This window comes from Bubalus bubalis, chromosome 14 (genome assembly GCF_019923935.1).
Source record: "Bubalus bubalis isolate 160015118507 breed Murrah chromosome 14, NDDB_SH_1, whole genome shotgun sequence".
Taxonomy (NCBI): Eukaryota; Metazoa; Chordata; class Mammalia; order Artiodactyla; family Bovidae; genus Bubalus; species Bubalus bubalis.
Window position 1 is genome coordinate 46,840,608 of NC_059170.1, and position 72,089 is coordinate 46,912,696.

Here is a 72,089-nt window from a genome sequence, read left to right on the forward strand (position 1 = left end):
AAGTCACTTCAGTCGTGTCCGACTCTGTGTGACCCCATAGATGGCAGCCCACCAGGCTCTCCTGCCTCTGGGATTCTCCAGGCAAGAACACTGGAGTGGGTTGCCATTTCCTTCTCCAATGAATGAAAGTGAGAATTGAAAGTGAAGTTGCTCAGTCGTGTCCGACTCTTAGCGACCCCATGACTGCAGCCTACCAGGTTCCTCCACCCATGGGATTTTCCAGGCAAGAGTACTGGAGTGGGGTGCCATTGCCTTCTCCGAGGCTTGCTCATAGGTCATCCCAAACTTCAAGTCTTAAAAATGTTCTCTTATGACTATGAGCTTCCTTGGTGGTTCAGGCAGTGAAGACTCCGCCTGCAATGCAGGAGACTTCGGTTCGATTCCTGGGTGGGAAGCATCCTCTGGAGAAGGGATAGGCTACCCACTTCAGTATTCTTGGTATTCCCTGATGTTTAGACGGTGTAAAAAAAAAAAAAAATCCGCCTGCAATGTGGGAGACCTGGGTTCGATCCCTGGGTGGGGAAGATCCGCTGGAGGGAGGAGGGCACGACAACCCACTCCAGTATTCTTCCCTGGAGAATCCCCACGGACAGAGGAGCCTGGCGGGCTACAGTCCATGGGGTCGCAAAGAGTCGGACACGACTGAGCGACTAAGCACACAGCATACACGGTGGTTGGAACTAAAATTAAGATAATCATGCCTTCACGCACAAAACTTTCCACTGCAGTGCAGCTGTTCTGAGAAGCTACTGAAATAAAAGAGCACTATACGCCCCTAACTCACACCTCTTCCAAGCACCAGGAAAGGACGGTTACGTTAACTTGAGGAAGGAGAAATACTCTTGAGAATTGCGTGAAACCGAATCAGGGCTCTCTTCCTCTGCGCTTGCGCAGGGGAAGACGGTCCCTCCCCGGAAGGAAGCCCGGTCCTCCGGGTTTTACGCAGACGCAGAGCTCTACCTCCAGGCGGAACTGGGGCGTCCCGGGCCCCTGCAAAAGCTAAACACCCGGTGTGAAAGGAAGGTGGCCCCGGGCGGGGCGGGACGCATGCGCGGCAGCTCGCCCCGGGGGGGGAAGGGCTGAGGAGCGGAAGGGGCGGCCGGCTGCTCGCGGTGCGGAGCAGGGTCAGGATGGACGAGGACGTGCTGACCACCCTGAAGATCCTCATCATCGGTGAGAGCGGCGTGGGCAAGTCCAGGTGAGACGGGTCTGCGAGCCGTGACGACAGTGGCGGGCTCTCCTCCTCGGTGGCGGCTTGTTTCTTGGGGCCCCGGCGGGAACGGTAAACGGCGGCGGGCCGGGCCGGGCCGGGCCTGGCCGGGGCGAACTCGGCTCGCGGCCCCGCGGCCTCGGCCCGGCCTGGTTCCCTGGATCGCGTCCCCTGCTGTCGCACCGGGAGAAGAGCGATTCCGAGGGCGCCGCTGGGCCGGCCGGGTCGCCGCCGCAGAGGCGCCTAGGGCGTGGCGGGCGGGTCGGGGCCCGAGTCCCGCGGAGGGAAGAGGCCTCCCAGCCCCGGGGATCGAGCTGCCTGTCACCCCGCGAGCGGAGAGCCTGTGACTTGACCATCGTGGGATTTCTGTCGGGCTTTCTCTAAATACGTGAAGTTCTGCACAGGAAGTTTCGTGACGCCATAGGTCACATTCCTGGTCTATTTGGGTGCACCCGGTAGCCAATTATTCTTTTTTTTTTTTTTAATGAGTCAGCTGTGAAAGAACTCATAAGTCTTCTGACTGCTTAAATAATTCACTTTGGTCTAAGATGCAGGAGCTTAAGCTATGGGCCACTTTTGAGAATCCAGTGTAATTGTTTCTTGCTCTGCCACGTCATATAGAGGTAACGAAACACGTTAGTTTGTGTCTTTTCTTTCTTGACGGTTTTTGCCGGGGGCGGGGGGCGGGTAATAATGTTGACAGTAGTTAAAGTTGAGTATTAGGGAAGACGTGGAGCCTGCTGGGTGTTGGGCAAGAGCTGTGATTTCATCCAGGTCTTAGAGCAAAGTTCTCCAGGTGAAGTTATCCTTGTCATCCGATTATGAGTAGGGTGTGTCCCAGGCTGCTTAGATCTTTAAATGAGATCCAAATTCCAGAAGCTGTAAACAATTTCATATTTTACCTATGCCTCCTTATAAGCTTATCTTTCAAATTACTTCGTGAGATCTTATTTTTTTTAAGATATTTAAGCATTTGAAATCTGTAATGTGTTCTGCAGCTTTATGTACTTTTAAAGCATGACAGTGTATTTTCATAGTTTCCCTCTTTTGATGTACTTTGTGTATTGGAATGAGGAATTTGTACGTAACAAGGAATAAAGAAATGAAACACTGCAGACTAAAAAAAAATAGTATGTGTGTGTGTATGTGTTATTTAAAGGGCTGAATGATATTTTCATTATCACTATCTAGTATATGTGAGAGTTAAAAAGTTAAGTAATATGTGAACATTGTCTTAGGAATTCCCTGGCCACGTGACCTTTTTTCCTTCTTGAGATGTGACTCTCGTTTAGGTTAAGGCATATGAAATTTCTGATTTTGAAGTCAAGACTGGTTGGATGTTGTTTTGTGTGGTTCAGCCCAAAACATGGTTGGTTGGTGCCTATTCTAAGTGTATTGGAGGGATGATTGAGTGAAGCTCGCTTTGTCATGCCCCACTCTTTGCAACCCCATGGACTATACAGTCTGTGGAATTCTCCAGGCCAGAAGACGAGTGGGTAGCCCTTCCCTTCTCCAGGTGATCTTCCCAACCCAGGGATTGAACCCATGTCTCCGGCATTGCAGGTGGATTCTTTGCCGTCTCAGCCACCAGGGAAGCCCAAAGTAAACATTCCTATTGTTGTTATTGTTCTGTAGTTGCTAAGTCACAGTGAAAGTTGATATTCTTTCTCTGGAGTAAAATCTGTTAAGTGGATTTATTGGTTTCCTTGGTCCCCTCCTGGCAAACAAATTTATTTGGAGTGTATCTGCTCCAATTTTAACACCCTTACCTCTTTGAAGAAAGGATTGCATTTAGGGAGAAAGTTACCTTATCTTTCCAGCTGGATATACATTACTGGTGGACATGATATGCTCTGGAAAAAAACTTGGAACACTTATCTTCCTAGATAAAATGAGAATAAATGACTCTTTAGAAGCCTGGGCTTCCCTCATAGATCAGTCAGTAAAGAATCTGCATGCAACGCAGGAGACCCAGGTTCGATTCCTGGGTTAGGAAGATCCCCTGGAGAAGGAAATGGCAACCCACTCCAGTATTCTTTCCTGAAGAATCCCATAGACAGAGGAGCCTGGCGGGCTACAGTCCATGGGGTCGCCAAGAGTCGGATGTGACTTAGCAACTAAACTACTACTTAGAAGCCTATGCTTTTTAAGGGGCTTCCCAGGTAGTGCAATTGGTAAAGAAACCTGCCTGCCAGAGCAGGAGACACAAGAGACTTGGGTTCCATCACTGGGTCGGGAAGATCCCCTGGAGTAGGAAATGGCAACCTACTCCAGTATTCTTGCCTGAAGAATTCCATGAACAGAGGAGCCTGGTGGGCTACAGTCCATAGGGTTGCAAAGAGTTGGACATGACTGAAGCAATTTAGTGTAGCATGCTTTTTAAGGTGAGTTAGTACAAAAACATTTGACATCAATATAATCCTACAGGATTGTTCTAACCAATAGTTTCTATTTCTCTGTAAATCTAGAATTAATGAAAGGCAGGCATCACGTATGTTGTTGAGAAATCATTGCACAACAAAGGAGATCTTAACTCATTCAAACTAGTGGGTTATTTTTCCAGTTTATTTTATACTTGGAGTTAATAAAACATGTGAGAGCAGCCAGGAGATCAGAATGATGGAACTGGTGCTGCCGCTTGTGTGCCCTTGTGTGTGACACTCAGACACTCTAGGCCTTCATCTCTTTGTTTCAAAAGTGAGGTTGGAGTAGAAATCTCTCAAACCTATCTTGTGTTGGATGTGTAATATTCTTTGATTCCATGGCTAGCGCATGGTGAAGTAAAGAAGTAGCAAGGTGTTTCAGAACTGGAAGGGACTATAGAGACCTGCTGTTATTTACTTTGCTGTCCCTTCTTTGTCTCTTACATCCCTGTCCTTTTTGACCAGTTTCATTTGTAAACTGAGAAATGCACCTTAGTTATAATCACACTGATTAATTATAGATTTGATCTCCTCCAAGTGGAATGGCAGGAGTTATTCCTTCCCTCTACAGCTCAGTATTTTGCTCCTTAACCGTTGAAAATGAAGGCTTAACCATACATGCTTTAGAACCGTGTTGCTTAATCATTTTCGGGTTGTGGATTCCTTTCAAAATCTAGGAGAGAAATAGACTCCCTACCTAGAAAAATGCACATGTAGAATTTAGGATACATTTTCATCTGACAGTGTACCCATGGCTAAGATCTGCTCCCTTATCCTCAGAGCCTATATTAAAATTTGTTGTTTTACCTCCTTGCCTTTCCTGACAAAATTCTGTTAATGACAAGTGATGTTTTAAGGATTGGTAATTATATAAGAAAACCCCCTGGCTCAGTATCTGGCTCATTGTCCAAGTTCAATGAATAATAGCCCATACTGTTCTTATCATTTATGTTACTGTTATGGTATCATTACCACTAGTGCTAGGTAAGGGTCTACATTTTTGTAATATTTTCTTTGGTGACATGAGTATAAATACACAACTTTTCTATTCTTAAATTATGAGTAACTGAAATTTTTTGGCTTCCCTAATTTGAAGTTTAATGTTGGGGAGAGAAGAAAATTTTTATGAGTAGTCTTTTAAGATTCTTATTAGTGCTGTCACCTAATTCATGTTGGAATTAAATAAAATTAGTTATAGTTCAATGTTAAGTAGAAAAAGCTCCAATTTGATTCTTTTGTCTTACTTTGCTTTTGTCATGCTGGTTTTGTGATCACCAGAAAGCAAAACTGGGAAAGGGAGAGTTAGTCCTTCAAATTGAATTAATGACACTGGGTTTGGAAAGTGCCAAGAGACCATTATGTTTTGCAGTATACCCTGTGGACAAAAAAAAAAAAAAATCTTTAGCAGCAGTAATTACAGTCTATAGAAATAGTCATACACTTTTTTGTCCCCTGAAATTCAGACGTAAGATAGTTATTGTCTTGATTTTATTAATGCAATTAAGTCAATAGAATGGTCTCATCCTACTTAGGGATAATGTGAGGGGAGATTTATTAATTTTATAAATCTAAAAGCAAGGAGATCAAACCAGTCCATCCTAAAGGAGATCAGTCCTGGGTGTTCTTTGAAAGGACTGATGCTAAAGCTGAAACTCTAATACTTTGGCCACCTCATGCGAAGAGTTGACTCATTGGAAAAGACCCTGATGCTGGGAGGGATTGGGGGCCGGAGGAGAAGGGGATGACAGAGGATGAGATGGCTGGATGGCATCACCGACTCAATGGACGTGAGTTTGGGTGAACTCTGGGAGTTGGTGATGGACAGGGAGGCCTGGCGTGCTGCGGTTCATGGTGTTGCAAAGAGTCGGACACGACTGAGCAACTGAACTGAAAGAGCTTTAACAAAAACTTAGGTTTTATTTTTGAAGAACTTCTAATAACTGACATTTCTGCCTTATATTAAATAAAATAATTCTGGAAGATAAAATCTTGGAATACGTTTGTGATTATCTTTTCCTTTCATTTCATGCCTTCCTTCCTTTCTTTACCATTTCCCAGGTGTACTCCTTCATTATCCCCTACTATAATCATGGCAGTTGTCTTCTGTTGATTTTCTTAGGTTTTTTGTTTTTTGGGTTTTTTTGCTGGCATTAACTTTTCAAAATATAGAGCAGTTGCTGCCATTCCTTTCTTTGGCAGCCTTCGGTAGCTGCATACTGCCGACTTGCTTTCATGCGCCTTACCCAGCATTGCCAGAGGAAACCTACTCTGGCCAGCGTGTGACCTTCAGCCCTTACTTTTATTGTGTCTCTTCTTCTCACTTGGTAATAGTCAGACTACTTGTTTCAAAATGCTTGATTTCATACCTTTCTGTTTTTACCTGAATTCGGAGTGGATGAAGCATTAGATTTCTTAAAAATTTAATTTGTTGCATTCCAAAAGACTTCCTCTTCCCCTTTTGTCCATGTGGGTTAAAGCGTTACATGTTTGCTAATACCATTTTCTCAGAAGGGCATACCAGTAGTTATAAAAAAAAAAACAAAAACCTCTTTTCACACTTAGGAAATGGAGCATGGGAAATGTTTTCTAGTAAACTACTTTGCTTTGGGGATTCTTTAATTGCCTTTCCAATAATTTAATTCCTCTGAATATACCTGCAATGAGGCCATGTTTCTGGAAGCTGACTACATTAGCTCTTTGAAGTTGTGTCTAACTTGTGACAAAATACAGCAATCAGGAAGATTTATCAAATGTTGAGAAAGAGAAGTTGAATTACTAATCTGTCTTTTTGACATCTCTTTTAGCCTGCTCTTGAGGTTCACAGATGATACTTTTGATCCAGAACTTGCAGCAACAATAGGTAAGCCCATGTTTAAAATTTTAGTAGAAATGCCAAATACTTTCTTGCCTTCAGGCTGTTTTATCTAACTCCCCCTACCCATCCTCTCACTACCCCACTGCTTCCATGTCTGTCAAAATCTTACTTGTCTTTCTAGTGTTACCTTTGGTAGTCATTCAGTTTCCAAAGTCTTTGTAGATCTAATCAAGCAAAAATATAACTTCCATTGCTGTTGTCTTATGGTTCTTTGTTAACACTGAGGATGTCATGATTATCTTTATACACATTCTTGTGCTGTGGGACGTCTTTTATTTAGCAGCATACAGTCATTTGAATGTTTATTGTATGCCAGGCACTGTCCTAAGAGGTGGGTTATGCTGATCAATAATACAACTTGGTGCCCGTCATAATGGACCTAGCAGTGTCACTCACGGTAGAGTGTGTTGGTTTTGTATTTTTAGCATTTCATATAGTATCCAACATGTTTCTGGCAACATGTTTATTGATATTAGTTATTAAAGACTGTGTGCATAAATACCTTTTAAAAACTGGAGTTTAGATTGCCTGAAAGTGGTTTGCCATACCAGCTTATTAAAATATATGAGAAGATAGAGCTAGATAATTTGGTATCACATGTTTAGGGAGTAGATGACAATGTAAAGGTTCAAGAGACAACTTGCAGTAGTAGAAAGAGCTGAGTCAGAGCAGTATGAGCATCTTGGCTCTGCCTCGCACGTTGTCATCTTGAGGGAGTCATTAACTTCCTTGTCCTTATCTGTAAGTTGGGAGTAATTTGAGCAAGAGAATACATTTTTCTTCCAGCTCTAAAATTTGATGATCTGATGAGTAGAATGTAGTAAAGATCTGATCTTGTATTGCAATTAGGGAAAGTGTCTTAATCAGATTCCCGAAATGTTCATATTTATAACATATGCTTTAGCATTCTCTCCACATATACACGCACAGTATTCTTGCTTTTTTCGAATTGTTTGAGAGAAAATTGCATTCAGTATCTTCAGTGTCTTTAACTCTAAATACTTTAATGTACATTTCCTTGGTGAGCATGGATACAGTTCTCTATACAGATAGATTTTTATCAGTCATCCTGCTAATATCATATATGCCAAAGGAAAGAATTATTTCTGGTCCAGAGTCCAGTCCAGGATCCTACATTGAATTTTGCTGTCATTTTTCCTTAGCATTTTTCCTTAGTCTCTTTTAATCTGAACAGTTCTTCATTCTTTCTCTGTCTCTTTGTCGCCTTGGCATTTTTGAAGAGCATGTGCAGGCCAGTCGTTCTGTAGAAAATCCTTCCACTGCAGTTGTCCATGTGTCCTCACGGTTAGATTCAGGTTGTGCATTTGGGGCAGGAATTCTCAGCGGTGCTTCTCAGAGCGTGGTGTGTATTGGTGCCGTTAGTGGTGACTGGCCTCGGTTACTTAGATGAAGTGCACCATGTCTCTTCATGTCCACTGTCATTCCAGCTCCGGTGGTTGTTGAACTGTGGTTTTTCAAATCCCATCTTTCCATTTACATTTCTTACTTAGAATTCTGTAAGGAAGAGCTTTGGACGTGAGTCTGAGCAAACTCCGAGAGATGGTGGAGGACAGAGAAGCCTGACGGGCTACAGTCCTTGAGGTCACAAAGAGTCGGACAGGACTTAGTGACTAAACAACAACAACAGAGGAAAGGCTCTTCTTCGTTTCGATCAACATGATCTCATGGTGCCTCTGAATTTAATAAATTATATCAGGCATTACTTCTCTTTTGTATGACATATTAGCATTGACAGATATACTGTTATGTATGAAAATGGAATCATTTAAAACACTACTAGTTCAAAATCTGTTTAATTTGGTTTTGGTATATTATTTGCTTCTTTAAAAAATGAGCTATTAGTAAAACTTGATTTTACTCAGAACATCCCTGGTATTGGATAAGCAAAGAGTAGAAGAATAGTAACTGGCAGGAAAAAAAATGTGCCTAGAGTTAAATACTGGCTTCCCTGGTGGCTCAGACAGTAAAGCGTCTGTCTACAATGTAGGAGACCCGGGTTCAATCCCTGGGTCGGGAAGATCCCCTGGAGAAGGAAATGGCAATCCACTCCAGTACTATTGCCTGGAAAATCGCATGGACAGAGGAGCCTGGTAGGCTACAGTCCATGGGGTCGCAAAGAGTCAGACACAACTGAGCAACTTCACTTTCACTTTCAGAGTTAAATACTAAGGGAATGATCCTATATATAATATAAACTTGTTCTTTAAGCTGTAAGTCTTGTCTGACTCTGAGACCCCATGGACGGTAGCCTATCCTCTGCTTGGGATTTCCCAAGCAAGAATACTGGAGTGGGTTGCCATTCTTTCTCCAGAGATTCTTCCTGTTCCAGGGATCGAATCCTCATTTCCTGCATTGGCAGGCAGATTTTTTACCGCTGCCGGGGAAGCCCATAGTATAAATTGTCTTCATTTCAAACCCAAATGTCATTGGGTTCTTAAAGATTGACAGATGATTTGTTGTCTTTATTACTAAAAAGGTTCTGCTTTAAAAACAAATACTAAGATTAGCATACTGAGAGAACATTCATAATTTGTTCCCCCAGTCGACCCTGGGTCTTGAAAAGAATCTTTAACATTTTGGCATCAGATAATTTTCTGCTCTAGGTTATAACCAATATACACATGAGGTTTTGAAATAAAAATAATTATCTTAGTTGTTAATGGCCATATGAAAAATAGTATTTTGTGGAAAGTTAGTATTTTACCTCACAATGTAATAGTAAGTAAAGCACACCTTTATCTTTCAGTAATGTAGTGAGACATTCAAGTTTCTATCATGTATAAAATACTAAGGTTAATTGTTGGACTTTGGGTCTGAAGATGGTACTGTTAAGTTGGCATTTTCTTCTGCTTTCTGGGAATTGGCTATTAACAACAAAGAGGGAAAAACTAAAATACAAGCCACATGGTCTGCTAAGCCACAAAACTGGAATGGCTGCCTGAAGCAGTGGAGACCAGGCAGGCCACCTGTGAGAGAAAGTGGACGATGCCATGGCTGCAGAGCTTGGAGCCAGCAGGAGATGCTTCATGAGTTTGAGAGGCCCACCTTGAGGTGCAAAACCTGTTAGCCTTTGTAAAAGCAGAATGGCTTCTCAAGCCAACGGCAGGAGTTTCCCTGTCTCTGGTTCGATTTTGAGAAGTTGGGAAATGAAACCAAACAAGGAGTCACACAGACAAGAGGTGATGCCTTTGACTAATGTTAAGGCCTTCTGTCTCCTCTGGATGTTGAGAAGTAAATAGCTAACTGATTCTTATGTAAAACCCTGAATCAAAACAAAATTTTGCTGGTACAGAACTCATCCCACTATGGCCTTCTGTATTAGTTTCCTGTAGACAGCTTGTCTAGGAAAACCTCATTACTTTCAGTGATGAGTTGGCAGAAAGAATCCAGCTCAAGGCCACTACTGCCATTCGAGAATCGAAAAAGGAGAAAGGAATGAAAAAACAAAGGACAGGTGAAGAATAGTCATCAGAGAAAAATATTGCTGTAAAGAAGATGAAAATAATGATCCAACATCTTCCCATGAATTTAAGACCCTTAATGGAAATATTTATCAGTGAGAACACAAAACAGTGGTATGAGGTCAGGGAAGAGACAGTGTGACTACATGAGAAAGTGCAGTGTAAGCTGACTGAGTGGAAAGAAAAATAAGATAAAACTATTGCTGAAGTGAAGATGAAATTGGAGGGCTCACAAGGGACAGTAGAGACTGTGGAAAACACAATAAAGAACAATAAGCTAGAAATGGATGAGTGGTAGAATTTACCCAAATGAATAAGAATGTTAAATTCGAGTGAGAAAATATGGAAATCACAAAAGAAGATTATATATAGTCTGTTTTCATCTTAAAGAAGAAACATAATGAAACAGCCAATATTTAATGATATAATCCAAGGTAACATTTCTAACATAAAAATAAACACACACACAGACAAAACTGTAAGAATATTTGACCAGGCTTTTGTTACATGGGAATGTTTTGGGGGGAAAAAAACATTAGATTTTTCTTTTTTCCATGGCCAGGCCATAAGATGATGCTTAATCATGTCTTTATCTGAAGTACTTAATCAGCTGCATTAGATACAGTTGGTTGAATTTAAGCATGGATGTTAGATCTAGTCTGAGTAAATAGCCACAATTTTCTTCATGTATTCTGTTTGTTTGTTTTTTTAATTTACCCTTCCTAAAGAAACCTTTGAATACAAAAAGTGCTTTAAGTAAAACCTTTCAAATAAAGAGAAAATTTAGAACGTGGTCTCTACTTAAGACAGGTTCACAAACTACTTCTTAATTTGTAAGACTTAAAATTGTTAAAAATGCTAAATTATTTTGTGAGGGTTGATGCATTTCAGCTAAAGTTTGACGAATTCTGGTTGTTGTTGGTTGACTTAGGTCAGTGATTCTTACTACCTCCTTAGTAGGTTTTTAAAAATACCCATTTTGGCTTCTCAGTAAAGCGTCTGCCTACAATGCGGGAGACCCAGGTTCAATCCCTAGGTCGGGAAGATGTCCTGGAGAAGGAGATGGCAACCCACTCCAGTATTCTTGCCTGGAAAATCCCATGGACGAAGGAGCCTGGTAGGCTACAGTCCATGGGGTTGCAAAGAGTCCGACATGACTGAGCGACTTCCCTTTCACATTTTGGCTTCTAAGGGCACATATAAGATCTCCATCCACATGTTACTTTATCGTTTGAGCTTACGTAACAGAAAGATAACTTAATGAAAATAGAAAGCAGCTAATACATCTTGTTTAATGCCATAACATAAACTTGTTAAAATACTTGGAAATGTAATATAACCTAAAGAAAAAAAGAACTATTCTATTTCATATAATTTAATTTAGGTTAACATTTTAAATGGAGTAAAGCAATAAATATGGCTCTGACATTTCATTATTTCGAATAATGTCAAATGGTCTTCATCATATATAAATTGTTTCTTTTTTCCAGCCTACTTAGAGGCTTTATTAGGAAAGGTTGTGATTTTTTTTTCCCATGTGCCTTTCAGCTCTAACTTACGGTTGACAGACCTTTTTATACTGAAATGTCCTTGCTTTCCTAGTTAAGTCTTTACTTCCTTTGTTTGATATATTTCTGGATTTGGTATATTGCTTTGGGTGGTGTAGTCATTTCCACAACACTGATTCTCCCAGTCCACGAACATGGTATGTCTCTGCACTTGTGTCACCTTTGATTTCTTTCATCCAGTTTCTTACAGTTTTCTGTGTGCAGGTCTTTTGTCTCCTTGGGGAGGTTTCAGTTCAGTTCAGTCACTCAGTCATGTCCGACTCTTTGCAACCCCATGAACTGCAGCACACTAGGCCTCCCTGTCCATCACCAACTCCTGGAGTTCACCCAAACTCATGTCCATTGAGTCAGTGATGCCATCCAACCGTCTCATCTTCTGTCGTCCCCTTCTCCTCCTGCCCCCAATCCCTCCCAGCATCAGGGTCTTTTCCAATAAGTCAACTCTTTGCATGAAGTGGTCAAAGTATTGGAGTTTCAGCTTTAGCATCAGTCCTTCCAGTGAACACCCAGGACTGATCTCCTTTCGGATGAACTGGTTGGATCTCCTTGCAATCCAAGGGACTCTCAAGAGTCTTCTCCAACACCACAGTTCAAAAGCATCAATTCTTTGGCACTCAGCTTTCTTTATAGTCCAACTCTCACATCCATACATGACTACTGGAGAAACCATAGCCTTGACTAGACGGACCTTTGTTGGGGAGGTTTATTCCTAGGTTATTTTCTTTTTGTTTTGGTGGTAAATGGGATTGTTTCTTCAATTTGTCCTTATCTTTCATTGTTAGTGTATAGGAATGCTAGCAATTTCTGTGTACGTATCCTGGAATTTTACTAAATTCAGTGATGATCTCTAGTAGTTTTCTGGTAGCATCTTTTTAAGGTTGAGGAAATGTCCTTCTATTTCTAGTTTGCTATTTCTACCTTCTGTCTCTATGAACCTTTCCTACCTTCTGTCTCTATGAACTTGCCTAGTCTATAGAATCCTTGTATTAGACTCATAATATTTTTGTAGACTCATACAGTATTTGTTATTTGTAGACTCATACAATATTTGTCCTTTTGTAATTGGCTTATTTCACTTAGCATAGTGTGTTTAAATTTCATATGTGTTGTAGCATATATCAGAATTTCATTCCATTTCATAGCTGTGTATATCAGAATTTCATTTCATTTTATGACTAATAATATTACATCGTATGTACATACCACATTTTGTTTATCCTTTCATCTCTCCGTGGATACTTGAATTGCTTCCACTTTTTGCCTTTTGTGAATAACAACTGTTGTGAACATTGTACAAGTATCTGTTTGAGTTCCTGTTGTCAGTTCTTTGGGTCTATACCTAAGAGTAGAATTGCTATGTTATATGGTAATTCTATTTTTAGCTTCCTGAGGACCCACCAAGCTATTTTTTACAGTGGCTGAACCATTTTACATTCCTACCAGCAATGCACAAGCATTCTAATTATGTCCTTGTCAATGCTTGTTATTTTTTGTTTTTTCTTTAATAATAGTTTTTAATCCATTATGATAGTGTCTCAGTGTGGTTTTAATTTGCATTTCCTTAATGGATAATGATGTTGAGCATCTTATGTGCTTGTTGGCCATTTGTGTTTATTATTTGAAGGATTGTCTGTTCAGATCCTTTACCCGTTTTTGAATCATGTTTTCTGTTGTTGAGTTATAGTCATCCTTCATATTAGAAAGCTTTCAAATATTTTTTCTCTCTCTCTTTTTTTAATTTTTGGCTGCACTGGGTCTTCGTTGCGTCGTGTGGGCCTCTCTTGTGGAGCACGGGCTCTGAGCACGCAGGCTCAGTGTTGCGGTGCGCTGGCTTCTCGAGTTGCAGCACAGGCTCTCCAGTTGTGGCCGCTCCCATTTTGTGAGATTTTTTTTTCATACCCCCTTGATGTTGTCCTTCAATGCACATAAGTTTTTAATTTTGATGAAATCCAGTTTATCTACTTTTCTTTTGTTGCCTGTGTTCCTGGTGTAATTGCCAAAAAAATCATCACCAAATCCCATGTCATGAAAATTTTTTTCCTATATTTTCTAAGAGTTTTTAAGATGTAGGTGTTACATTTAGGTCTGATACATTTTGTGCTAATTGTATATGGTGTAAGGTAAGGGTCCAACTTCATTCTTCTGTTTGTGAACATCTAATTTTCTGAGCACCGATTATAGAAAAAACTGTCCTTTCCCTACTGCATCTTCTTGGGTTCCTTGTTTACAAAGTCAGCTGGCTGTATATGTGATGGTTTATTTCTGGCCTCTGCCATTGGTTTACATGTCCTTTATGCTGGCACTGTTCATTTTAGTTATTGTAGTTTTGAGTCAGTTTTGAAGTTGTAAAGTTCGAGTCCTCAATTTTTTTCAGTACTGTTCTGTTATTTAATGCCTCTTGTAATTCTGTATGAATTTGAATGTCAGCTTTTCCATTCTGCAAAAATGCTGTTAGAATTTTTATTGGATTGCATTGGATCTGTAGATTACTTTGGGTAATATTGTTATCTTAACAATATTAAGCCTTCCAACTCATGAACAGAACATGTCTTTCACTTACTTGTGTCTTCTTTAATTTCTTTCATCAGTGTTTGGAAGTTTTCAGTGTATAAATATTTAAGCTCCTTGGTTAGGTTTATTCCTGAGTAGTAGTATTGTCATCATCTATTTTTAAAGTATTTTATTTTTTTGATGCTATTGTAAATGAAATGATTTTTTTAAATTTTATTTTTGGATTGTTTATTACTAGGATATAGAAGGAGAAGGCTGGAGAAGGCAATGGCACCCCACTCCAGTACTCTTGCCTGAAAAATCCCATGGGCGGAGGAGCCTGGTGGGCTGCAATCCGTGGGGTTGCAAAGAGTCGGACACGACTGAGTGACTTCACTTTCACTTTTCACTTTCATGCATTGGAGAAGGAAATGGCAACCCACTCCAGCGTTCTTGCCTGGAGAATCCCAGGGACAGGGGAGCCTGGTGGGCTGCTGTCTATGGGGTCGCACAGAGTCGGACACGACTGAAGTGACTTAGCAGAAGGAGAAGGCAATGGCACCCAACTCCAGTACTCTTGCCTGGAAAATCCCATAAACAGAGGAGCCTGGCAGGCTTCAGTCCATGGGGTCGCTGGGAGTCGGACACAACTGAGCGATTTCACTTTCACTTTTCACTTCATGCATTGGAGAAGGAAATGGCAACCCACTCCAGTGTTCTTGCCTGGAGAATCCTGGGGATGGGGGAGCCTGTTGGGCTGCCATCTCTGGGGTCGCACAGAGTCGGACACGACTGAAGTGACTTAGCAGTAGCAGCAGGATATAGAAATGCAGTAGATTTTTGCATGTTGGTTTTATATCCTGTAACTTTGCTAAATTCACTTAATAGTTCTAACAGTATTTTTTTAATGTGTGTGGAATAGAGTCATTAGGATTTTCTACATATAAGAAATGTTGTCTACATGTGGTCTGTGAACAGAGATAATTTTACTTCTTAGTTCCCAATTTGGATACCTTTTATTTCCTTTTCTTGCCTAATTGCTCTGGCTAGGACTGCCAGTACTCTGAGAATAGAAGTGGTAAGAGTAGACATTCTTATCTTGTTCTGATCTGAGAGGGAAAGCTTTCAGTTCTTTATCAATGAGTATGATGTTAGCTATGGGGTTTTCTTATATATTCAATTGTGTTTTTTTCTGCATGTCTTAATCTGCTGTTAATCTCATTTTGTGTATTCTCTTTTTAATCTCAGATGTTGTCATTTTCGTCTCTAGATGTTTGTTTTGGATTTTTTTAATCTGGCTCATGTCTGCTTAACTTTCTGAACATGTGGTATATGGTTAGAATTGTTTTTTAATATTTGCTAGTTTTCACATCTCTGCTAGTTCTGAGTCAGCTTCTCTTGATTGCTTTTTCGTCTTTGGTAAGGCAGATGATTCCATTGTTGTGTTCTGGTTTCCCATTCATTGGTATTTCTTTATGGTGCAGTTAATAATGCCTTTGGTAAATTTTCATGTCTCACTTATTGCTTATTTCAGAGGCTTTGTTGATTATATTACCTAATTTTAGCCAATTTAATCTTCATAAAATAGGCATCTGCCTAAGGAAAGATTCCTGCAAAGGAACAGAATTGAATATTGTATCAAAAATGCAAGCCCAAATGAACAATTAGAGAAAAGCTGAGGCAACAGTTCTGTGATTTTATAGTTTATGTTAAGAAATATATGTTTGATTCTTGCCACAGAACTCCTAAACTACTGGATTTTCTTTTTTATTATCATTTTTTACAATTTAAATCTATTTTGAATTGGAGAATAATTAATTCACAATGTTGTGTTGCTTTCTGCTATACCCTTGGATTTTCTTAAGTAATAAGAATCATTAAAGATGTCTTTTGTTTATCTGTTCTTTCTTTCCTTTTTTTGGCTGCACCACACATCTTATAGGATCTTAGTTCCCCAACCAGGAAGTGAACCCAGGCCCCGGTAGTGAAAGCACCGAATCCTAATCTCTGCACTGCTAGGGAATTCCCAGGATGTTTTTTGTATTTTCAGGCTTTTATCAACTACACCTGAATTTATATTACTGATGTGGCTTCTAGAAAGCCTCTAAGCCTGGAGGAGAACCAACCATGTGATTAAAGCATTGGAACTTTAGCTCTAGTTTATCTTCCTTTCTCCCAGGGTGGGGAAAGGAGCTGGAGATTTTGTTTGTTTAATCATCAAAGGCAAAAGATTTAACCAGCCAAGCCTCCATAAGAAAGCCCATGGATTCAGAGAGCTCTGTGTTGGAGAACACATGGAGATACTGGGAGGATGACATGCGTGGAGAGGGCGTGAGAGCTCTGCCAGTTCCCCACACTGTGCCCTGTGCATCTCTGCCATCTGGCTGTTCCTGGGTTGTGTCCTTTTCTAATAGAATGATAATCTAGTAAGTCAGTAGACTGTTTTCCTAGGTTCTTTGAACCACTATCTCAAATTAAGAGGGAACCTCTAGTGTATAGCCAGTTGGTCAGAAGCACAGGTAATAACCTGGACATGAGACTGAAATCTGAAGTGGGGTGTGGCAGTCTTGTGGGACTGCACTTTTATCTTGTGGGATCTACCTTTTAACATCAGGAAGATGATGTCAGAACTGAACTGAATTGTGGGACACACATCTGGTGTCCCCGGAAAGTCAATTGGTTATTGTGTGTTCAGTGCTGTAGAGGAGGAGAGACAGGAAGGAGTATTTTTTCTAAATAGTCTGCTTCTTTTATGACCTCCTTGTTTGTCATCCACATGAGGTTGAAAAGATAGTTTAATCAAATACAGTGAGAAGTTGGCAAAATCAAATTTATCAGAAAGATTCCCACTGCTGCCACCAATAAAGGCAAATTAATAGCCACTTGCAAAATACAAGGTCCAGACATGGTGAAGAAGCAGATTGAGCATGTAAGAGCTAAAGGGGTCAATGTCTGCACACGAGATTCAGCTGAGGAACCAAGGGAGGATAAATGGAAACTGAAGGTCCTGGGTGTAGATGAAGTACGTTTTCAGGCTGCTTGTCTCTTAACTTGGATAGTGGGACTCCAGGGGGAGTGTTTCCTGAGGGTGTTATCTATAGGTTTCAAATCTGTCAGAAGAGTAATTTACAGACAGTTATTCAGAGACAGTCATTAGACTGCCAAGAAATACATGCAAGAAAGTATAAAAGAGAAACAGGAAGTGGGAAGGGAGGAGAGCAAAAGCACACTGGAACATCGAGTTTCTTTTCCTGGGTAGGCTGCGTAGCTGGAGGCTAGCAGAAAGTCCAGTCTGCCCTTGGGCATGTTGTCTTAGGTGTTTAAGGGAAAATAAGTTCTTTGTATTTTCTCTGAAGAACCTTGAGAATTTAACTATAGAGTATATATGACAGGCTGTCTCTATGAAATCTCTACCAATTGCCTTCCTTTAGTACCTTGACCAAGTCAAAACCATTCTCATTTGCATTTTCTCAAGTTTTTTTTTTTTTTTTTAAGCAAATATAAGTAGAATGTAAAAATTCCATGTTTTTAATATAGATGGTGTGGCATATTTCTTTATATAGGCCTGGTGGACACAAGATTTTTTACCATAAAATTGTTTTTGTTTGGCTACAAAGAAGCTACATTTAGGCTACATCCTTGGACTTTTGCAGTCAGCACTGTCCTTTAACTCATGGTTGCCTGACATTCAAAACATGTCTTTATGAACTGCCTTATCACCTTAGCCCAAAACACCAGAAGCTGTTGTTTTAAAATCCTTGGCATACAGAAAGACCTGGTGTAATGCATGTTTTGAAATGCATTGTATTACCTTATTTGTGTATATAATGGATTACCAGAAGTCATCCAAGAATTGCTAATATATTTCCATATTGATGATGGATGTTCTAGGAAGCATTTAGTATATGAGCATGTATATATATCATGTTAGTTGTGGCTGTCCTGAATTAATTGCGACAAGCTAAAATCTTTTGAAAGTTTCTTTCCAAGTGTCTGGAGTTAATGTTTTCTCTGGCCAGTGCGAGAGACTGCTTATTATTTTTGATACTGTTAAGACACTGGGCAGTCACTGCTCATTTAAGCCAGATGGCATGTGTCAGCTCCTTTTTCTGGAAAGGGAGAGGTTTTTCAGGGCTGCTGTAGTAAACCCTTATGACTTCTTATGGAATTTGTCTTCTCTTCACATAAATCAGTGCTTATAGATTTCTCACTGCTCCTTGAGCACTCCTCTTCACTTACGAATATTCTTAAAGGATTGGGCATAAATGTTTTTGTGTGTAAATTCTCTTTTGCAGTCATACAGTAGCAAGTGATTATTGATAAAGTTACGTAAAGCGAATACTTTTCTTTAGGACAAAAAGAAAGACAAAGAATTCATAAGGCAAGGAGAGAGCGGCTCTTTTATAATTTTACCAATCTTCCAAGTTGCCCACAGTCAGAATCTGATTTAGGGTGTTGGCCAGCTATGGACAGCACTCTTTAATGATAGCTTAGAACACCTCTGGTAAAGTGCCCTCATCCAGAGATCTTCTCTGCATTAGCACTGTGAATTCCTAGCTCTTGACTGTTAAGGCGCAGTCAGTCACCACCTTACACTGAATTTCTTTTTTTTTTTTTAAGTTTTTCAAGAAGTACTGGTGGATGAATGAATTCTACAAGCATTTGGTTTTCATTTCCCTGATTAAATCCTAAGCTGCTGAACTTTAGTGACACTTTTCCTTTCATCTTCACATCCATAACTAAGAATTTGGATGTGAATTTGGGCATTTAATAAAGTGGCTTTTTTCTTTCTTGGTTTTCTTGGTAATTGATTTTTAAAGTTTATTGGAATTCTTATAAAATTTTTCATTTTTTCAAGGTGTTGATTTTAAGGTGAAAACAATTTCAGTGGACGGAAATAAGGCAAAACTTGCAATATGGGTAAGAATTTTTAAAATGTATTTTGTATAAATATTAAACTTATACTTTTTGAAGATGCAAAGATTGATGTGTATAGTGTCCTACAGGAGAATGAGCAATTTGTATTAAATAACTTGGGAGATTTGATGCTGATTACTGGATAGACAATAAGTAGTTTTGTTTTATAATTCTGTAATTAGGCAGAGACCTGTTTCACCTGCTCAGATTTTTAAAATATGTAGTCTCTTCAGAATATTTGAAAGCAGTATTTTTTTAAAAAGTCATCTGCCACAGAGAATCATTGTTATTGAATGTGTTTCTTTGAAGTTTTAAAAAAGACAAGTTACACTGAGCTAGTGCTGAAGGCAGTTGTTGCGGAGAAGGGAATGAAGTAATACTTAGAAAACGTGATTTTTCATGTTTGTTAGTGTAAATATCTATAACACTTGAGTTTGCCAACTTTGGATTTTTTGAATACTGATGTCCAGTGTGTTTACTTCCTGACTTCTTTTCATTTGCCTGTGAACCCAGCTGTTCTGGGCCACATTCTCTGCTAAGTCGACCCCTCCCTGGCAGTGCTGAGTATGGCAGCACTCGCTGTCAGAACCCCCAGGACGCCCAGTCTGTATCTGTCTGCTCCTTCCTCTCTCCGGCCTTCCTGTCTCTCAATCTAAATGTGATTGCTTATATAGTAAATGTGTTACATATAAAATGTATAAAAATACACTCATCAAATCCCCACATCTGCTATAGTTAAATATCTCAGTGTATTTTTATAACATGATAATCACATTAGAACTGGTCTGCAGTCAAGTTGATTATACTTCATCATGGTGGTTAAAGAGTAAATGCTGGCTGGGTGTCAGTTACAGATTGAACCAGCAAGTGTTCATGCATTGTATGATGTCATTCATGTTAATGGCATTCTCTGAATGGCACGCTATTTCTAACACGCATTTTATTCCAAATGACTGTGTGTCTTATGGCTTTTTTTCCCCATTAATTTCTTTCTAAGATACAATATTTTACATGATTGTATCTTGTTTGACCATTCCCCTAAATAAATACTATCAATCAGTACAGTAATGCCTAACAGAAAATAACTTGGAAAATGTTGGACTAGACCATAGTAAAATATATGTTGAAGAATGCTGCCTTCTTTCTGTCCTGAAGTGGAACCTGATTTTCCATGTTTTTCTTGCTTGATTTATAAACTCTTCTGCCCTTGCTCCTGCTTTGAGAAATAGTTTAGAGTGGGATCTGAGGTTTGATAGTTGCTGTGAGATCTTACTTTCATACAGGAGGTTTTTTGTTTGTTTTTAATTTACTTTCTAGCTGGCAAGTATTATTGTAGTGACATCTTTATCATAAGCTTATCCCTGTTTTTTAAATAAGAGAGGCTTCTCCTGACTGTGAGGATAATATAGTCTCATTCTATTGTTAAAAAAAGGATAACCAAAGGATAATAGAGAAGAAAGTTCATCTTTAGTCAACATGTGTATTTTAGTGAACATTCTATAAAATATGTTGAACGCATGCACATTGTCACACGTGTTCATATGCAATTTTCCAAAAGAAAGGATTGTATTTTAATCCTTTCACCTGCTGTCCCTCCCACTGCCCACCCCAGGCACACATTGTGTACATTGTTCTGTGTCAGTACAGAAGTCCATCAGTTTAAATGACCATTTGTATCCATCTTATGACTATAATTTAGTCAACCCTCAGTGAAAGATATTTACAGTGTTAATAGTTTTTCACAAAGATCATCAGTGCCTTGGTGAGCCTCCTAATTTTTACGTCTTTGTGCACTCGTCCAGTTACTTTATGATGTATACTTAGAAAGTGAATTATTGGCTGAAAGAATATGAAGATTTAACATTAAGATTTAGGAAGAAGGTCTTCTGTACTATATATTGTTAATCTTTCTCATTTTTGCCTCTCTCAGTAATAGTTTTTCACTTATATGTGCATTTCTTTTGATTAGTGAGATTTTTTCTTATATATGATTATATTTTAATGAATTTTTGTTAATATGCTTTGCCTTTTTATATTGTGCTCATTTTCTTCATGATTAAAGTCTTTATACAATAAAATTTCTAGCTTTTTGTCATACGCCACGTTTTTTCCACTCTGTCATTTGTCTTCAAAACCTTAAGATGAGTATTTGTTAATGTTCTTGTATGTGTAATACTCTGTTACATGCTGCAGATTTTTTCCCTCTAGTTTGTGATTTACCTTCAAATCTTGTTGAGGATGAGTGTCGGGGGTAAAAGGGGGTGAGTGTGGTATTGGGGAGAGGTTCTTAGGTCATACCAAGGTTTTAATCTTTACATGATTGAATCAGTCATTTTCTTCATGCTTCTGGGTGTCATGTCGTATATAGGAGGGCCTTCTCAGTCAGTGTTAGAAATATATGAATCTGTTGTTGCCTCTCATTTTTCTGTGGTTTTATTCATATATAAATAAAATCAATTCCTCTCCCTGTTGGATGCACATCCTGGGATTACTCAAGTAGAATAGCTGGGCCTCACCCTGCTCCTCCTCCCCTGATGGTACAGCATGTTCATCAGGACCTACGTGGTACCCACCTACTCTGAATCCTCCTGCCCTTCCGCTCCCCAGTTTCTGTTATTTAGCCTTTCCAGCTTTGTCCATTTCCTCTGTCCATTTCTGTCTTTAATATCCCTTCTGTCTTCTCCCATCAGAAAATAAAACCACAGATAATAAACTTTGCTTCTTTTATCTTACAAAGATGTTATACTCTTACTACGAATTCCTGTTTTGAAGGCAAGCAATGATCTAACTTCTGACTATTTATTGTATGGTTATCATAAGTCCTGACCCAGCTGAGCCTATGCTTGCCCCATAGCTAAACCCACACTCACAATCAGAGGACTGGTAGTTGTTGATGTTTGATGTGTCTTTATTTTTCTTCAGGTCATTTTACATTAGCAGACTGCAGATTTTTTCTTTGAAGGCAAGATAGTAAATGTTTAGTCCAGCCCCAAGGTGGACCATACGGCAGTCCATATGGCAGTACGCAAGTGAATGGGCCTGGCCGTGTTCCAGTCAGACTTTATTTAATAAAAGCTTATGTAATGAAACAGGTGGTGGGCTAAGGCAGCAGTTTGCAGACTGCATATTTGCATAATCTTAGGTAGACTTGAAGCCACAGTCCAAGGATGGTAGAAGGAAGACAGAAGGAACCAGGCCCAGAAGAGACTTGTTATTAGTTTTCTTTCTTTTTTTTTTTTTCCAACAAAATTTGAGCAACTGTCCTATGGCAAGAATTTCTCAGGCTCTGGGATTAAACTGGTCATTGAGCAGAAAAATTCCCTTCCATATGAAATTTACATTTCCTAGCTAGTGTACATCTTATATTATACTCCAGGTATGAGTCAGAAACATAATAAGGAGTGGTTTGGTTTTCATGCGTTCTTCTGGAAGAAGAGACCTAGAAATATTTTTAAAAGTACAACCTAAACACTGCTTGCCTGAAATAAAACACCCCTGCAATTCTCTTTAACAGTAGTTCTCAACCTTTGATTTTATGTTAGAATCACCTGAGAAGCTTATTAAAGCTTCTCTCATGCCCATATTAAATCAGAATCTTTGTGGGTTGAACCTCAGTATCTGTATTTTTCATTTCCCAGGAAATTTTATTGTGCCACCAGAGTTGAGAACAATGGCTCTCAATGAATGAGTTTCATATGTGATAAAAATCTTGAGTCCAAGTGGTAGAAAATCTGAACTTTGTTACATTTTTTTTCCTAGGGATGAGGCAGTACTTGTTAATTTAATTTTTATGTAGCATTTGTCAGTAAAAGAACACATCTTATTTAAATTTTAAGTTTTAAATAAGCTTGATGTTTTAACCATGCTGTTAACTTTGTACTCTTAAATTAATATTTTGAAGATCTGTTATTTATCCAATGTTTTGTTTAATAATAATTGATTGTCACTTTTAGGATACTGCTGGTCAAGAAAGGTTCAGAACATTAACTCCCAGCTATTATAGAGGTGCACAGGGTGTTATATTAGGTAAGGTTTTACTTTACTGTTTAAAATATATTGTTATTGTATTACTGGAATTTCTGATTTTCCTGTTTGTGAAGGTCAGTAATTTTTTGCTTTATTTTTCTTTATGGCTGCTTTTATGTGACTTTATATTAACTTTATGTAATATTAGGAAATATTTAAACTTTTAAAATTTTGTTTCAGCCCTTTGTCTAGCAATTAAAAAATAAAGATCAGAAACATGTAATAAGAAGTGGTTTGGTTTTAATGCATTTTCCCAAAAGAAAATACATAGAAAACATTTTTTAAAGTACAGCCTAAAAATTGCTTACCTATATTAAAACCCCTCTATTATTTGTTTGGTTTAAAAGCACGTGTTGATGAGTACATAACTGAGGACTGTCCTTGTGTCATTGATCTGTCTTAGAGTATTACCAGGAACTGATCTTCAGTTAGCAGCTTACTGATATTTACTGCCAGATTATAATGGAAGCAGTGTTGGTTGCTTAGTGGAATCTTTTTTATTAGTCTTGAAAAATAGCACAAAGCATTTAATGCTATTGGTTTATAATCGCACAGAACTTAAAAACCAAGTGTGGATTTTCGGTATAATTTGTTGAAAAGTGCTTGTTCTTAATATTGCTGGGAAACTGTCTAAAATGAATACTGTTCAACTGTAGGGAGAGACCTCATTTTATATCACAACTTGTGAGGCTTTGGTTTCATTTCTGTTAATTTGACAGTGACTCTCGGTTTTGGTTCAGTACCTCCTAAGTTTAGAAAACACTTTAACAAATTATTTCCTATAATGCAGAATGATGAATATGTAAACAGAGGAAGACAATCAGGGTTCTACCCGCTGACTGTTTTTTTTGTATTTTGTATTGAGGTATAGTCCGTTAACAACGTTGTGATAGTTTCAGGTGGTCAAAAGGCTCAGCCATGCATACACATGTACCCACTCTCCCCCAAACTTGCCTCCTATCCAAGGCTGCCACGTAACATTGAGCGGAGTTCCCCGTGCTACAGTAGGTCCTCATTGCCCACCCTCTAACTTTACATGTGTTTTCAAATTTGCAAATTCTGGTCCTTGTAAGAAATAAGTTAACAGGTTCATAAATGTTTAAATTTATGTAAAACTTTTTTGTATTTTGCCACAGATTTGGGTCTAAACACCTTTTAGCTTTTAGACAAGCCTTTTTTCTTATTGGGCTTCCCTTGTGGCTTAGCTGGTAAAGAATCCACCTGCAATGTGGGAGTGCAGACCTGGGTTTGATCCCTGGGTTGGGAAGATCCCCTGGAACAGGGAAAGGCTACCCACTCCAGTATTCAGGCTTGGAGAATTCCATGGACTGTGGGTTGCAGAGTCGGACACGACTGAGCAGCTTTCACTTTCACTTTTATTTATTGTTATGAAGACAGCTATTTCATTTCTGTAACAGCATATGTTAATTAAATTGAAGTGTGTATATAAATGTATTTTTTTAAAAATACACTTGTTTCTTCCATCTGGATCAGTGGACATTGATTTTTAAAGCATTAACAGCTTAAAAAAACAGACTTGCCTGTATATTAATGTCAGTTCCTAGTACATATCAGAAATATAATGTTATTGCTTCTTGCTTTTGATATTTACTTAATAAATGATTCTTTTTATTTCAGTTTATGATGTCACAAGAAGAGACACCTTTGTTAAACTGGATAATTGGTTAAATGAGTTGGAAACATACTGCACGAGAAATGACATAGTAAACATGCTAGTTGGAAATAAAATTGATAAGGTGAGAAGTCAGACACTTGGCAGTTTGGTTGTATATTTTGATAGCTTTTCTTAATCTTTGCATTTATCTTTTAGGAAAATCGTGAAGTTGATAGAAATGAAGGCCTGAAATTTGCACGAAAGCATTCCATGTTATTTATAGGTAAGTGTGTGAATATTTATCTTTTCATTATTAATGAAGAGTTTTTAAATGGAGTTTCTATTACATTCTTTTCTTTATGAACCATAAAAAATATGTATTTGGTTCATAGCTGCGCTGTAAAACTAGCCAACTGTAGAAGTAGGTTCCTTATTTTTCCCACTGTAAAAAAGAACAGGGTCAGTGTGAGGTCGTATGGAGCCAGCACACGAGCCTGCCCCCGCGCCCGGTGCTGTAGGCGTGCGGACCTGCTGGGCCGTGTCCTGGCGGCGCCCCCATTGTCAGGAATGCTCCATTTGAGGCCCTAACCCATAGGTTCTGAGCTAAAATCTGCATTCTAACAAGATGTGATTTGTATCATGCTAATATTTGAGAAGCACTGTAGAGCAAGGGTTGGCAAGCTACAACCTGGACCAGATCTGGCCCCACCATTTGTAAGGAAGCACACCGTGCCCGTGCCCCGCCTTCTGCATTATTGTCTGTGGCTGCCCTTGTGCTTCGTGCCAGAGTTCAGTCATTACATGGAAACAATATGGCATCACCACCCAAAATATTTACTCTCTAGCCACTTACAGGAAAAGTTGATTGACCCCTTGTCCGGCAAAGTGCACTGGCAGTATCACTTGGGGAGCTTTTAAAACTTACAACTCTCTGGGCTTTACTTAACGACAAGTCTGAAACAGAGCCTTGAAAGCAGTTTATAAGAAACACCCTAGCTGGTTGTGATGTCAAGCCAGCTTTAGGAATCAGTTTTCACTGTTCCCTACTGTATGAACCTAGTAGGAATCAGGAAATGGAAATGGGAGAACATCGTATATGGATAGAAGTGGGGTGGTACAAATGGAAAGTATAGGAAATTTTAGAATGGGCTTGAGTAGCACTGCTGCTGCTTACTTGCTAGGTGTCTTCCATTTCCATATATTAGTTTGTTCAATTAATATTTATTGAACACAGAATAGAACAATGAACAAAATGGTCCAACTCTTTGCCCTCAGGGAGCTTACAATTCCAGTATGGGAAGCAGACTCGAATTCATAACTAGTGCACCGCATGAAATGTTGTAAGGGGTGAGAGAATGATGAGGGTGGGAGGAAATAAGGAAAAGTTCTTTGAGAGCGCACCATTTGAGCAAGAATTCATGGTATGAAGATCTAGATAGAGAGCATCTTATTCCTGAGGCAGGAACTGGTGTACTATGTCCAAGAAACAGGAGAAAGCTTGTGGACTGGAACAGAGTGTGTTGGAGGAAAGGTTGGTGATGATGGAAGTTAGTGTTGGACTTCCTGGGATATGGTAAAGAAATGAATTGTATTTTAAGTGTGGTAGAAAGCATGGGAGTAGTGCTGTGGTTTGATATTCTTTTAAGATTCATTTGGCCATAAGAAGCAGAAGAAAAAGGCCAAGTACTTACAGTGACCTCGATGGGGAATGCTGGGGGCGCTGACTGCAGTGGGCAGTAGTAGGGGTGGAAAGTTGGCAGATCCAGGAGACACTTCAAAGGTAAAGCTGTCAGGTGGATAGGTTGGGTGTACAGGGTAAGGAAAGAGCAATCAAGGATGGGTTCAAGTCTTATCGTGAGCAGCTAGGTGAATGGTGGTGCTGTAAGTAAGATGTGGAAGGTCAAGACAAGAACAGGTTTATGCAGAGGAGCAGGGACCCAAGGTTTCCACTTAGACATAAGAATGAACTGTCTTTGAGACAGTGAGTGAACATCATGGTCATTGACATTTAGGTGGCATTGACAGTCATGAGACTGGAACAGTCACTGTAAGAAAAGCTGGATAGAAAAGGACTGAAGATTGAACCCTGTGGTACTCCGACAGTTAGAAGTCAGCCGAAAGAGGAGGTGCCAGGGAGTAAGGTTGTGAACGGTGTGCCAGTGAGAGAGGAGCACCAGGAGTGTTCAGCTGTCTTGGAAGTCAAGTAGACAAAGTATTTAAAGGAGGAAAGTGACCAGCTGTATCAAATGCTGCAAGATGTCAAATAAGAAAAGGATATTGGATTTGACAAGCTAGCGGGTGTTGGTCACCTCTAAAAGAACAGTTTCCATGGAGTGGTGGAAGATTAGTTTGAAGAAAAATTGGAGATAAAGTGGTAACAACTTAGATAGATATCTCTTTATCACCATTTTGTTTTGGAAGAGAGTGGGGAAAGTAGGTGGCTACTGGAGGATAAGTCAGCTGGAGGGCAGGTTGGTTAGTCGGGGGGTAAGTGATTAATAAGATAGACAGTAATTTTGGTGGGCTTTCAAGCTGGTTGGTGTATAATCCAGTAGAGCGGGCACACGGTCCTTCAGTGAATGAGGAGGGTTGGGATCCTGGGAAATAGACAGAAGGATGGCCCCAGCTGGCAGCCAGGAGGGTTCCCCCATTGTAACAGGAGTGAAGGCAAAGCCTAAAGACAATGCAGGTGGGTTAGTCAGTCAATTAGTGGGGTGATCAGTAGTTCTTGCCAGATTGTTTCTGCTTTTCCCAGGGTAGAGCTGGATCATCAGCTGAGGTAGAGGAGCTTTAAGATGAAGACATAAAATAGTCATCAGACTGGGAAAAAGTCAGTGGGGAAACACAAGATGAGAGAGCAGTCCTGCGTATCCACATGGGTCCCCTGAGCATAAATTGAAAATGGAACTAGTGTTCACAGTTTGTACATCACTTATCCAACTATCTATGGCTGTTCATTGCAGGCACAGAACAACCTGATTTATTGTTTAACTTGGAGTTTAAATTTCCTTATTCTAACATGGGAATGATATCTGCTTCAGAGGCTAATTTAAGAACTAACCAAAAAATTAAGAACTTTGGCACACGTACCGATATTTGAGTAGGGCGTTAAAATGTACAATTCTACCACGACGTGTTGAGCTTACATACCACTAGTCTTATGGATAGAATTTAAATAGCTCAACTTTGAGAGTTGCAGGAGATTCACTTATATTAAACCTGTGGGGAGAAATCATATATATAAAAATATATTGTCCGCTGATATTTCTGCTATAATAGTTTTCCAGAAAAACATAGAAATATGACCAGAAGAGAATATACTTCTTGACGTTTTTCCTTGAATTTCAGAGGCAAGTGCAAAAACCTGTGATGGTGTACAGTGTGCTTTTGAGGAACTTGTTGAAAAGATCATTCAGACCCCTGGACTGTGGGAAAGTGAGAACCAGAATAAAGGAGTCAAGCTGACACACAGGGAAGAAGGCCAAGGAGGCGGAGCGTGTGGTGGTTACTGTTCTGTGTTATAAACTCTGGGAAACGCCATCTCTTGCGTATTTGATCAGATAATGTCATCTTTCTGTATATAAACTCTCTTAACTGCTATTTTAGGGACCTTGCAGTTTGCACATATTTGTTTTGTATCATGGCAGTAAATATTTGTGAGAAAGCCCACTCATTGACTTTTCCAGGTAAAACGTAAGCATGCACAGTTTGCAGTCTGCAGTTTTTTATGTAACATAAAATAGGTGTACCTTTATAAGTACATTTGATTTTATGATTTACATTCATCATGTGATTTTTTAAAAATCCACCTCTCTAGTATATGTTGATACAAGGTCTAGTTTTGGTCTCTTTTTCGCTTAAATACTTATCAATTACTGAATTAATTGGTATCGTAGAACTCCCAGGACCACTGGGAGATAAACACATGTCATCAAACCTGGCAGATTTCCCTTCAGGAATAACAAAGAGCATGATTCCACAGCTTTCCTAGGATGTTCGCTGATGGATTCTCTTTAGTACTAAGCAAAATCCTCTTTGCAGGATGTGGTCGAGGCCAATTTATAATTAAATCCCCGTTTGTTCTGACGATACTTCTGAAGTAGCATTAATATGTTAAAGAAGTTTGGTCTTCCTTGACTTGAGGAGTAGCTCATTGCTTAGCTGGAGTTTTAATTCTGTGATGTGTACATGGCTTCATGAGCCTCTGTGCAGCATTTTGGGTTGTGTGGTATTTGACAGAATTGCAATAAGATTCCCCCATTTTGGTTTCAGAAGGACAGGAGTAGTATGTTTGTGTAACTCATGTAGCACTTATCACCTTTAAAACCAACACCTTTTCCCATAAATGTTGGTGGTGTTTGTTCCGGTACTTCAATTATAGCTTGTGTAATGTTAATGAATATCTGTATCTTATGACTTCCATAAATGACTAGTTGATATTCAAAAACATATTTCTGTGTTTTGAGGGTTGGGGAAAAAAACACTAAACTATAATTTGAAAAAGGCATATTGCTTCCAGATTTCGATGTGTATGGAAAAATACTGTTGCAGTGAAAATCTTGGTACAAACTTGTACAGACTAATAAATCTTTTACACAGTATTCAGTTTTGTAACCTCCTGCTATTGTACATTGTATATTTTTTTCACTCATGTATTATTTAATATACATTGATCTCTGCTATTTTAAGCTTGCAGATAAGTAATTTGCCCTTTCAGGCAGGCCACTTTAATACCACTCAGTAAGATTAATAAGAAATACTAATTTCTGGGTGGTTTGTTCTCTATATACAGTTGCAAACGATAAACATTTTTGTGGGTCACCTTTACAATGCTTGTGATAATAGACTGAAATGTATATCTTCACATAAGAAAACCTTAACATACTACATGGTTCACACTTCTTAGACTATATTACATGGGATTAAAGGTTTTATGCATTACATATGTTTTTACAGAAAATGAAACATATACTACTACTTTAATGTTAGAGAAAGATAGCTAACACATGTACTTATGATTTTGTTGTTACATTAAAACTGTAGATTTGTATATGTGGTTTCTGTATTGACATTTCTGTTTATTGCTATTTGCTCCTTGAGCCATAGAATATTCTTCCTATGCATTGGATTGTCTTTATTTGGTCAGAATTTGGATACATATGAGTCACTTAACTTTTAACAACTAATTTTGTTTGATTTATATTGTAACCTTTTATAGTTTTTTAATAAATCTAGCCTGCTTTCCCTAGATGCATTTGTGCAGGAAGTATTATACATTTCCTTGTTACTCTCATCAGCTGAGGAAGTCCTGAATATTATACTACTTCCTATATTCTGTAGGAATATAGAATATACATTATATATATATATAACTCTTGTTGCAAGAGTATTCTTGTTGCAAGCTTCTTGTTTCATAGTGTAGGTTTTCTAAATGAAGTAGTTGTAATAGCTAAAAATTGTCACTTAAATAACAGGATTTTGTCAGTTCTTCATTTCTGAAATCATTTGAAGTTGAGTGCCTTTTGCGGATGGAGCAAATTAAAACGATTAGAAGTTAGGCTACCACTCCAGTATTCTTGGGCTTCCCTTGTGATTCAGCTGGTAAAGAAACTGCCTGCAATACGGGAGACCGGGGTTCGATCCCTGGGTTGGGAAGATCCCCTGGAGAAGGGAAAGACTACCCACTCCAGTATTCTGGCCTGGAGAATTCCATGGACTATATATAGTCCATGAGGTTTCAAAGAGTCGGACATGACTGAACAGCTTTGGCTTCACTTCATTCTGAATTCTGGGAATATTCATATAGAGCTAAACAAACAAATTCAGTTTATATTAAGAGGAATAGTTAACATTTATTGAAGCTTCCTTGATGTCAAGCCCTGTTCTAAGTGCTGGTTTATCTCATTAAACCTCACAGCAACCTTGAGAGATTGGTTGGTACTGCTATTATGCCCATTTTAAAGATGAAAATAATAAAATACAAATATTTTAAGGAACTTCCCAAAGATCACAAAGCTCATCAGTGAGAGTCGGATTCCAGTCAAGGCATCTTCACTCCTGAGTCCATGCTCTTAACCACTGCTCCCTTTGCTATGGCTAGTCACTAGCTTTCTGTTTTAAAATAGCAGGTATATCATTCTTTTGTTATGTGTAATAGGTGTATTTCAGATTTTTTGGTTATAGAGTAAATCCCATTGATGTAAACCAACTGTGTAAGTCATTTTACCTAAAAGTTAAGGTAGAAGGGTAGGTGGTCTCCTAGTTCTTTTACCTCGTCATGGTGGAATGAAAATCTTTGACCTAGAAAAGTCAGAACCTAGGGCACCTTAATTTCCTGTTTATAATTGGACAGGAGAAAAGTTATTAAATCTGGGAATGGCCTTTTGCTCAAAATTAAAATCTAGGGGATGTTTTCATGTACCCAGCTGCCATGTTCAAATTCACACTTGGCTTTCTAATTGAACACAGTGGAATTGGTCTTGATTTTGATTCATTGTGACTCATGTACTCAAATACACATGATTACATGATTCTGTTCCAAGTGTGGAATAGCACAGACCTACCTCATATCTATAATATATTTAAATACAATTTAATGTGTCTTTTTTCTGATTTTCAAATGAAGTGGGATAATCCTCTTGATCCTATAGGTTGTAGATCTTTACAGTATTCAATCCTTATGCTTCTATATTTTGAGGTTCATTTCACCAGTCATACTTAGGAGATTTTTATGTCCTTCATTTATTTTCCCAAGTTAGAGATGGGAATAAGATAATTTAATCAGTTTTAGATGGTTTTATACTAGTTCTGACCCCAGCTATGCTGAGGGTAATCAACTATAGATTTCATCTTGGATTTTGTCTAGAAATGTTGAAGGAAGAGAACGGAAAGAATAAGCCAAGTCAAGATTTGGAAATAAGGAATATAGGTTTACCCAGAAATCTCTGGGTTTTTTTTGTTGTTGTTTGTTTTTAATAGGAACATCTGTCAGGTTGGAGGAAAGGAAACATGACTCAGGTTCTGTTACATTATGGCCTTTAAGTTTTCCTATTTGTTGCTAGCCTTTTGTTTCATATTTATGAATCAGTAGTGTTTCTAGGGATGGTATAAGCTCGTTTCATTGCCTCTTAGAGTTAGAGCTCTTTTGTCACAGACGTTTCCAGTAGTGGTTGAGCTCTTAGTTTTCATGGGGCCTGCTTCCTCACCATCTCTCTCACACACAAGCAGTGTCTTTTTCTTTCACTAACCTGATAAATAACAGAAGTATGCAATTTTATTGTATTTCTTGGATTACTCGTGTGGTTGAGCACTTCTAGTATTTCATCGGATATTTGTATTATTTTCTTTTATTCCTTTTTCATGTTATGTTGTGTTCACCCATCCACTTCTTTCTCAAAATACCATCCCCTTTTCCTTTGGATAATAGCCCTCCATCACACACGTAGTTTGAATGGGATTGTCACACCGTCAGCTCCAGAGCTGACCAGGTTCTCTTAAACCAGTGCCACTTGCTCCCCTCCCCCCAGTACATGGTTTAGGGATGGGTGACAGACCCAGATCAGGCCACTTAGTTACAGCATGTTTGCTAAGCCTCCCTCAGGAACTGCAGAAGGTGACAGTTCGTTGGAGATAATGTGGTGTGATAACTCTGAACTTTTTGTAGCCAGTTTTTCTGATTTAAAGGAGCCAGCTTGAGGGCTGTACTAAGTAAGAAAAGGAAAGGGAGTCGGAGTTGGAGCTTTGATGAAGTCTGGAGCGTCTGGATCAAACTGCACCTGAAGTTAGCATTACTTCTGGACTTCTCACTTATGTGAGCCAATAAATTCTCTTTTTGTTTAAGCCAGTTTGAATTGGATTTTTTTTTTCTTGTAATCAAAGCTTTGCTGTGGTGTATGTGGTCTTTGTGGGGACTGTTCCTACATGAAGTTCAGTGTGTTGATCACTATCACTTGAAAAGCCATTATTCTTAAATAACTTAATATTTTAGTGGCGTTACTTTCATATATTTTTTTGTGGCTATATACAAGTATCTATTTAAGGCAAAGGAGAAGAGGGTGGCAGAGGATGGGATGATTAGAGAGCATGACCTACTCAATGGACATGAACTTGAACAAACTCCGGGAGATAGTGGAGGACAGGAAAGCCTGGCTTGCTGCAGTCCGTGGGATCACAAAGAGTCAGATACGACTCAGCAACTGAAAAACAGAAATATATTTTGAGGGCTTGCTTCATAGGGTCTCGTGGGTTTTTTTTTTGGTTTAATTTCCTCTTTCATCCTAACACTTACTGTCCCCCTTTCCTCCCTGAGATAATCATTGTTACAATCTGGCATGTGTATCCTTTCTGCTATATATATGCATTATTTTACAAAAATGAGATTATCTGTATATTCTTCTCTGCATATTGGTGTTCTTACCTAACAGTAGATTCTGAAAATTCCTTCAAGCCAATTTGGATGCATCTAGCATCTACTTCCGGAGAAGGCAATGGCACCCCACTCCAGTACTCTTGCCTGGAAAATCCCGTGGACGGAGGAGCCTGGTAGGCTGCAATCCATGGGGTCACTAAGAGTCGGACACGACTGAGGGACTTCACTTTCGCTTTTCACTTTCATGCATTGGAGAAGGAAATGGCAACCCACTCCAGTGTTCTTGCCTGGAGAATCCCAGGAATGGTGGAGCCTGGTGGGCTGCCATCTATGGGGTTGCACAGAGTCAGACACAACTGAAGCAACTTAGCAGCAGCAGCATCTATTTCGGCTCCCCAGGTAGCACTAGTGGTAAAGAATCTGCCAGTGCAGGAGACACAAGAGATTCATGGTTTGATCCCTGGGTTGGGAAGATATTTTGGAGGAGTGCATGACAATCCACTTCAATATTCTTGTCTGAGAAATTCCATGGACAGAGGAGCCTGGTGGACTACAGTCCATGGGGCTGCAAAGAGACACAATTGAGCATACACAGCATCTGTTTCAGTGATTTCACAATATTAATATTCGATGCTGTGGATTATCACAGTTTACTTAACCATTCCTCTAGTATTGGGCATTTATGGTGTTTCCATTTTTGCCTTTGCAGATGGTGCTGCAATAAATACCCCTGTATGTATACCTTTTTGTTTCTGTGGGATCCAGCTTCAAAGAGTTGGATCTATCGGCCAAAGAAAATTTATTTTTTCATTTTGATGTGTCTTGTAAATTGCTTTCCAAAAATCTGTAACAATTTACATTTCTACTAGCAGTATGTAAAGATATCCCCCCCCTGCATTTACCATCAGGAGCAGGAGGTGTCCTCAAGTTTTAAATTTTGCCACTTCGGTATTTCTAAGATGTTCGCTTACGTTAGTTTGCATTTTCTGTAGAGCATTTTTTTCATGTTTGTAGGCTATTTGGAGTTGCTGTTTTTTGGAATGATTATTCATATCCTTTGCCAATTTTTCTATTCAGTTTTTTTTTTTTTTTTTTTTTTTTTTTCTGATTTTATGTTATATGAGCTCTCTATATAGTACAGATGGGATTCTCCAGGCAAGAATACTGGAGTGGGTTACCATTTCCTTCTCCAGGGGATCTTCCCACCCAGGGATTGAACCCTGGTCTCCCACATTGGAGGCAGACGCTTTAACCTCTGAGCCACAGGGAAGCCCTAGTACAGATACTAACCCATATATTTAAGGTTTTTTTTTTTTTTTTTTTCATATATTTAAGTTTTAAGCATTTGTTTCTACCCCAGTGTTTGCTTTTCAGTTTGTTTATGCTGTGTTTTTTCTTACAACTTTTAAAAATATTTTATTATACCTGGTGGCTCAGACGGTAATGCGTCTGCCTACAGTGCCTACCATGTGGGAGACCCAGGTTCAATCCCTGGGTCAGGAAGATCTCCTGGAGAAGGAAATGGCAACCCACTCCAGTATTCTTGCCTGGAAAATCCCATGGATGGTGAAACCTGGTAGGCTACAGTCCATGGGGCCCAAAGAGTTGGACACGACTGAATGACTTCACTTTCACTTTCGGGTTCCTCAGCTCTTAGACTGTACATGCAAATCTCCTTAACCTCGTCTGAGACTGTTGTTTTAGTTTTTTCTTTTTAAACCCTTAATAACTTAGAATTCACTTTTGCTTATGACACAAAATAGAGAACCATCTTCTTTCTCATATGGGAGCCAGCACTTCCCCACTGAGCTGAAATAATCATTTTGCCCTTGATAAAATTCCTGTAAGTAGTGGAGTCTACTCTGGCCTTCTATTTTTATTTTAGTGTCTCTTCACCATGGAAGGTTATGGATTTTAGTGTGTCTAGATTTCTTTAATCCTGTGTGTTTGATTTATGCTTTAAAAGCATTCTAAGAAGGGCTTTGCAGGTTTCATCAGACAACTCCAGAGGCCCGACAAAACCAAGGTTTTCATGGTAGTGGCTCTATAATATGTTCATGACTGATAAGGCAAGTTCTGTCCCATTCTTTTTCAATTTGTTTTTTTACATATGATCCTTCATTTTATTATCCTTTGCCCATTTTTCCTTTTCGTGGTCTCTTTTTTTTTAACAGAGGAGTTCTTTATAAAATGTGATATGAGTACTAGTCTTTTGTCACTAATATATATTGCTGGTCTCAAAATAGCAGTTTGTCTTTTGAATTTGTTTGAAAACTGCAAAGTTAAAAATTTTCAGTAAAAATTTAATTATAAAAACTAGAATGCTTATTGAAATCACTTGATAAATATTTCTGTGTTAATTGTGAGAAAACTGATAATCTAATGGTAAGACTTGCCATTAGGAAACGAGATACCTTTCTATTCAGAGTTTATGCTATTTTTATATTTATACTTTTGTTTACATAGGTTCTGAACCTTTTTAAAAACTATTCCTAAAAACTTTTTTTTAGTGTGAATAGATATGGTCTTCTAATTTTGGAATCTATGTAGCTGATGCTAATAAGGAAAAGCTGTTAACTTCTATCCAGCTGACTAATCAATTTGGTACTTTGTTTTAAAATAAGATTTCTTTCATTTCTAGGTAAAAGAGAGAAAATATAATTGTAATTTTGTCATCGTTCAGTCGCTAAGCCATGTCTGACTCTTTCCAACCCCATGGACTGCAGCACACCAGGCTTCCCTGCCCTCCACTATCTCCTGGAGTTTGCTCAAGTTCATGTCCCATTGAGTTGGTGATGCTCTCTAGCCATCTCATCCCCTGCCATTCTCTTCTCCTTTTGCCTTCAAAATTGCCTTAAAATTGTAATTTTAATACACATATGTTTATTTAGAGGAAATTACAGCCGTCTGTTTCATTTCTAATACCATTTTTAATTTGTTTTCTGACAAAGTGGAGGAAACCTCCCATTTCACAACTGCTGCTAAGGTCTGCAACCTTCCATTCAGTTCCTCGGTAAGCTCTCCCAGTCCCCTCCCAGGCCAGGGCTCTTAGGCAGGCCAAGCTCTCAGGGCCAAAATTTTCTGCCTTTTTCATATGCAATCAAAGACTGGGCTGTCATTTCTATTGATGCTAGCTTCATGTCTTGCAAGATTCATAACCTTGAGGATTCTTTTTCTACATGCTGGAATACTTAATTTTAAAAATGGGTATTGCCTATTTTTTTTTAAATTATTTTAATTGGAGGCTAATTACTTTACAATATTGTAGTGGTTTTTGCCATACATCAACATGAATCAGCCATGGGTGTACATGTGTTCCCCACCCTGAACCCCCCTCCCACCTCCCTCCCCATCCCATCCCTCTGGGTCATCCCAGTGCACCAGCCCTGAGCACCCTGTCTCATGCATCGAACCTGGACTAGCGATCTGTTTCACATATGATAATATATATGTTTCAATGCTATTCTCTCAACTCATCCCACCCTTGCCTTCTCCCACAGAGTCCAAAAGACTGTTCCATACATCTGTGTCTCTTTTGCTGTCTCGCATATAGGGTCATCGTTATTGTACTTTTCCTAGACTTGGGTCTCAGTTTGTTCAAATTGAAAATGAGATAATAATAGTCTCAACACTTTCTAGGGTTATTCTGAGCACTAAATGAATTAAGACAGTATAAAGCTCGACAGTACACTTCAGTACGTTCGTGAAGGTAAAAGTCGCTCAGTCGTGTCTGACTCTTTGTGACCCACTACAGTCCATGGAATTCTCCAGGCCAGAATATTGGAGTGGGTAGCCTTTCCCTTCTCCAGGGGATCGTTCCAACCCAGGGATCGAACCCAGGTCTCTCACATTGCAGGCAGATTCTTTACCAGCTGAGCAACAGTACGTTTAGCTGTTATTAATAATAGCATGGTTAGTGATGGACAGGGAAGCCTGGCGTGCTACAGTCCTTGGGATCACAGAGTCAGACACAACTGAGTGACTGAACTGAATGATAACATATCGTGGTTATTGGTCTTCTCAGTTTTTCTATTCCTAAGTCCATATTTATAGTTAATGTAGAGAAAACAAAGTTGTTTGGTTTTATTTTTCCTTTGGAGGTTTAAAATTTTTCTGGAACAAAAGTGGATATACTCATTTGAAAATTAGTTTTGTAAAAGATTATAGTTTCTCATTCCACACATGTATATGTATATTTTCCTTTTTTCTTCAGCAAGTGCTTTTTCTCCGTGGTCTTTTTAACAAGCGGAAAGGTAGTGTAGAACAGTGAAATGAAAGTGAATGATAGAGTGATTTCCAAGGAGAGCCATTAAGTGCAAATGAGGTATCTGTTGAAAATGCTGCCAGGTTCCCTGCATTGTGAAGTCCCGGATGTTGTCAGCCAACCTCACATCAGGCTCTAAGGCATCTCGTGTGTCCCAGCCTCTGAAGTTCAGACCTGCCACCACATCAGGAAGTGGTCCAGACTCCTGGCCATGAGGCAGTTGTCCTTTTGAGATTCATGTATCTTCAGCCATATGTTCTTCACTAGGAATTTTAAGCTACTTAAATATTCCTGTGTGTCACACTCATACCACCTCTTCTTTTAAGTTAGAAAACACAAGCAACATCTAAGTTTTCTCTAAAACAACACTACTAAATCTGGCAGTGTTGGGTAGAGATGTTAACCATGTACATTAATAAACATGCCTGCAACCAGTCCATTCTGAAGGAGATCAGCCCTGGGATTTCTTTGGAAGGAATGTTGCTAAAGCTGAAACTCCAGTACTTTGGCCACCTCATGGAAGAGTTGACTCATTGGAAAAGACTGATGCTGGGAGGGATTGGGGGCAGGAGGAGAAGGGGACGACGGAGGATGAGATGGCTGGATGGCACCACTGACTCGATGGACGTGAGTCTCAGTGAACTCCGGGAGTTGGTGTTGGACAGGGAGGCCTGGGATGCTGCGATTCATGGGGCCACAAAGAGTCGGACACGACTGAGCAACTGATTTGATCTGATCTGGTCTGAACATGTACCTCTTGCACAGTTCACTGTTCATTAATAGAAGTACAAATAAACGATTCTTACAGAATGACTTCAGAGTTGTAATACCAAGGGAACTACCAAGCATGAACCTGCTAAGAAAATGTCAAGATTCACTTGCATTCTTTTTTTGACCTTAAGGTGTTTATCTCACCATGGATATACTGTCAGGTTGTTCAGATTACTTAGTTCATTTGTTCCTGCTTATATTTAATTTTGGCTGTGGTGAAGAATCTGCTTGCCAAGCAGGAGACGCAGTTTCGATCCCTGGGTGGGGAAGATCCCCTTAAGAAGGAAATGGCAATTCACTGCAGTATCCTTGCCTGGGAAATCCTATTTACAGAGAAGCCTGGCAGTCTACAGTCGCTGGGGTCACAAACAGTTGGACATGACTTAGTTATTAAGAGCAGCAACATAGTTACAAGAATCTTCCTGCCAGCTCAGGAAAAGGAGACCTGGGTTCAATCCCAGGGTCAGAAGATCCCCTGGAATAGGAAATGGCAATCCACTCCAATATTCTTGCCAGGGAAATCCACTGGACAGAAGAGCCTGGTGGGCTATGGTTCATAGGGCTGCAAAAGAGTCAGACACCACTAAGCATGCATGTGTTATCCACACTATAGTTGCTGTACAATTTTTACGTACATTACAGTTGTCTTGAGAGTCCCTTGGACAGGAAGACGATCAAACCAGTCAATCCTAGAAGGAAATCAACCCTGGATATTCATTGGAAGGACTGATACTGAAGTTCCAATACTTTGGCCACCTAATAAAAAGAGCCGACGCATTGGAAAAGACGTTGGTGCTGGGAAAGATCGAAGGCTGAAGGAGAAGGGGACAACAGAGGATGCAATGGTTGGAGGCATCACTGACTCAATGGACATGAGTTTGAGCAAGCTCTGGGAGATAGTGAAGGACAGTGAAGCCTGGCATCTTGCAGTTCATGGGGTTGCAAAGAGTTGGACACAACTTAGTGACTGAACAACAACACAGTTATACAATACAAGTTATTATTAAATAATGGCTATATTCCCTGTATTGTCAAGTACATCTTGTGCATGCATTCTCAGTCACTCAGTCGTATAGCATGCATTTTGTAATCCCCTGCCACTGTACTGCTCCTCTCCCCTTTTCTTGCCCCAAGGGTAACCACCAGTTTCTTCCGTGTATCTGTGAGTCTGCTTCTTTTTTGTTATATTCACTAGTTATATGATTAAATTCCATACATAAGTGAACAGTTATTGTTAACTAGTGGGATCAATAGGAAATTGATTGGGGGAAAATGGTAGAATCGAAAAATGAGTGTTCCCCTTAGGCCAGATATTTCAGAATCAATATATTAAAGCTAGTGAGCTGGAAAGACAGGTAATAGTGGAGAGATGCTTGATAATGAGATTCTGGGAGTAAATCATGATTATAAACGTGTGATTCCTGACATGGGTAAAATTTGGAAGTGAAGGGACCAAAGTACTAGACTGATCCTGGATGTTTTTTCAATCAATAGATAGGCAATTAAATAAGTTCTCAATTCTGTCCTGTTCAGCAAATGTATCCTGTGCCGAACCATGATTTGTAGTATGTTTATAAAGCAAGCTTTCCCCCCCCGTCACTACTTTTTTTTTTTTTTTAACAACTTATCTTGGCAGTCATTTTATCCAATTAGAAAATAAAGTTCTTTGAAATTCTGACAGGAGCCTCATTACATTTGTGTATTAATTTATAAGCTGACATTTTAAGAAATGTTCCCATCCAGAAACATGGCATATCTTTCCATTTATTGAGTTCTTATTTTATGTCTTCCAATAAAATTTCAGAATCTTCTTCATACACACCCCCTATAATTAGTATTCCTGGGCTTCCCTGGTGGCTCAGACAGTAAAGAATCCACCTGCAATGCAGGAGACCCCAGTTCAATTCCTGGGTTGTGAAGATCCCCTGGAGGAGGGCAGGGCAACCCCTCCAGTATTCTTGCCTGGAGAATGCCATAGACAGAGAAGCCTGGCGGGCTATAGTCCATGAGATTGCAGAGAGTCAGACATGACTGAGCAACTAAGCTCAGCGCAGCATAATGTATTCCTAGGCATTTTATTGTTACTATCATGTACCATTGTTTTTTTTATTTATTTTTCTCTGTAATTAAATTTAGCTTATGTGTTTCTTACAAAACATAATCCTACTGAAATTTGTTAATACTAATCTCTAGTGTTTTTTACTTTCTAGGTTCATAATATTCTTTTTTTTTTTTTAGGTTTATTTATTAATTTTTGGCTGCGCTGGGTCTTCATCGCTGTGTTTGGGCTTTCTCTAGTTGTAGCGAGCAAGGGCTACTTTTTGTTTCCATGCGCGGGCTTCTCATTGCAGTGGCTTCTCTTTTTGTGGAGCCTGAACTCTAGGGCATGTGGGCTCAGCAGTTGTGGCTCACTGGCTTAGTTGCCCTGTGGCATGTGGGATCTTCCTGGATGAGGGACCAAACCTGTGTCCCCTGCGTTGGCAGGCGGATTCTTTACCACTGGACCACCAGGGAAGTGCAGGTGTGACCATTTTTATTTTACAGAAAAGGAAATAGAAACTCAGAAAAAGTAAGTAACTTTTTCAAGGTCACACAGCCAATAGAGTTGAAATTCTGATTCATTTAAAAAAATGTTTCATGGATATCAGAAGTTTAATATATATCATTATAGAGAATAAAGTTTTATACATTGTTATATTTGAGCCATCAAATTCTGAAAGAGTTGTATTAATGGGTATTATCATGATAGATGATTTTATCAAGTTCCTATAGAGCTGTAAGATTTAGCTTTATGTTATTTAGTCCATAAAGAAACAGAACATATATATTCTTTATGATTGTATCTTTTATCATTACATAAACTCCCTCTTGTTAAATCTATTTGCATTTTTAATTTTGTTTAATAATATAACAACCATGTATTCTTTTGTTTTTCATTAATTTTTTCATCTTTATAAGAGAATATGGATAATGTAGATATGTTATTAAGAATAATATGATGAACACCCATTGAGGTCCTGCTGTGAATGTGTCTGTATAAAATTTATTTTGGGAAATTTATTCAATTTCTATACAAATAAGACTTGGTAATAAAATTAAAAATAGACTTTTACCTTTAGATTTTCTCTTCCAACTTTGGAAAAATTTGAAGAATGTTCAATATACAGGAATTCAGATTTGTTCTCAAATCATGTTGATATCTAAGTGGGAGCTCAAAACAGTTATAATAGGGCTGAAGTAGGGTCAAAAGTAGGTGAATAAAGTTATAAAAGTCTTAGTTTTTACACAGATTTGATGGAGAAGAGGTCCTTATTGAAGCATTCAAAGAAGATATGGAAATACCAAAACTCACTTAGTTTCTAAGAATTAAGATGCAGCTATTGGGAACCCCATTTCAAGCTCCAGTGATGAATATAATTTGTATAAATTGCATCTTAGATGCATCAGTTAACTAGATGGGGGAATGCTTTCACAATCCATATTTATATCAAATCATCATGATATGCACTTTAAATATCCTACAGTATTTATTATGTTTACAGTAAAGCTGGATACAAGGAGCTTTTCTTTTTTTCAATAATGAGTCTTGACTTACAAAGCATAAGCATTAGGTTAGTATTTGAAAATAGAGATCGAAGTAAATTCAGTAGTTTCTCAAAGTTCATCCTCTTTGAATTTTTTTTTTCCTAGAAAGTTGTTTTTTCTTATTCCACTATCAACCAGCCAGCAGCTCCCAGCCATGGGACTTCCAGAGCCCTAGCAAGGGCCCGAGGGGCAGCCCCACTCTGAACAGAAGTCACTCAGCAGACACAGAGCAAGTCCAGGCGGGCAGCCAATGCCCCCTGCTGGCCAGTGGGGGTTGCTGCAGCTGCCCATGCTGGTCCTCTCTTCCAGGTGGCTTGGGGCTAGGGTCACTTATACTGCAGGAGGGAGAAGAAGGGCACAGCCCCCCCAGCTTCTCCCTGCCCTTCATTGAGCTCAGCTCCACCAGGCTTACACACTCCAGCAACCTCAGCCCGCAAGTGGCCCTGCAGCTCACAGGCGGCGTGCATGGTTCCACCAGTGGCGAGCAGAACAGTCCACAACCACCACCTTCAGCTGGTCCCAGGGCATCTCTCTGGATTTCCAGTTCAGCCTTCCCATATTCCAGCGCATATGAGGCATGCACGGTGGTGGGCGGCAGCTTCCCTTGCTTTCGGATGAGAACGTAGTCCGAGCCCAGCTCCTGGGCCAGGGACGGACCAAACAAGGAAATTGCGGGAGTCTAGGAGCGATGTAGTCGATCCTGCCACTGTGGGCCTTTTTCAGGTGATTCACCAGGAGGCTGATGGAGGCGCGGAAAGAGTTGGGGTCCTTCAGGACTGGCGAGATGTCCCTGAACAAGACCCGCCTTTGTCACTTCCGCGCGTGTCATGGGCACGAGGGGCCGGCTCCTCTTTTAGCTTAAGAGAAAACTAATCTAGTTTTGTGGATAGATTTCTGTCCATATGACATCAGGTGCTTTGAAAAAACTTAGAAATGCATCCAAGACACAGGTGCTAGTGGGAAAAAAAGTGATGATTGTCATTGTGTAAACACCAACGTTAATTTTTGCATTGACACGGAAGTGTTTTAAATTGCCTATGACCCAGAACGAGATAGACAAGTTCCCTATTTTCCTGGAATTTATATTCTAGTAGGATGAGACAGGCAATTAAAAGATTAGATTTTGAGGTCACTTTTTGCCTGGATCAAAATTCACACTACAGAATACTATTCTCCCCTGAAAAAGAAAAGGGCATGCAGCTTTGCTTTGCTATAAGATATGAAAATTTCTTGCAAGTGAATTTATTGAGCTTGCCCATTTCTATTGCTAGGATCACATGGCTTGACATAAGACATGAAATTGGAAAGACAATACATAAGACAAGAAGGAAAGATTTTTGATTTTTTAGTCAGGTTGTTTCAGGAAAGGTGGACATGAGGCCATAACATCACTTTCAACTTTACTATTCTCTGCTGCTGCTCCTGCTGCTAAGTCGCTAAACTTTGCAATCTCACTGTTAGATTTGTAGAGGGTGTGTTCAGGGAAGAATTGTAACATGTAACATCAGACTGTTTCTCCCCACAGTCATGTTTGGGAAAAAAGAGTTTGACATCTTAATCCAAGTAAAAACTTAGAGTGAATTTCTATATTTTATTCTTTTACTATGCATGTGCTATATAATACCACAGTCATCAAAAATTAAATCAGTTATTTTTAATTATATGTCAAGAATAGTGGGTGTTTTCTATAGAAAATGTCTGTGGCTCTTTAAGAAAAACAAAAAAAAAGTCCCAAAAAAGAGAAGTCAGGATATATTAATAAATGTGTGACTGCAGAATCAGTGCTTCTAAATGAGAGCTTTCAGTTTACCATGAGGGGGCAGCAGCGCTTCAGTTATCTGAGATTTCCCGCAGTGACGGTCACAATCATTATCTGAGATTTCCCGCAGTGACGGTCACAATCGTGACACTGTCCAATATTTTTGAGAATTTTTACAGCCTGTGGGGTTGTTTTTGTTGCCTTTGTTTTGTTTTGTCTTGCCATCTTCCCCCTCCCTCTCTCCTGCCTTCTCTCTCTTTCTCGCTGTCACTATCTCTTGTGTTTGTTTCTTTTCTTTTTCCTTTCTGGCAAAGTTCAGGCACAGATCACCTTTTTATTAGACCTGAGGCTTTCTGTTCTGAAATGACCTACTTATACCAAAGTCAACGGATAGACTTTATAACAGTCCTTACGGTTGTCTTGGCTGGAGGTGGAGAAAATGGAAGCATAATTGACAGCGTTTTGGAAGAGGACTGCTTCCTTCCTCTCGTGTGCCTTTATATCTTTTTAAAGAGAAGTTTTGGGGGATTAAATAGAGACTTTCCAGATAAGATGAGGATGCCACAAATATTTTGTGAAACTGCGTTAATTTAAAGCTTTAAAATTATTGACTTTTTTTTATTTTAAATCATTTTAGAGCTCAAAGAGGAGATTATGTTAGGCTTCTTTTTGTGGGGACCGAGAACTTTTCTGGAAACACTCAGTTAAAGGATTTAAAATTGCACTTCATTTTCCACCAAACTTTTAAAACTAAATTGTTCGATGATTTTGACTCCAGTATACTGAATGCACTTAATTCTCATAGGCTATTTTTCTACAAATGTTTCGAATTATAAGACAATTCTGTCATTGTATTCTTCATCAGAATCTGGCAGGACCTCTCTTTCTCTGCTTACTTTGCTTAAATGGCACTGTTTCTGGACTGAGTAATGGCAGACATACTTGGTATAAATATATGTTTATAATGTTAGTCATTTTTAGAAGATTCAGAAGTCTTTTTTCAGTTAATGTTCTTGATCACCCTTGCCACTTTTAAACTGTTGATTTTATTGATAATGTCTATACTTTTACTAGTAATGTTTCAATTTTGATTAATTCTTCCCTCTACTTAAGGAAACAGACTTTATTTTTTTTAATAGTAGTTCACAGTAAAAACTGAGCAAAAAGCAGAGTTTCCATATACCCCTTGCCCTACATATGCATGTGTGTGCATGCTAAGTCACTTCAGTCATGTCTGACTCTCTGCAAATGCTATGGACCCTAGCCCACCAGGCTCCTCTGTCCATGGGACTCTCCAGGCGAGAATACTGGGCTGGGTTGCTGTGCCCTCTTCCAGGAGATCTGCCTACCCAGGTATCGAACCCACATCTCTTGTGTCTCCTGGATTGGCAGGTGGGTTCTTTACCACTAGCACCACCTGGAAAGCCCCTACTGGCAATAAATTCCCTCAATTTTTGTTTGCCTGAAAAAGTCTTTGTCCCTCACTTTTGAAGGATAATTTTGCAGAATACAGAATTCTGAAGTATTCGCTTTTTTTTTTTTTCCTCTCAATATTTAAAATATTTCAGTCCACTTTCTTATTGCTTGCATGGTTTCTGAGGAGCTTTTTGATATAATTCATATCTTTCTTTCTTTCTTAATAGATAAGTTGTTTTTTTTTTTTCCTGAAGACTTCCGTAATATTTTTTCTTTATCTTTGACTTTGTGCACTTTGAAAATGATATGCCCAGGTGTAGAGTTTTGGGGGCTTTGTTTAATTGCATTTATTCTGCTTGGTGTTTCTGAGCTTCCGGGTCTGTGGTTTGGTGTTGGACTTTAATTTGGGGAAAATTCTCAGTCATTTTCTTAAGTTTATTATTTATTTGGCTGCATTGGGTCTTAATTGCAACATGGGAGATCTTTACTGAGCATCATCTGGGATCTTTTGTTGAAGCACTTGGACTCTAGTTGCAGAGCATGGGCTTCAGTAGTTGTGACTTGCAGGCTCTGGAGTGTGGGCTCAGTAGCTGTGGTGTGTGGGCCAGTTGCCCTGCCACATGTGGGACCCTAGTTCTCCCACAAGCATCCTCTGCATTGTAAGGCAGATTCTTAAACACTGCACCACCAGGGAAGTCCCCTTAGTCATTATCAACTGAAATATTTTGTATTTTCTATCTCTCTTTTCCTTCTGGTATTTCTGTTATGTGTATGTTATACCTTTTGTATTTGTTTCACAGTTTTTGGATAGTCTGTTACTTTTTTTTTATTCTATTTTCTCTTGAAAGTTTCTATTGACGTCTCCTCAAGCTCAGTGATTCTTCTCTCAGCCATATACAGTCTACTAACTAGCACGTTCAAGACATTATTCATTTCTGTTGCAGTGTTTTTGATCTCTACCTTTTTTATTGTTTTAATTTTTATTTAATTAATTATAAAGGAAGTTCAGCATCTCTTTTTTTATAATTTTTTTCATTGTGGCAAAATAGACATAACATAAAATTCACCATCTTAATCATTTTAAAGTATACAACTTAGTGATATTATATATATATTCTTAATGTTGTGCAACTGTCCGTCTCCATAACTCTTTTCATCTTGTAAGACTGGAATCCTATACCCACTAAACAGTGACTCCCAATTTATTTCCTGCCAGTTCCTGGCAACCATAATTTTAACTTCTGTCTCTATGATTTTTACTCTCTTCAGTATTTCATGTAAATGGAATCATACCATGCTTGTTTTTTTGTGACTAGATTATTTCACTTAGCATAATGTCCATTGGGGTTCATCCATATTAGAGCATATTGCAGAATTTCTTCCCTTTTTAAGGCTGCATAATATTTCATGATTATACCACATTATACATACCCATTCATTCATTGATGGACACTTGGGTTGAAACCAAGTTTCAGTTGTTGTGAATAATGTTGCTACTGACCTGTGCAAATATCTCTTCAAGACCATGCTTTCAATTATTTTGTGTGTATACCAAGAACAAATTGCTGAAAATGTGGCAATATTATTTTTAATTTTTTTGAGGAGCTGCCATGATGCTTTTGCACAGTAGCTTTATGACTTGACGTTCCCACCAACAATGCACAAGTGTTCCCTTGCCAACACTTCTTATTTTCTGGACTTTTTGATTTGAAATGGGTGTGAAATGGTATCTCATTTTAGTATTGATATTTCATTGTCCTAATGATGAGTGATATTGATCATATTTTCATGTTTTTATTGACCATTTGTATATCTTTGGAGAAATGTCTCTTCTAAGTCCTTTGCCCAGTTTTGAAAGAGATTGTTTTTATACTGTTTAAATTTATGCTGTTGTTCTCTATATTTGGGGTTTTACTCCCTTATCAGATATATGATTTGCAAATACTTCCTTTCTGTGGGTTACCTTTCTACTCTGTTGAGATTGTCTTTTGATGTACAAAATTTTTAATTTCTCATAATTTCCAATTAAAAATTTTTATTCTATTGCCTGTGCTTTTGATGTCATATCCAAGAAATCATATTGATGTCATTCCATAGAAATCAATGCCAAAATCTAGTTTGTGAAATTTTTGTTCTGTGCCTTTTCCTAAGAGTTTTATAGTATTACGTCTTACATTTGGGTTTTATTTTTGTATATGTTGTTAGGTAAGGATCTATCTTCATTCTTTTGCATGTGGATATCCAATCTTCCCAGCACAATTTATTGGTAAGACTATCCTTACCCCATCTAGTGACTGAATTGAAGCCTTTGACTGTGTGGATCACAATAAACTGTGGAAAATTCTGAAAGAGATGGGAATACCAGACCACCTGACTTGCCTCTTGAGAAACCTATATGCAGGACAGGAAGCAACAGTTAGAACTGGACATGGAACAACAGTCTGGTTCCAAATAGGAAAAAGACTACGTTGAGGCTGTATATTGTCACGCTGCTTATTTAACTTATATGCAGAGTACATCATGAGAAATGCTGGGCTGGATGAAGCACAAGCTGGAATCAAGATTGCTGGGAGAAATATCAATAACCTCAGATATGCAGATGACACCACCCTTATGGCAGAAAGTGAAGAACTCAAAGCCTCTTGATGAAAGTGAAAGAGGAGAGTGAAAAAGTTGTTTTAAAACTCAACATTCAGAAAACTAAGATCATGGCATCCGGTCCCATCACTTCATGGGAAATAGATGGGGAAACAGTGGAAACAGTGTCAGACTTTATTTTTCTGGGCTCCAAAATCACTGCAGATGGTGATTGCAGCCATGAAATTAAAACACGCTTACTCCTTGGAAGGAAAGTTATCACCAACCTAGATAGCACATTCAAAAGCAGAGACATTACATTGCCTACAAAGGTCCATCTAGTCAAGGATATGGTTTTTCCAATGGTCATGTATGGATGTAAGAGTTGGACTGTGAAGAAAGCTGAGTGCCAAAGAACTGATGCTTTTGAACTGTGGTGTTGGACAAGACTCTTGAGAGTTCCTTGCACTGCAAGGAGATCCAACCAGTCCATTCTAAAGGAGATCAGTCCTAGGTGTTCTTTGGAAGGAATGATGCTAAAGCTGAAACTCCAATACTTGGGCCACCTGATGCGAAGAGTTGACTCATTGGAAAATACTCTGATGCTGGGAGGGATTGGAGGCAGGAGGAGAAGGGGATGACAGAGGATGAGATGGCTGGATGGCATCACGGACTCGATGGGCGTGAGTCTGAGTGAACTCCGGGAGTTGGTGATGGACAGGGAGGCCTGGCGTGCTGCGATTCATGGGGTCGCAAAGAGTTGGACACGACTGAGCAACTGAACTGAACTGAACTGATCCTTTCCCCATTGAATGGTCTAGGCAGCCATGTCAAAAATAATTTGATCATTTATACAAGGGTTTATTTCTGTGCTCTCTCTTCTATTCCCTTTGTCTATGTCTGTGGCAGTAACACACTGTTTTGAGTTTTGATTACTGTAACTTTGTAGTAAGTTTTAAAATCAGGATTGTTCTTCCTATAAAAAATTGTTTTGGCTATACAAGGTTACTTGAGATTCCATAGAAACTTTCAGTTCAATTCAGTTTAGTCGCTCAGTTATGACTCTTTGAGACCCCATGGACTGCAGCACGCCAGGCCTCCCTGTCCATCACCAACTCCTGGAGTCCACCCAAACCCATGTCCCTTGAGTTGGTGATGCCATCCAACCATCTCATCCTCTGACATCCCCTTCTCCTGCCTTCAATCTTTCCCAGCATTAGGGTCTTTTCCAATGAATCAGTTTTTTGCATCAGGTGGCCAAGGTATTAGAGTTTCAGCTTCAGCATCCAGTCCTTCCAATGAATATTCAGGACTGATTTCCTTTAGGATGGACTGATTGGATCTCCTTGCTGTCCAAAGGACTCTCAAAGTCTTCTCAAAGTCCAACTCTCACATTCATACATGACTACTGGAAAAACCATAGCCTTGACTAGATGGACCTTTGTTGGCAAAGTAGTGTCTCTGCTTTTGAATATGGTGTCTAGGTTGCTCATAACTTTTCTTTCAAGGAGCAAGCATCTTTTAATTTCATGGTTTCAGTCACCATCTGCAGTGATTTTGGAGCACCCAAAAATAAAGTCTGTCACTGTTTCCACTGTTTCCCTATCTATGTCCCATGAAGTGATGGGACTAGATACCATGATCTTAGTTTTCTGACTGTTGAGTTTTAAAACAACTTTTTCACTCTCCTCTTTCACTTTCATCAGGAGGCTTTTTAGTTCCTCTTCACTTTCTGCCATAAGGGTGGTGTCATCTGCATATCTGAGGTTATTGATATTTCTCCCAGCAATCTTGATTCCAGCTTGTGCTTCTTCCAGCCCAGCATTTCTCATGATGTACTCTGCATGTAAGTTAAATAAGCAGGGTGACAATATATAGCCTTGATGTACTCCTTTCCCTATTTGGAATCAGTCTGTTGTTCCATGTCCAGTTCTAACTGTTGCTTCCTGACCTACATATAGATTTCTCAAGAGGCAGGTCAGGTGGTCTGGTATTCCCATCACTTTCAGAATTTTCCACAGTTTATTGTGATCCACACAGTCAAAGGCTTTGGTGTAGTCAATAAAGCAGAAATAGATGTTTTTCTGGTACTCTCTTGCTTTTTTCAGTGATTCAACGGATGTTGGCAATTTGATCTCTGGTTCCTCTACCTTTTCTAAATCCAGCTTGAACATTTGGAAGTTCATGGTTCACATACTGTTGAAGCCTGGCTTGGAGAATTTTGAGCATTACTTTACTAGCGTGTGAGATGAGTGCAATTGTGGGGTGATTTGAGCATTCTTTGGCATTGCCTTTCTTTGGGATTGGAATGAAAACTGACCTTTTCCAGTCCTGTGGCCACTGCTGAGTTTTCCAAATTTGCTGGCATATTGAGTGCAGCATCATCTTTTAAGATTTGAAATAGCTCAGCTGGAATTCCATCACTTCCACTAGCTTTGTTTGTTTGTAATGATGCTTCCTAAGGCCCACTTGACTTCGCATTCCAGGATGTCTGGGTCTAGGTGAGTGATCACACCATTGTGATTATCTGGGTCGTGAAGATCTTTTTTGTATAGAAATTTTAGAATGAATTTTTCTATTTCTGCAAACAATGATGTTGGGATTTTGATAAGGATTGCGTTGAAACTGTAGACTGCTTTGAGTACTGTCATCTTATACTGAGTTTTCAGTCAATAAATATGGGATGTGTTTCCATTTACTATATCTTGTTTAATTTCTTTCACTAATTTTTTTTTTTTAGTTTTCATTGTACAAGTCTTTTACCTTCCTAGTTAACTTAATTTCCAAGTATTTTATTTTTTTTGATGCTGTTGTAAATGGAATAGTTTTTGTAATTTTCTTTTCAGATTGTTTATTGCTAGTGTATTGAAATGCAGCCAATTTTTGTGTATTGACTTTATATCCTGCTGCTTGCTCAATTCATTGATTAGTTCTAGCAGTGTGTGTGTGTGTGCATGTGTGTGTGTGAGCTTTATGTTTTTCTACATAGAAGATCATATCATAGGCTGCTGCTGCTGCTGCTAAGTCACTTCAGTTGTGTCCGACTCTGTGCGACCCCCTAGACAGCAGCCCACCAGGCTCCCCGTCCCTGGGATTCTCCAGGCAAGAACACTGGAGTGGGTTGCCATTTCCTTCTCCAATGCATAAAAGTGAAAAGTGAAAAGTGAAAGTGTAGACTCTCAGTCATGTCCGACTCTTAGTGACCCCATGGACTGCAGCCTACCAGGCTCCCCCGTCCCTGGGATTTTCCAGGCAAGAGAACTGGAGTGGGGTGCCATTGCCTTCTCCTGCAGACAGAGATAATTTTATTTCTTCTTTTCCAGTTTGGATGCATTTTATTTATTTATTTTTGCCTAATTTCTCTGGCCAGAACTTACTACTATGTAGAATAGAAATGATGAAAATGGACATTCTTGTCTTGTTGCTGATTGTAGAGGAAGAGCTTTCAGTCTTATCACTGAGTATAATGTTCACTCTGAGTTTTTCACATATGGCTTTTATTATGTTGCGATAGTTTCCTTCTATTCCTACTTTGTTGAATGTTGTGTTTTTTTTTTTGTTTTTTTTTTAATCATGAAAGGGTGTTGAATTTTATTAAATACTTTTTCAGCATCAATTGAGATAATGTACTGGTTTCATCCTTCATTCTGTAACTGTGCTGTATTATATTGATCAAATTTTGCTTTTTTAACCATTCTTACATTCCTCTTTCTTCCTGTTCCACGAAAGGTACTTCTCTTATTCGTGTCTTTTTAACAAAATATGTTTTCTGCTTTGGCTATGTTTTGGCTGACATAATAGTGCCAAAGTGCTAACATTTACTTAGTTTATCTATTTGTATCCCATTGTTTTCCATTTTTGTAGCATTTTGATTTATGTGTGTATTCTGTAGACAGTCATTTATGTGTGTTTTCTTAAGTTGTTTATGCTTTCTATTTGGGTTCAGTCTAAGAATCCCCCTGCCCTCCCAGACACACTGGATTTAACCCACTTATTTTTACCACATTAATTGAAATATTTAGCATTATACTTTCTACCTTGGTTTATATTTCTCATTTATTTTACTTGCATTTTAAACCGATGTGTTCTTATTTCTTTTCCTGTTTCCTTTCCTCCTTCTCCCTCATCCCTTCATCCCTTCTGTCCTTCCTTTTTCAATATTTTTGTGGTTTGAAAGTTATATATCTTATTATTATCCTCCAAATTGGTAACCTTATGTTTTTCTATAAAAACCGTCTTCTTTACCATCTTCTTTCAGCAGCTGAACAGTCAGCAATTTGGCACTTCAATCCCTCTTTTTGTCTACCCATTGGACTGACTTTCTGAAAAGCATGTGGAATTGATATTTGCAAATTTTTATTATTTTAAGACCTTGATTCCTCTACTTTTCAAGTAATGGTTTCTTAAGTTGTATTGTGCGTCAAAGCCATATAGAATAAAAATGTTATGATTTTACTGGCTTCATTACTTTGCATTATTTGTTGAACTCCATGATGGCTTTTCCCCAACTTTATTGTTATTTAGTGAAGTACGCCATCTAGTAATTCCATAGGCATGGCTTCCAGGAGAGGTCAACTTTCTATAGAATCTTCCTATTTGAAAATATCTTTTCTTTTTCTGCCTTTAAAATTATATGAAGTTTTGGTTCTGTATTTGAGTCCCAAGCTTAAAATTATTTTGCTATGGATATAATATATTGCTCTATGGATTTCTTGCAGATGTGGAGTCATATGCTAGTCCACTTAAAAACTTGTAGGTAACCTGTTTTGCACTTTGCCCTGTCCCCTCCCTCCCTACCTGCCTTTGTTTCTTCCCTCTCTCCATTTCTTCCTTGTTTCATTCCTCATCTCTTCCCTCCTTCTCCCCCTTTCTTCCTTCCTTTCTTCTTTGGCACCTAAATAACTCTATCCTTACCAAGAATTTCAATTAGATGCATCCGATATGACTTTCCCCCAACAAGTCATGCTAGACTTTCAATGGACTGTTTACCTATTTTTCCTTGCCTCTTTTTCCTTATAATTCATTACTCTTTATTTTTCTCTCTATCCTGAAGAATCCCTCAGCCCTTGTTTTCAGGTTCAATTTAATCTTCACATTTCCATTATGTAATTCAGCTTCAGTTCAGTTCAGTCGCTCAGTCGTGTCTGACTCTTTGCGACCCCATGAACCGCAGCACGCCAGGCCTCCCTGTCCATCACCAACTCCCGGAGTCCACCCAAACCCATGTCCATTGAGTCGGTGATGCCATCCAACCATCTCATCCTCTGTCGTCCCCTTCTCCTCCTGCCCTCAATCTTTCCCAGCATTAGGATCTTTTCAAATGAGTCTTACGTAGTGAAATTTGTTTGTGGAGTTGGGGAATAATGATTGTTTCTATTTTCCAACTACTCTGATCACCTTTGTAATACCCTTATTTTTCTTGTTGGGATAACCTCTCATCTCTCTAAGGATACTAATGATTATTTTCCTCTGGTCTACTATGAAAATCATGTTTCCTTAAGTGTCAGCTCTTTTTTCCTGTTTTCTCAGGCATCTGTGGTTCTTGGAAATATCCTTATGTTTATGGGGAGAGATTTTTGTTTCAGTGCTTTTAGCTGAAAAGTGTTCCTTCAGCAAATTGAGAACTTTTGTTTTCCTGCAAGTTAATATTTCCAAGATTGTGTCAGAAAGACAAGGCGGATGTTCATACTGGTGGGTTTATCTTACTGCCAGTAGCTACCTTGTCCTGTGAGTATGGGGCTCCCATGTTTCTTGTCAGTTGACATATAAGTGGAATAGTACCCGTTTCTGTGGCCCCAGTGAGAGTCTTTCACATTAGGTTCATAATTTGTTTAGAGGAAAGTATGTGCAGCATATTAAAACACAACAGGTTTTCCTCATAGTCAGTAATGACTATGAAGCCTGGAGAGGCGATCAAGATTTGGAAGACTGGAGCTATCCAACTCTTCGGTGAGTGGAGAGACATACTAGTTTCCTATTGTTGCTTCAACAACTTGTCACAGATTTGGTGGCTTAAACAACAGTTGCATTATCTCACAGCACTAAAAGTCAGAAGTCTTAAAATCCATGTCGACAGGGCCTGGTTCCTTCTGGAGGTTGTAGGGGAGAATCCATTCCCTGGCTTTGCTCTTGGCCTCTTAGAGGCACCTCCACTCCTTGGCTCATGGCCCCTCCTCCATCTTCAGAACCAGGATCTTTGATCTGCCTGTTTGTCTCTGAATCTTCCTCTGATCTCTGTTTTCCTCACCACATCTCCTTCAGTGAGTTGGGTCCTTCTCCGTTTCTCCTATAAGGACCCATGTGATTACACTGGGTCCCTTCAGGTGATAGGCTAACCTCCCAATCCCAACATTCTTAAGTAAGTCGGTTCTGCAAAGTCTCTTTTGCCATAGAAGGGAATATATTCACTGGTTCTGGGAGTTAGAATGTGGACATCTTTGGGGAACCATTATTCTGTATCCTCGGCACCTATAGAGATAGGCTGTTGATGCAGAGCAGGGGATGGTCTCTGAAGCAGGTGAGGAGGAGGCCTCCTAGGTTTGGGTGGATCCTCTGATTGTGCCTCTGCCCTTTCCCTGTCCGTTTCCCCACTCCCCCCCTCCACCCACCCTGCTATTGCTTCACTGCCCCCATGGAGCCCACTTGTTCCTTTCCTCTCCCCTTCTTGCTCCTCAACACTAAAATCTCAAAGTCATCCTACAAGGACACAGAAGCCATACCACCCAATTAACACAAGCCAAAGGATAAATGTCAACGATTTACACAGAGTATTGTCAGAATATAAAATGTAGGAGGGTTCTTTATGGATTCTGTAAGGGCCTGTAAAAATCCAATTTATGTACCAGAAATGACTACATATGTTATACCATCGAAATACCTCTACCAAGCCCTGAAATGTATGTGTGTCAGGCCTGCATTTAATCTAGCGTCGTCTCTTTAGATTATGATGTGAAATGCACTTTTGAGGGCTTTGATGAGAACCACATGGCTCAGAGCTCTGCGGCTCGGCTGTAGAATGGGGCAGGCCCGCCCCAGCACACTGTATCCTGTGTAGCCTTCATGTGTGATGGATGGCTTGCTTTTCTGTGCATGGAGCACATGCATCTCTCTGACCCAGTGAAATCTGAGGATAGAGCCTATAGTTAATATATTTTAACCTGAGCTGTTGATAGAGTCAAACACTTACTAGTTGGGGTTGCCATTCTTCCTTTGCATTGGAAACAGACTGTTATTTGTTATTCAGTTTTCTTTGTTACTGTGTTTTCCCTGTTGATCTGGCCAGTGTTTTTTCCACAGCACTGTGCTCCCAAGAAAGGGCAGACAAGCCAAAGACCAATAAAGAACAGAGAGGTAGGAAGTAGTGTCAGGTCCCAGCTAGCTCATTTGCCACATATTTTGGATGGCAGCCAGTTAAATTTTAATTTTGTCATATTGAATAAGACAGTGTGTGATAAACAATTTAATAAAATAAACATAATTTCACAATCATATTTGGTTAAAATGCAATGCTCTTGATTAAAATGAAATGTTTTCTTTTATAAAATAATATTTTTTTAATTACAAAATACTTCTGACAGAAAATCAATGGCAAAACATCTATGTGTTTAAGAACCAGATTTAGCAAATATTAATGTGTGCTTTGCTGGGGCTTCCCAGGTGGCACAGTAGTAAAGAATCCACCTACAAAGCTCCAGATGAAAGAGTCAAAGGTTCGATCCCTGGGTCACGAAGATCCATCTACAAAGCTGCAGACACAGGAGTCGAAGGTTCAATCCCTGGGTCACGAAGATCCCATAGATAAGGAACTGGCAACCCATTTTGGTCTTCTTGCCTGGGAAATCCCATGGACAAAGGAGCCTGACAGGCTACAGTCCATGGGGTCATGAAAGAGTCGGCCATGACTAAGCATATATGTATGCACAGCTTGTTGACTTTAGATTTTTTTTTTAATAGAAGGTACAGTGTGTGTGCTATGCTCAGTCATATCTGACTCTTTGCAATCCTATGGACTGAAATCTGCCAGGCTCCTCAGTCCATAGGATTCTCCAGGCAAGAATACTGAAGTGGGTTGCCATGCCTTCCTCCAGCAGATCTTCCCAACTCAGGAACTGAACCCAGGTCTCCTGCATTGGCTGCAAATTCTTTACCATCAGAGCCACCAGGGAAGCCCTAGTGTCCTAACGTTCCTTCCAAAAAATGCTAACTGTTGATTACAGTATTTTTGATTCCAGTAGTAAAAGACACTCCACAGAATTTCCTTTGAGATCAAACTGAGCACTATTTTACACACCCAGGAGTTGGCTCCCTTTGTTGACAGAATATTTCTCTAGGTATGAGTGTGGCATCCCAGGAACAAGAGCAAGAATCTGCAATCTTGCTCTCAATTTTTCATCCCATCAGTGATGAAGGCTGAGTTTAATTTGGGATTTTCTTCACAAGCTAAAAGGGAATATTAGTTTAAAATGTATGCACATCTGGTCACATTGCCAAGGGATTAACTATCCTGGGCTTTCAGGCAGAAACACAGAGTTTATGCTCAAATTCAGTGGTAGAAGCAGGGTGGGTACCATGTCTAGAGATGAGGATCTTGGGCTGAAAGGTCCATGTCCTCCCTTATCCCTGTATCAACTCACATCAGAGGAACAGCTCTGAGTCATTCTGTAAAGATGAAGTGGCTAGGAGTATCTGCTGGTAGAATTTTTAAATTAAGTTTATTTCACACACTGATTGTTCTTGTTCACCTACTCTATCACCTGGGTTCCAAAGAAGAATTTTGAGACGTTCTTACTTTGATGCTCTTCCAGGAGTCCACATATTTTAAAATAGATATATACTCACATATCCTAAAGTATAGTTGCTGTACCATATTATATGTTACAGGTGTACATTACAGTGACTCATAATTTTTAAAGGTTATATTCCATTTATAGTTATTATAAAGTGTTGGTTATGTCCCCTGTTATACAATATATTCTTGTAGCTTCTTTAATTTGTGTCTCTTAATCCCTTAACCCTGTATTGACCTTCCCCCCTCTCTCCTCACTGGTAACCACTAGTTTTGATACCGACCAGAATTCTTGGTCTTCCTCAAGCAACAGAAACTGACTAGAGGCCAGACAAGAAATTCAGAGAAGGCTTTACTGGGGCTCCTATGCCTGCTGCAGGAGGCAGCAAGAACAAGTAACAGGCTCCCTTGCCCACTCTCTGAGGGAACAGAAGCTTGTTCATTGAATGTGGTGTAGGGATGTGTCCAGGGGTCAGGCTGCAGGGGTGGCTTAGGTGGTTTGCTCATCCCTTTGTGGTGTTGAGTGCAGGGGGCTTTACCCTGCTTTTGCTTCTGGCTCTTCAGAAATCCGGCAGTTGGGTGGTGTTTTTTTTTTTTGGCTTTGTATCTTTTGGTCCAGAATTTGCCCCAATTGTGCATGTACAGTTATTTTTAGTCTCATACAGTTTCTTTGTATTTTGTAGTTTGAGGAGAGGTGTGTCCAGGTGCAAGCTTTGCCTCATTGCAGCAAAAGGTCCCGGGTCCCAGACCTGTCTCAGTCTGTTCCCTATAAATCTGTGAGTCTCTTTAAATAAAATATGGTTCAACCATACATTGTGACAAATAAGACATCTTTAAATATACAAATTATAGAAAGACATCTTTAAATATACTAATTTTAGAAAGACTTCATTTGTTAAATGAAAGAAACACATTGCAACATAGTATATGCTGGCTGTCATTTGTATAATGAAGAATATATATATATATATATATATATATATATATATATATATATATATATATTTGAAAATACAATCTCCAGAAGAAAATGTGAGAAATTGGCAACAGTGCTTATCTCATAAAAGAAGAACCATGTGACAATCAGACAGAGGCAAAAAGGGTGCTTATACATTCCATATATTATTCAGATGTTTATTAATTTTCAAATATCTGGAGACATTTTAGATATATTTTTGTATTTAATTTCTAATTTAATTCTATTGCGGACAGAATATTTTGTGTAAAATTTCAGTCCTTTGGAATTTATTGAACATTTTCATGTACCAGCACATATGATCTATTTTAGCAAACATTCCATGTATTGAAAATTGAACTCTGTAAATATCTATTGAGGTAAAAGTGATTAATAGCGTAGTTTAGTTAAGATTTTTTGTTTAGTTGTTCTATCAGTTACTGAGACTGCAGTTAAATTCTCCAATTTCAATTGTGAGTTTCTCTATTTCTCCATTCAGTTCTCTCAACTTTTGCTTTGATTAATTAGGGAGATAAAATTATAAATGTTTATTTTGAAATTAAGTCCATGCACACTTAGAATTTTGCCTTCCTAATTAATCAGCTCTTTTATCACTATAAAATGATAAAATTCTCTTTTTCTTGAAGTCTACATTGATACCGTAGACACAGCAGCTTTTTATAGCATGAAACATTATTTTGATCCTTTTACTTTCAATCTATCAGTGTCTTCAAATTTAAGTGCCTCTCTTGTAGGCAGCATATAATTGGATTTGGCTTTTTTAAATGATCTGACGATCTCTGTAGTTTTAGTTAGAATATTTTGGTATAGGGCTTCCCTCGTGGCTCAGATGGTAAAGAATCTGCCTGCAATGCGGGTGACCTAGGTTCAATCCTCGATCCCTAGGTTGGGAAGATCCCCTGCTGAAGGGAACTCACTCCAGGGTTCTTGCCTGGAGAATTCCATGAACAGAGAAGCCTGGCAGGCCACAGTCAATGGGTTCGCCAAGAGTCAGACACAACTGAGCAACTTTCATTCACTTACTTATTAAACAGTTATTGAAACAGTTTTACACGTATCTACCATTTGGTGATTTGTTTTCTACTTGCACCATCGCTGCTTTGAGTTTTGTGTTTTTGATGTTGTTGTTCCTCTCTTCGTTCCACCTCTAAAATCTAAGATAATCTCAGTTTCAAAACACTTTCTGAGGAATGTTTCTATTACCTTGCTACAGAACCACCTCTTGAACATTTTATTGCAAATATGACTGTCTCAACTTGCCAGGATGCCCAGTTTTAGTACATAGTGACTAGCTCCTCTTTTCCACTTCCTTTTCTTCATTTATATTATGTGAATTTAATTATTGGTATCATATCTTGATACTGTGGTTTATTTCTCCTGCCACTGCTGCTATTATTTTTATCAGAACAGGACTAATTCCACAATATTTTTTGAGTCTCTAAGAGTTTGAAGGTTTTTGGTCTGAGTCATGTGTGGGATCTTAAGATAAAAATTGATCGTTTTTGAAATGATGATGCTCCACCTTGGCTTTCTGAGATATCCTGCTATGGTGACAGGTGGGCTGTGCCTCCAGTCTCTCAAAAAGCAGATAAGTGAGAAAAAACTAGCATCTTGGGTTCATGTAGCTCTTAGGTGACTTCAGTCTTTCTACATTTCAAGGGGAAGTAAACTAGCAGTATTTACTTGCTTTTATCTTTTGAAACTTTTCCTCCAAGAGTCACTGACCTTCCTCCAGTTTTGTGAACTTCTATTTCTTCATGATTCACAGAGATTTAAATTTTTGAAGACCTAGTCCTAAAAGATAACTATTGCTTGAGTACAGATTTTTAATAAAGCAAAATAAAAAGTCTTTCAGAATAACTGCCACCATATTTTTCAGCTCTGAATCCCAAAACACAAAATCGTCATTTAAGAAACACAAGTAAGGGATTTTCTCTGGAAACCAATAACAATAACAACAAAAATCCCTTAAACAGCAAAAAGAAAAAAAGTAAATACATTATAATTAAGGAAATGTTTTAAACAATCCTGTTATTAATCTAAATGCTGATGTTTTTATCCTGTTTACAAGAGTTTAGGATTTAAACTCAAAAAGAATGCTTCAGAAGAAAATTAAAACATTAATTGTATCATTTTTGCCTATGTTCTCCTGAGTAGAGGTGCAGTCTAATCTGCTCATATAATTGTCATACTAATAGTAACAGGAACAAAAATGGTTCTATTTAAACAATTTCAACTTAGCCGATGTCATCCTAAAACATTTTGTAAGCTCAAATATTTGTTTCAAGATTTAATTGATTGGTTAGAAAACACTAGGATAAAACTTAATGACATTCATTTAAAATGAATCTACATGAAATTTATTTTTTAATTATGCAAACAATATAAGGTCATTTTAGGAAAATTAGAAAATTTAGATAGCCAGGGAATATGAACATATAAGAGTGAACTTACATATTACTGATTCCCATTCTTGACCCAAAAACCACTCTCAAAAAAAGACTAAAGAAACAAAATTTGAGGGGCAGTAAGAGTAGATAAATATTGAATTTAGGAAAATGCCAACTACCTGTACAAAAATCATGGAATTCCTGCTGCATAAATTACAGTTTGGACCAGGTGAAGGGAGTGTCACTTGGAAGGGAGTGTCACAAAAAAGGTCTCTTCCTTTTCTGAGAAAGCAGTATTGTGTTTCTGGAAGTGAAAAAGGACATTCTGGAAGCAGTGGTGTGGTTGGGATGGGGGGGACAACATTGTAAGGGCTGGATCTGAAGCAATGGCAATATCCTGGTCTTCAGGGGCTGAGTTGTCAAGATAAAAAAAAAAAGAACAAAGAAGGAACTGGGTCAAATTTATCTGGGGATATTTCCACAGGTTTGTACCAAAACTAGGAAAGGGAAGAGAAGCTCTGAATACCCTCATCACACAGAAAGCTGATGCTCACTAAGGTTTGTTGGGTGTTTTTGTTTGTTTTTTGTCATCATTAAAGTTCTTGGCAATATGGCTGGTTAACACTGCTGCAGAAAGACACACTGAAATCCCAGCCCTGTCTCCCTGATAAGCCATTTATGCACTTCTCAGGTGCTATACTTCCACCAGGAACATGGTTCAAGGAAACCAAACAAATAAACTAACAATAATATAAAAAAAACAGAAATGAAGTTGCTGAAGACAAAGTTCCTGGGCCCATGACACCCACAATCCTCCATAGTATATGTCAGACTGTTATGTAGGCATGGATAACAACATAAACCTGCATCCTTCTACTTATTTTTAATGTAAATATTTTAGTTTTGAACGTATAATACATATACATGTTAATTCACAGGATGCAAAGTTCATTTTAGTAATCAGAAATAATCCTTTTTTGTTTTTTTATTTTATAATTGCAAAAATTGATGTCTGCTTCTCATAACAAGTGTACAGGAATCACTGGCATGAAAAGGGAAAGCTGAGCTGTATGAGTTTCCTACTGCTGCTATAACAAACTGCCATAAACTAGGTGACTGAAGCTGAAACTCCAATCCTGTGGCCACCTGATATGAAGAGCTGACCCATCTGAAAAGACGCTGATGCTGGGAAAGACTGAAGGTGGGAGGAGAAGGGGATGACAGAGGATGAGATGGTTGGATGGCATCACTGACTCGATGGATATGAGTTTGAGCAAGCTCCAGGAGTTGGTGATGGACAGGGAATCCTGGAATACTGCAGTCCATGGGGTCTCAATGAGTCGGACACGACTGAGCTACTGAACTGAACTGAAGTGAACTGAAGGTGGCTTAAAACAACACAAATTTATTCTTTTATTGTTCTGGTGCTAGAAGTCTAAAATGGATTTGTTTCCTAATCTCCATTTGTGGTGTCAGAGCTTAATGAAACAATCTCAGACATACAAGGCTTCAAAAGGATCTACACAAAGATCACAAACAGTCTTCAGGAAAGTCTTCAAATATGACGAGGAATGAATGTAGGAGATGCTACAAATAATATGGAAAGTTAGAAGGATCAAATAACTATGCAGATAACACAATATGTTAAAACAGAATAAAAGTGAACATAAATGAAATGAGGGAGAAATTGTGTATATCACAACTGAGAATTTAAATTTTAGGAAATATCACAAGACCCAGGTGATAAGGCAGGTAGGGAAAGGAAGGAACTTGAAAATGTGTGTATTTATTTATTATTTTTTTAGTTTTTAAACTTTGTATTTTGTATTGGGGTATAGCCAATTAACAATTTGAGATCATTTCAGGTGAACAGTGAAGGGACTCAGCCATACATATACAAAGTTCTAACCTTGGAAGGAGAATGTCATGGGCTGAGTTTGTCCCCAGAAAGGTGTTTCAAGTCCTCATTCACATTACCTGTGAATGTGACCTTATTCAGAAATAGGGTCTTTGCAGGTGTACTCCAGTTAAGATGAGCATCACACTAGATTAGGATGGGCCCCAGATGGGCCCCAGTATCTGGTGTCCTTATTATGAAGAAAACATTTGGGAAATTTCCTAGTGGTCCAGTGGTTAGGATGCTGCACTTTCCTGGCCAAAGGCCCGGGTTCAATGCCTGGTCCGGGAAGTAAGATCCTCCAAGCCCCGCAGTATGGCAAAATTAGAAAACAACAACAAAAATAAAATAACAGAGAGAAAGGAAACATTTGGATGCAGAGAGACACAAACATGCAGTGGGGAAGACCATGTGAAAACGAGGCACAGATGGGAGTGTTGTAGCTGCAAAGAGGAACTTCAAGGCTTACTGGCAATTGCCAGAGGCAGGGGAGAGGCAACTGATTTTCTCCCACAGAGTCCCGGGAGAGAGCAGGGCCCTGCCAGCACCTTGCTTTCAGACTTCTAGCCTCTGGAAGGGCTTCCCTGGTGGCTCAAATGGTCAGGAATTGCAAAGAGTTGGACATGACTGAAGTGATTGAGAGTGCACACACGTACGTTATATATCACATTTTGCTGGTTCATTTCCATCAGTGGACACTTGGACTGCTTTCACCTCTTGGCTCACAACTCTCAAGTTATACATCTTTTTTTAGTCAACAGTTACAGTGACCAACGAAGCAACCCAGAGTGGACTTCCTTCCTTTGACTGGACTCCACAAGGAACTGGAGCTTTGGTACCAGCAGCGGCCCCTTGCACCCATCTGCCTCCTCAAGGAGTGCAGACGAATTTGGCTAAGTCTCTCCTGGTTCTTGGGCTTCCCTGGTGCCTCAGCTGGTAAAGAATCTGCCTGCAATGTGGGAAACCTGGGTTTGATCACTGGGTTGGGAAGATCTCCTGGAGAAGGGAAAGGCTACCCATGCCAGTATTCTGGCCTGGAGAATTCCATGGACTATATAGTCCATGGAGTCACAAAGAGTTGGACACGACTGAGTGACTTTTTCTTCACTTCACTTCACCTCTTGGCTATTGTGAATAGTACTGCTATAAGCATAATACTCTTTCTTTTTTGAAGTTCAAAAACACACTTAGAATAAACATCTTTTTTTTTAAGTCATGTTAGATAAAAATATTCTAAGATATCAAGAGGTTGCCAGATATAAAGTTCAGAGTGGTTGGTAATTTGAGGCAGGGTTGAAAGGCCAGGGGAAGAAATGGGTAGAAACATGATCAGCGTTATAGTCCTGCAGCTGACCAGACACTTGTGACTCCTCATAAGATTATGATAAATGCATAAGCAAAGAAATAAAATAAAGACAATGCATGAGTCTTTTTATTTATTCAGTTGTGTTCACCTGAGTTTCACTAGCAAAACAATTGAGACAACTCCCCTCTGTGGCATGCATCCATTTGCAGGTGCTGAGGCAGCTGGCAAATAATTTGATATGTTTTAATTCATAAAATTCAGAGTAAATTGCTTTCTATTGTTTTTTGAATGGCTTTACTAAGATATAATTGTTATACAATTTTTGGAAGCAATCCACTAAGGTATAACGGTTATACAATTAACTGCACATGTATAAAATAAACAATTTGATGTGTTTTAATATATTTATACACCCATGAAACCATCACCACAATCAAGCTAACTAACACAGCTATAATCCGTAAAAGTTTGTGACCCTTCCCTTCTGATTCTAACCATCGCCCTAAGCAACCATTCTGCTTCCTATTCCAAGAGATTTGTTTCTGTTTTCTAGAGTTCTGTATGCATGGAATCATACCACAGACTTTTGTTGGCTGGCTTCTTGCATTCAGAATAATTGTTTAGAGAATCATGCATGATTTCTTTTTATTGGCTGATAGCATTCAACTGTATAGTTCTACCACAGTTTCTTTACCCATTCATCTTTTTAATTTTAGTCATTTTTGTAGGTGAATAATGTTGTCTTGTAGTTTTCATTGGCATTTCCCTAATAACTAATGAGAGTGAGCATCTTTCCATGTATCTTTGCCATCTATATATTGTCTTTGTTGAAGGGTCTGTTGAAATCTTATGTCATATTTTTCAGTTAAGGGTTTTTTTTAATTATTGAGTTTTGATAGTTCTTTAAGTATTCTAGGTATAAGTCTTTCATCAGATATATAAACTGCAAATATTTTCTCCCAGTCTGTAGTATGTGATTTTTTGCTAAGAGTGTATTTTGAAGAGCAGGTATTTTCAATTTTTATGAAGTCCCATTTATCATTTTGTACTTATGCAGACTGTGTTTTGGGTGTCATATTTAAGAAATGTCTGCCTATCCTAAGGCCACGTACATTTCCTCATGTAGTTTTTCTAAAAGTTTGATCGTTTTAAGCCTTAAATTTAGATCTTTGACCCATTTTGAGTTAATTTTTGTATATTGTTCAAGGTATGGGTGAAAGTTGATTTTATTTTTTACATGTGGTATCCAATTGTTCTAGCACCATTTGTTGAAAACTGTCCTTTACCACTAAATTGCATCTGTATCTTTTTTTTATTTTTTGGCCACGCTGCATAGCATATGGTATCTTAGTTCCTTGACAAGGGATTGAACCCAGGTCCCTTGCAGCGGAAGCATGGAGTCTTAACAACTGGACTGCCAGGGAAGTCTCTGTGTCTGCATCTTTATTGAAAATTGGTTGTTAGTATTTCTGTGGATTTATTTCTGGACACTTGAATCTGTTCTAGTGATTTGTTTGTTTTTTTCCAGTACTACTGCCTTGGTCAATATACACAGAGAGAAATAACATACTAAACACCAATAAATGCAACTTAACTGTCAGTTGACTTCCTACTTCCTAATAGCTACATTGAAAGCTAAAGGCAGTGGTAAGATATATTTAATGCAATAAGAAAAAAAAAAAACCTTAGAGTTGTATACCTACAAAAATTATCTCTGAAAAATAAGGGTCAAAAAAGAATTTTCAGTCAAACCAACATAAAACTGTTGGGTAACAGTAGAGGGGCCCCCACTATAAGAAATTCTAATGCCTGTTTTTCAGGAAAAAGGAAAATGATCCAAGGTGGGTGATCTAAAATATAAGAAAAAATAAAGAGAAAAATTGGTGGTAAAGAAGCAAACATTAGTCAATGTGAATATTAATAATAATGTCTAAGTTGAGTGTTAAAAATAAAGTAGTACCAAAATTGAAAGAAAAAGATGATCAAAGTAATGTTTCAGTGTTCTTATATTACTCAGGAAGAGAGGAAGGATATTAATGAGTTGTTAAATATGCTTATTAAAATATCTAGAGAAACCTATAAAGATTGATTAAAAAAAGAAACATTAACTGAGTGGAGAGGAGAACTATTTCATTCCAAAAGACAAGACTAGAGGTAGAAAATCATTGAAAAGCCTGGAGAAGGGAATGTATAAAATAATACAGGAAGAATAGCTATAAATGCTATATATTTAAACAATAAATGTAAAGATACTATATACTATCTAGAAAAAAGAAAGATTAGACTTTTAAAAAAATTCAGCTGTATTCAATTTTTAAAGATATACCTAAAGCATAAGAACTCAGAAAAATTAGAAGTTCAAGATAAAAAATGGTATACTCACTAAGGTAAAACTGGTGTTGCTATATTTATACCAGATACAAAATATTTTAATGCAAAACTCATTACTGATAATAAAGAGGGTTCCTGCATAACATTAAAAGATTCAGTTAACTAAGAAATAGAACACTCTCTATGCTTCTATGCCCTTATTACCATAGCCTCAAAATAAATGAAGCATATATTGAGAAGTATGAAGAAAAATTAACAACCCAGCATCATAGTGGGAGATTAGAGCACTTATTTCTCAATATTTCACAATAAATGTCTTTATTCCTTCAGCAAATATTTATTGAGCACCTACTATGTACCAGCCCTGGAGGATGAAATGGCAACCCACTCCAGTGTTCTGGCCTGAATGTTCTGGCAGAGGAGCCTGGGAGGCTGCAGTCCATGGGGTTGCAAAGTGTCGGACATGACTGAGCGACTGAGCACGCACTATGTACTATCACTGAGAATACAATAGTGGATAAAATAAGCAAAAATCCTTACCTTCAAGAAACTTTGATTTTAAGGTTAGATAGAGCAATAAAAAAATTAGTAAGGACAGAGAACATTTGAACAGCACAATAAAAAATCTTTATCTGATGGACATGTGTGGAACATGCAAAACACTTAATGAAAACTGATTTTTTGCTAGGTTATAAAGTCAACATACATACAAAATCTAAGAATATTATACAGACCATGTTTTCTGACCACTATATATTAAGCTAGAAATCAAAACTAAAACTTGCAGTAAAGATTTTTCTGCCCTTCTGTAAAGCTAAAGATGTGCATATTCACTGACCCCATAATTCACTCTTAGGTTTCTACCTTTGAGAAAATCTGACACATGTGAGCCAGGACGTATGCACAAAAATGCCAAGGAAGTTTTTATTGTTGTTGTTTAGTCACTAAGTCATGTCTGACTCTTTTGTGACCCCATGGACTGTAACCCGCCATGGGATGTCCCAGGCAAGAATTTGGAGTGGGTTGCATTTCTTTCTCCAGGTGATCTTCCCAACCCAGGAATTGAACCTGCGTCTCCTGCATTGGCAGGCAGATTTTTTTTACCCCTGAGCCACCAGAGAAGCCCCCCATAGATGCTATACCTGTTTTTAAAAAAGACGATTGGCAATAGTCTGTTTGGAAACAAGTGTTTACCTGCAAAAGATAGATTAAAAATAACTGTGGTCTATTCTTATAATCAGTAATAGACATTTATGAATGACACCTGCTTGGATCCATATAGATGCAAAACTCAAAAGGTTATTTTCATGTTATTTCAGCTAGACTAGTTTGAAGTTATGTACTTACTATGGAATGGCATGACTTCATGTTGTGTGCAAATGTGATGAGGGGCAAAGAAAAGTAAGGGCAGGCGAAACCCCAAATTCAAGATTGTAGGAAGGGGTAAGATCAGGGAGGTACTCACAGATGATGAACAAGGTTTCCATCTTTCTACCTAGGTACTGGCTACAAAGTGTGGCATGAATGATGGCCTCAATGATCTCTGTCCCCTGGTGTTACACCTGTGATTATGTCACTTAATATTGCAAAAGGATTTTATAGTTGTAATTAAGGTGACTAGTCAGTTGATTCCGAGTTAATCAAAAGGGAGATTGTCTGGGTGGTCTAACCTGATCACTTAAACCCTTTAAAAGCAAAGCATTTTCTTGAGCTAGTTGCAGAACAAGAAGTCAGAGATTCAACACATGAGAAGAGTTTGATTGACATGTCACTGCTTTCTTGATGACAGAGGGGGCCACACGTCAAAGAAGTGAGGACTTAAATCCTACAGTTGCAAGGAACTGAATTCTGCCAAGAATAAACTTGGAAAATGACTCTTCCCCAGAGCCTCCAATGAGAATTCAGCTTGGCCATAACCCTGATTGCATCCTTGTGATAACTTCAGCAGAGAGCCCTCCAGCCATGCTGGACCTCCATACAGAACTGTGAGCTAATAAAAGGGTGCTGCTTGTGGTGATGATCAATAGGGGACCAATATACATAGACATTTATATTGTTGGACTTGTACCTTTTACTTATGCTATAAATAATCTTTTATTTATGGCATAAAAGTGTGATTTCATTCTTTAATAATGTTTTTGATTTCTAGAATTAAAAAATTTATTTTTATGGAGACAATTGAAAGATAGCACTGTGTGAGTGTAAGGTGTTCAAAGTGTTGGTTTGATACATTTATATATTAAAGAGAAAGCTAGCAATTGACTTCATGAAGTCAATTGCTAGCTTTCTCTTTAAGATAATACATGTTATATTATATCTTATATATTATATAATAATTTATATATTAAAGAGAAAACTGCCTCTTGACCATACAGGAGCTTCTGAATAATGCAGGGGATGGGGCTAGTTGTGCATGAAAAGAATTTAAAGTTTTGACCTACCCAATAATGACAAAGTGTCTTCAAGACAAATCATGAATTATGAGCCATGCCCAAGACCATTTTTATGATAAGTCTTTTATTAGATTGCATAGTTACAATGCAAAGATTATAACACTAAGCCAAGAATGCAGACTGCTGTTTATGGAGGCCCAGAATTTGGGAAATGGTTCAGTCCTGTTTATTCTATGTAATGATGTTATCGTTGCACTAAACATAGGGGTTGTAAAGCGATTCTGTATGTTAGTTTAAGTGTGTAAATATTTCTGTTATGGCATCCTTATGTACACTGACCATGAATATTTTATTTTATAGTGTGCTTGAATTAAATCCATTATAACCAAAGAAGGCATTTGAACATGGAATAAAGTTGGCTTGACTGCCTGTATCCTGACCCCATCAAGCATGGAATCACTACTAACAACATACGTGAAACATGATCAAAAACCCTGGAAGTTTAAGACAGCAACTCCATTGACTCCAACAGGCACTTCAACAGATTTTAACAGATGTGAGATGAATGACACAAAATAAATAAAACCTAATGTGAACAATCAGCCACAAGATGGCATTTGAATACTAATGTATTTAAAGTTTGGGGCAGTAACTTAAACACATGGCTATTTTAATCTTTTCCTTTCCCCGGTCACTTTTTCTCATATTGTCATGTAAGAAGATCACAACTTTATTTTCCCTGTAGCCTAAGTCATAAACATTTATTTATCAGCTTACTTTTTATCTCTTGTGATGGTTGATTTTATGTGTCAATTTCACTGGGTCAGGAGGTGCTCAGATATTTGGTCATTTTCTGTGTGTTTCTGTGGGGGTATTTTTGGATGAAATTAATATTAAATTGGTAGACTGAATAAAGCAGATTGCTGTTTATAACATGGGTGGGCCTCATCCAATCAGTTGAAGACCCTAACAAGGTTGATCCTTCATTACTTAAGAGAGAATTCTCCCCTTTGATGACCTCAAAACTGGAACAGAAGTTCTTCCTGGTTCTAGAGCTGCCTATTGGTCTTCAGATTCAAACCAGCACATTGGCTCTGCAGATTTCGGACTTGCAGTCTCCATAATTCCATAAGCCAATACTTAATTATCTATCTATCAGCTACCATATTGGTTCTGCTTTTCTGGAGAGTACTACTATATCTCTATATTTATTTTTAATTAACTGCCCACTATAGTAGAAGTTCCATAAAGGCAAGAAATTTGTCTTGTGCTATTACATTTCTAATGTCCTGACCAGCTCATAAAAATTATGCAGGCAATCATTTGTTGAGTGAAAGCATCGTGGCAGGGGAGCAATGATGCAGGTAGATGTTTTGAGGGTGGCACTGAAGGGGTACAAATACGTCAGCTTTAGAAAGTGGTATCTTTGGGTGGATATTGAAATCATGCCACAGTGATATGAAAAACAAAATGGAGGAAAATTTTAAGAGAGTCAAGGCCTGTTGCTACTAAATGGGGAAGTTTATGTAAACACTGCTCAAAGGAAGAGATCATCTATTCCTGAGTCTTAAACATTGTTTACAGGCATTTGGAAATTATATATGTTGGTAACAAAATTTGAGGCTGTTCTACTGAAATTTTGGCCAGCACCAAAGTCTGCAATCGCACGTTTCTGTTGCCCTAGAGACCCTTAGTCTCACCCATGTCATTCAGCTGAAAGCAGATCATAGAGAAATCAGTGTCGATTATGATTACAAATTTTGGTTGCCATTCTTAGGAAAAGATGGAGGGGATGGGAATCAAGGGAGTGAACAAAAGGGAACTTTGTAAACGTTTTGTTCATGGTGATCAAGACCATGAATGTGAGTTGAGGGGATCACATGTCATGCTTGGGAGCTGCAAATTCTATCGCAAACCACCATGTCCTAGTGCAGTGTTACCACGATAAAGTAGGTAAATTCTCCACTGTAACCAGTCTTACAAAGATATTTTTTTTAATTGAATGAGAACTCTATCCTGTGTAACTGACTGCCTTAGTGGGCTGAACAAAGTGAGGGTACAGTCGGGAAACAGCGCTATTTATTTTCTCACCACTGCCTTTAAACGAAGTCTCCATCACCTCCCTTTTCCCTGCTCATCGATGACAACTCAATCCCATGCTTTTCAGTCCACTTGCAGCTGTGAGAACTGTCACATTTCCAGACACTAGAAGTCCAGTCCAGTATAACATAAAACTCAACCTCGCCTCCAGTTTCAGCCTCCTCCTTGCTTTCCAGCCCCCAAGGCTTGGTTCAGGAATGCACAGCAGGGTGGGGGTGGAGGGCTGTGCTTTCATTAATGCTCCACCTTGATCTGGCACGCTCTTCCCCTCGATAACATTTTCCTAAGTGGAGATGGGACAAGGAAGGAGGAGAAGGAGTTAGAGGAAAAGGGGCCGAGTTCTCTTCACATAGAGGGTGCTGTTTATAGCTACAGTCCTCTGCACTGTCCAGTTGCCCTTTGTCATGTGCTCAGTCGCTCAGTTGTGTCCAACTCTTTGTGACCCCATGGACTGTAGCCCACCAGGCTCCTCTGTCCATGGGATTCTCCAGGCAAGAATACTGGAGTGGGTTGCCATGCTGTCTTCAGGGTATCTTCCCGACCCACGGATCAAACCTGTGTCTCCTGCATTGGCAGGCAAATTCTTTACCACTGAGCCACCAGGGAAGGCCATAAATCTTTTAACTTTTGCCAAGTATATAGGCCTCAAACTGTATCTCCTTCCTCTAGTTTGAAAAAAATTATAAATGAAATCGAGCATTTTTTATGGTTAGCTCAGTCGGTAGAGCACGAGACTCCTAATCTCAGCTTCATGGGTTTGAACCTCACATTGGGCGATGTTTTTGGCTTCCCTGGTGGCTCAGATGGTAAAGAATCTGCCTGCAATGCAGGAAACCTGGATTTGATCCCTGGGTTGGGAAGATCCCCTGGAGAAGGGCATGGCTACCTGCTCCAGTATTCTTGTCTGGAGAATTCCATGTAGAGAAGAACCTGGCGGGCTACAGTCCATGGGGTCACAAAGAGTCAGACACAACTGAGCAAATTTCACTTTCTATATTGCATTCGAACTTCTATTTCTTCTAGAGTGAAGCTTCTTGCCTGGAGAATCCCAGGGACGGGGGAGCCTGGTGGGCTGCTGTCTCTGAGGTCGCACAGAGTCGGACACGACTGAAGCGACTTAGCAGCAGCAGCAGCAGCAGCAGGGATACTTTTTCCTTTCTTACCTTTCTGTTCTCACTCTGGAAGTCCCACTAGGTCAGAGTTAGTACAGACTGACTGAGATGTTTAATACTCAAGTTTTTCAAGAGCCTGTCAAGTGGCATTACCTCGTGGCAGCTTACTGCACTTAGCGTGGTTTTATCCACACACAGGGGACGCTTTTTGTGCAGACAAGCAATTGTACACTGTCAGTCAGGCTAAGATTACCTAGTGCAGTTGGTGTGTGGGCTGGTGGGCCTGAGCCAGGCAGAGGTGTGGAGGCTGCTGTGTGGGGAGGGGGTTCAGGCTGAGGCTGGTGGAGCATATCCTTAGTTCTCACTGGAATAGAATCTTCAGGAAAGACTGAAGTGGGGTTAGACCTCCTCAAGCACTGGCGATGAAAACAATGTTTGCATGCGTGCATACTGTTGCTTGTTATGTCTGATTCTTTTGCAACCCCATGGACAGTTGCCTGCCAGGCTCCTCTGTCCATGAGATGCTCCAGGCAAGAAAACTGGAGTGGGTTGCCATGCCTTCCTCCAGGGGATCTTCTCAATCCAGGGATCGAACCTGCATCTCATTGTATTTCCTGCATTGGCAGGTGGGTTTTTTACCATTAGCACCACTGGGGAACAATGTTCAGTGCTATTAAACTGCAAAGGAGCTGCATTCTACCTGTGCTGTAGGGCACTAGGCAGACTCCAGGCTGACGTGGTTACTGGGCCCAGGTAAGCAGCACTGGACCAGTTTGCTCCAAAAGGCAACTCCCATTAAGGCCAAGGGAGGGAGTGTCTGTCCTCAGGCTGAAGAGTCACCCCCACCACGTGATGTCCATTTAGCTCTAGATGGGAGTTGCCAGATTGAGCAAATGGAGATACAGAATGCCCAATTAAATCTGAATTTCAAATAAACAAAAACAAAAATTGAGTTTCTAAGTATATCCCACACAGCATGTGGCATATGCTAGAAAGTATGTGTTGTTTATCTGAAATTCATATTTAACTGAGGATACTATCATATTTGACTATTCTATACTAGATCTATCAATTATACATACTTTTAACATAGCTGTAGATGCCCAGGACCGAAACTGCACAGCTTATTGTATGAAGGGGTAGACTAAATAGAAGCATGATTTTCACTAGGGCTCTAGGAATCCAAACACAGTTAGCAACGGCAGTCTTGATCTTCTGGCTGAAACAGAAATGGGGAATGAAACCCATTTCATTCAAACCCATAGAGAAACCACCCCTGGAGGCGAGTTTGGAGGGCTTCCACACAAGAGTCCCTGTAGCACAGCATTGAAGATGCCTCTTCATGCCAACAGAGAGACAAATGAAATGTTTCTTGTACTTCTTCTCCAACTCATTCTTCTTTTCTCAGAGCACATTCTAGGAAATGGGTTTATGTAAATTTTGTACAAGTCTT

The 72,089-nt window shown here is 39.0% G+C and overlaps 1 protein-coding gene, 1 long non-coding RNA gene and 1 pseudogene across 2 annotated transcripts; 2 read left to right on the plus strand and 1 right to left on the minus strand.

The window, feature by feature from the left end:
* The first annotated feature begins 954 nt into the window (after window positions 1-954).
* Window positions 955-29,856, plus strand: RAB18 (RAB18, member RAS oncogene family). The gene is made up of 7 exons (XM_006041658.4): window positions 955-1,198; window positions 6,438-6,493; window positions 18,907-18,968; window positions 22,919-22,991; window positions 24,630-24,748; window positions 24,823-24,889; window positions 27,955-29,856. The coding sequence occupies exons 1-7, from the start codon at window positions 1,131-1,133 to the stop codon at window positions 28,128-28,130; spliced, it is 621 nt and encodes a 206-aa protein (XP_006041720.2). The 5' UTR covers window positions 955-1,130; the 3' UTR covers window positions 28,131-29,856.
* Window positions 29,857-41,920: 12,064 nt separating this feature from the next.
* On the minus strand, window positions 41,921-47,056 carry LOC102390337 (annotated as a pseudogene).
* Window positions 47,057-66,159: 19,103 nt separating this feature from the next.
* Window positions 66,160-68,357, plus strand: LOC112578920. The gene is made up of 2 exons (XR_003103369.3): window positions 66,160-67,016; window positions 67,785-68,357. It is a non-coding gene; the product is annotated as an uncharacterized LOC112578920 (long non-coding RNA).
* The last annotated feature ends 3,732 nt before the right edge of the window (window positions 68,358-72,089 follow it).

Bases quoted from the DNA above. Each gene is read 5' to 3' on its own strand.
- RAB18 (XM_006041658.4), top strand. From the start codon at position 1,131: ATGGACGAGGACGTGCTGACCACCCTGAAGATCCTCATCATCGGTGAG. The intron at 18,969-22,918 runs GTAAGAATTTTT...TGTCACTTTTAG, and splicing joins AGGCAAAACTTGCAATATGG to GATACTGCTGGTCAAGAAAG. The intron at 24,890-27,954 runs GTAAGTGTGTGA...CTTGAATTTCAG, and splicing joins GCATTCCATGTTATTTATAG to AGGCAAGTGCAAAAACCTGT.